The sequence below is a fragment of the Salmo trutta genome, chromosome 32 (assembly GCF_901001165.1).
Source record: "Salmo trutta chromosome 32, fSalTru1.1, whole genome shotgun sequence".
Taxonomy (NCBI): Eukaryota; Metazoa; Chordata; class Actinopteri; order Salmoniformes; family Salmonidae; genus Salmo; species Salmo trutta.
The window spans coordinates 30,657,980-30,729,765 of record NC_042988.1 but is presented as its reverse complement, the minus strand read 5'-3'; the positions used below and the strand labels follow the sequence as shown (position 1 = coordinate 30,729,765).

At 45.6% G+C, this 71,786-nt stretch overlaps 3 protein-coding genes and 1 long non-coding RNA gene across 5 annotated transcripts; all 4 read left to right on the top strand.

The window, feature by feature from the left end:
- The first annotated feature begins 18,567 nt into the window (after positions 1-18,567).
- On the top strand, positions 18,568-22,858 carry LOC115171689 (aminoacyl tRNA synthase complex-interacting multifunctional protein 2). Of its 2 annotated transcripts, none has more exons than XM_029728729.1 (4): positions 18,568-18,835; positions 19,643-19,861; positions 20,277-20,511; positions 21,761-22,858. In XM_029728729.1, exons 1-4 carry the CDS (start codon positions 18,707-18,709, stop codon positions 22,147-22,149), a joined length of 972 nt encoding a protein of 323 aa, XP_029584589.1. In that variant the 5' UTR covers positions 18,568-18,706; the 3' UTR covers positions 22,150-22,858. The 2 variants fall into 2 exon arrangements, with proteins under 2 accessions (XP_029584589.1, XP_029584590.1); XM_029728730.1 differs by having other exon boundaries at positions 18,582-18,721.
- A 5,676-nt stretch (positions 22,859-28,534) lies between these two features.
- On the top strand, positions 28,535-34,917 carry LOC115170499 (uncharacterized). The gene is made up of 2 exons (XM_029726715.1): positions 28,535-28,791; positions 29,743-34,917. The coding sequence occupies exon 2, from the start codon at positions 30,151-30,153 to the stop codon at positions 34,915-34,917; it is 4,767 nt and encodes a 1,588-aa protein (XP_029582575.1). The 5' UTR covers positions 28,535-28,791; positions 29,743-30,150.
- Positions 34,918-36,981: 2,064 nt separating this feature from the next.
- On the top strand, positions 36,982-37,552 carry LOC115170630 (uncharacterized). The gene is made up of 2 exons (XR_003871079.1): positions 36,982-37,196; positions 37,302-37,552. It is a non-coding gene; the product is annotated as an uncharacterized LOC115170630 (long non-coding RNA).
- Positions 37,553-43,962: 6,410 nt separating this feature from the next.
- Positions 43,963-64,980, top strand: LOC115171688 (voltage-dependent calcium channel gamma-4 subunit-like). The gene is made up of 4 exons (XM_029728728.1): positions 43,963-44,345; positions 62,077-62,160; positions 62,969-63,109; positions 63,569-64,980. The coding sequence occupies exons 1-4, from the start codon at positions 44,123-44,125 to the stop codon at positions 64,102-64,104; spliced, it is 984 nt and encodes a 327-aa protein (XP_029584588.1). The 5' UTR covers positions 43,963-44,122; the 3' UTR covers positions 64,105-64,980.
- The last annotated feature ends 6,806 nt before the right edge of the window (positions 64,981-71,786 follow it).

The following is a 71,786-nucleotide window of genomic DNA, read 5'->3' as shown; positions in this document are numbered from 1 at the left end:
ATGAGATAAGTGGGTCTACTGGGAGGACACATATAGTCCCGGGGACTTGACACCATGCATTAGGCCTGGACCTAGGACTGAAGAGGCCTGGTCCGTCTCCAACTCAGCCTATACAGTCCTTGCTTGCCTCACAGGCAACAGTTCAATAATTGATGCCTTCGCTTCATTGTCACCAAAATTTCATACCAAGAAAAGAGTGTCAGGCTCACCTTACTGATTAAGTCTGTTTGAAACTTTAATGTGCACCCCATCCTCTGCCGATTATCATGGCTCAAGGGCAGCGGGAGGGAGAGAGAGGCAACTGTGATGGTGAGATAATGCCCAGTAGACACAGACAGTGCAAATGTGGAGAAAATGTCAGTCAGCAAACAAGATCCTTTGCTGATACAAAGGTGGATGGATGTGGCTCACTGAACGATGTTTGTTTGACTTTAGATTAAATAGCATGACATGAAATGTTATTTGGACTTTAGTGTATTCAGTTTACGCTGGGCTTTTCCTACAATATTTTGCGGAGACAAATTAAAGAAAAGGGTAATCTACACATATCCTACATGTGTTCAGTTGTACAGTATTAAAACAGCAACTAGATTATTGTTTGTTTCTTAGATAACGTAATTTTGGCTAAATCTAGGCCAGGGATGGGCAACTGGCGGCAGCCCCGCTTTTGAAGGCCCTTGGATCACATAGCAGCAATGAGGGGATTTCTGTGAAGATCCAAGAAATATGGTTTATAAAGGGGAATGAAGTCTTGAGTTGTATGTGTATTTATAGGCTGAAAGATGCTTTCAATTCCCCCATAAAAACACAGACTGAAACTTTTGAAAACAGCCAAGTTTGAATTGTGTCTGCTGCACATGCAGCTTTTACAGCTGAAATGTTTAATTGGTTCAAGTTACTGATTTGAAGTTACACATTTCTATGTGCTTCAAGTTAAAGGGGAACTTTAAAGAAAATTGATCATTTGATATTGTGATGCGATCTATATTATTGTAGGGTTATGAGGCACAATATCAAATTATATAATTTCTACCTGAAAGTTCTGAATCTGAAAACCCAACACAACCAAACAGCATTTTATCGGTCCTGACCCCTATGATCCATGTGCCTGATTCCCTGTCTAGGGTTAGTAGGTTGAAACTCAAGCCTGCCCTTCAGGGAGATTTGACTGGCTTCTCCAATGATGCTTGTAAGTGTAGGCTAATGTTGACCAAAATACATTTACGAGATGGGATAAGTTGGTCTACCGAGCACACACAGGCCCTGGACTTGACACAATGCATTAGGCCTGGACGTAGGTCTGAAGAGACTTGGTCCGACTCTGACACAACCTATACAGTCCTTGCTTGTCTCACAGGCAATGGTTCAATAATTTATGCCTTCGCCTCATTGTCACCAAAAAAGGTCATACCTCACCTTACTGATTAAGTCTATCTGAAACTTTAATGCGCACCCCATCCTCCACCGCTGATAACAAATTCATGCGGTGGCTGGTGGGAATGAAACAAGCAATACTCACGGATACCCATGGAGGTGGACGTTCAAGTCCCCCTGCAATGTGCAAGTTCCCTAGTCACTGTTTACTCAGTCAGTGCTGCGCAACATTTAGAAAAACATAGATTTTATTTGTTCTCTCTTGTCTCATGCTATTCCTCTTTGTCTCTATTGGGAACCAATCTAGTTTGTCGAAGTCACCTGATACTTGTCTATACAGGGATGAACGCCATAAAAGTTTCAGCCAGCGTGTTAGAATGACTCAATGGGCTCAGTGAGCTCCGTGTAGGATCCCATGTATAACGCAACGGACGACAGCACTGCCTCTTTTTTTATCACAATGCTTTAGTCCTGCTTTGTTAACCTGTCTGGGCTAGGGGGCAGTATTTTCATGGCCGGATAAAAATGTATCCGATTTAAACTGGTTACTACTCTTTCCCAGAAATGAGAATATGCATATTATTAGTAGATTTGGATAGAAAACACTCTGACGTTTCTAAAACTGTTTGAATGGTGTCTGTGAGTATAACAGAACTCATATGGCAGGCAAAAACCCGAGAAAAATCCAAGCAGGAAGTGGCCTGTCTGAGAAATTGTAGTTCTTCTTTCTAGTCCATTTACATTTACATTTAAGTCATTTAGCAGACGCTCTTATCCAGAGTGACTTACAAATTGGTACATTCACCTTATGATATCCAGTGGAACAACCACTTTACAATAGTGCATCTAAATCCTTTAGGGGGGGGTTAGGAGGATTACTTTATGCTATCCTAGGTATTCCTTGAAGAGGTGGGGTTTCAGGTGTCTCCGGAAGGTGGTGATTGACTCCGCCGTCCTGGCGTCGTGAGGGAGCTTGTTCCACCATTGGGGTGCCGGAGCAGCGAACAGTTTTGACTGGGCTGAGCGGGAACTGTGCTTCCTCAGAGGTAGGGAGGCGAGCAGGCCAGAGGTGGATGAACGCAGTGCCCTTGTTTGGGTGTAGGGCCTGATCAGAGCCTGAAGGTACGGAGGTGCCGTTCCCCTCACAGCTCTGTAGGCAAGCCCCATGGTCTTGTAGCGGATGCGAGCTTCAACTGGAAGCCAGTGGAGAGAGCGGAGGAGCGGGGTGACGTGAGAGAACTTGGGAAGGTTGAACACCAGACGGGCTGCGGCGTTCTGGATGAGTTGTAGGGGTTTAATGGCACAGGCAGTGAGCCCAGCCAACAGCGAGTTGCAGTAATCCAGATGGGAGATGACAAGTGCCTGGATTAGGACCTGCGCCGCTTCCTGTGTGAGGCAGGGTCGTACTCTGCGAATGTTGTAGAGCATGAACCTTCAGGATCGGGTCACCGCCTTGATGTTAGTGGAGAACGACAGGGTGTTGTCCAGGGTCACGCCAAGGTTCTTAGCACTCTGGGAGGAGGACACAATGGAGTTGTCAACCGTGATGGCGAGATCATGGAACGGGCAGTCCTTCCCCGGGAGGAAGAGCAGCTCCGTCTTGCTGATGTTCAGCTTGAGGTGGTGATCCGTCATCCACACTGATATGTCTGCCAGACATGCAGAGATGCGATTCGCCACCTGGTTATCAGAAGGGGGAAAGGAGAAGATTAATTGTGTGTCGTCTGCATAGCAATGATAGGAGAGACCATGTGAGGATATGACAGAGCCAAGTGACTTGGTGTATAGCGAGAATAGGAGAGGGCCTAGAACAGAGCCCTGGGGGACACCAGTGGTGAGAGCACGTGGTGCGGAGACAGATTCTCGCCACGCCACCTGGTAGGAGCGACCTGTCAGGTAGGACGCAATCCAAGCGTGGGCCGCGCCGGAGATGCCCAACTCGGAGAGGGTGGAGAGGAGGATCTGATGGTTCACAGTATTAAAGGCAGCAGATAGGTCTAGAAGGATGAGAGCAGAGGAGAGAGAGTTAGCTATAGCAGTGCGGAGAGCCTCCGTGACACAGAGAAGAGCAGTCTCAGTTGAATGACCAGTCTTGAAGCCTGACTGATTTGGATCAAGAAGGTCATTCTGAGAGAGATAGCAGGAGAGCTGGCCAAGGACGGCACGTTCAAGAGTTTTGGAGAGAAAAGAAAGAAGGGATACTGGTCTGTAGTTGTTGACATCGGAGGGATCGAGTGTAGGTTTTTTCAGAAGGGGTGCAACTCTCGCTCTCTTGAAGACGGAAGGGACGTAGCCAGCGGTCAAGGATGAGTTGATGAGCGAGGTGAGGTAAGGGAGAAGGTCTCCGGAAATGGTCTGGAGAAGAGAGGAGGGGATAGTCAAGCGGGCAGGTTGTTGGGCGGCCGGCCGGCCGTCACAAGACGCAAGATTTCATCTGGAGAGAGAGGGGAGAAAGAGATCAAAGCACAGGGCAGGGCAGTGTGAGCAGGACCAGCGGTGTCGTTTGACTTAGCAAACGAGGATCGGATGTCGTCGACCTTCTTTTCAAAATGGTTGACAAAGTCATCCGCAGAGAAGGAGGAGGGGGGGACGGGGATGGAGGATTCAGGAGGGAGGAGAAGGTTGCAAAGAGCTTCCTAGGGTTAGAGGCAGATGCTTGGAATTTAGAGTGGTAGAAAGTGGCTTTAGCAGCAGAGACAGAAGAGGAAAATGTAGAGAGGAGGGAGTGAAAGGATGCCAGGTCCGCAGGGAGGAGTAGCATAGGCTGACGCTGGGACCACCAGGTTAGAGGGGCAGCGGCCACGCGGTGTGAAGCGTTTGTATGGCCTGTGCAGAGCGGAGAGAACAGGGATAGACAGACACATAGTTGACAGGCTACAGAAGAGGCTACGCTAATGCAAAGGAGATTGGAATGACAAGTGGACTACACGTCTCGAATGTTCAGAAAGTTAGCTTACGTTGCAAAAATCTTTTGACTAAAATGATTAAAATGATACAGTACTGCTGGCTGGTGAAGTAGGCTAGCTAGCAGTGGCTGCGTTGTTGACTTTGTTTGAAAGTGTAGCTGGCTAGGTAACCTTGATAGTTTCAGTGCTACACCTTATCATGATACAAAGGCAGCTATGTAGCTAGCTAACATAACACTAATCAAGACGTTCCTTTGTAATGTATTTAGTTTCTACAATGCTGCTCGTCGGTAATAGTTGGCTAGATTTGGAAATGGCGTCGCGGGGGATGAAAATAGCTGGCCAGCTAACCTCGATAATTACTCTAAACTACACAATTATCAAACTATGACAAACTATGACAAAGACAACTTATTGACTAAAATGACTAAAGTGATACAGTACTGCTGGCTGGTAAGGTAGGCTAGCTAGCAGTGGCCGCGTTGTTGACTTTGTTTGAAAGTGTAGCTGGCCAGGCAACCTCGATAGCTTCAGTGCTACACCTTACAAGGCAACTATGTAGCTAGCTAAGACAAGCTAACCTGGCTAGCTAACCTCGATAATTACTCTAAACTACACAATTATCTTAGATACAAAGACAGCAAAGACAACTATGTAGCTAGCTAACACTACACTAATCAGATCGTTCCGTTATAATGTATTAGTTTCTACAGTGCTGCTAGTCGGTAGAAGTTGGCTAGCTCGCTAGCAGTTGTTGACTAAGTAGGAGAACGGTGGCGCGGCGGATGAAGATAGCTGGCTAGCTAACCTCGATAATTACTCTAAACTACACAATTATCAAACTATGACAAACTATGACAAAGACAACTTATTGACTAAAATGACTAAAATGATACAGTACTGCTGGCTGGTAAAGTAGGCTAGCTAGCAGTGGCCGCGTTGTTGACTTTGTAGTCCCTTTCGAAACTACAGTATCCGTGGGGTTACGTTGCACTTTCTAAGGCTTCCATTGGCTCTCTAAAGCCTTCAGAAAGCGGATTGAGGCGTCTCCTGTTTCTGAGCAGAGTATACTAGCACAGTTTGTCAGTGGTCTGCCTAGTGACAAAGAGATTGGAATTGCGCAGTCCCGCGACCATGCTGTTTTTTCTTTTTCTCTTTGAATGAATACATTATTGTCCGGTTGGAATATTATTGCTATTTTACGAGAAAAATACCATGAAAATTGATTTTAAACAGCGTTTGACATGCTTCTAAGTACGGTAAAGGAACATTTAGAATTTTTTTGTCTTGAAATGCGCTCGCGCGTTACCCTTTGGATAGTGACCTGAACGCACGAACAAAACGGAGGTATTTGGACATAACTATGGATTATTTGGAACGAAAACAACATTTATTGTGGAAGTAGCAGTCCTGGAAGTGCATTCTGACGAAGATCAGCAAAGGTAATACAATTTTTCTAATAGTAATTCTGAGTTTAGTGAGCCCGAAGTTGGTGGGTGTCAAAATAGCTAGCCGTGATGGCTGAGCTATGTACTCAGAATATTGCAAAATGTGCTTTTGCCGAAAAGCTATTTTAAAATCTGACATAGTGATTGCATAAAGGAGGTCTGTATCTATAATTCTTAAAATAATTGTTATGTATTTTGTCAACGTTTATGGTGAGTAATTTAGTAAATTCACTGGAAGTTTTGGGTGTTCTGAACATCACATGCTAATGTAAAAAGCTGTTTTTTGATATAAATATGAACTTGATTGAACAAAACATGCATGTATTGTATAACATAATGTCCTAGGAGTGTCATCTGATGAAGATCATCAAAGGTTAGTGCTTCATTTAGCTGTGGTTTTGGGTTTATGTGACATATATGCTTGCTTTGAAAATGGCTGTGTGATTATTTGGGGCTATGTACTCTCCTAACATAATCTAATGTTTTGCTTTCGCTGTAAAGCCGTTTTGAAATCGGACAATGTGGATAGATTAACGAGAGTCTTGTCTTTAAAATGGTGTAAAATAGTCGTATGTTTGAAAAATTTAAATGATTGAATTTTTGAGGTTTTGTATTTCGCGCCACGCTCTTCCACTGGCTGTTGAATGGAGTGGGACGGTGACGTGCCACCGAGCCCATAGAGGTTAAGATGTTCGACAGACAGTGAGAAATAGCACCCTCGTCATGGATCATCCATTGAGCTATCCATTTTGGCCAGGTCTCACTTGTGACCTCAATGGTCAAATAGGGTAATGCTTATATTTGTCCTGCTTCACTGCATGTACTAGCAGGTAACCTGTACGAGTGTGAGACGTGACATAAAAAGTGTTTTTTTGCATATCCAACTCTCCCTGAGTGGATTCACGGCCAGGGATCAGCGATCCTGGAGCATTTAGGATTAAGTGCTTTCCTCAAGGGCAGATCAACAGATTTTTCACCTTGTCAGCTCGGGGATTCGAATTAGCAACCTTTCGATTACTGGCCCAACGCTATAACAGCTAGGCTACCTGCTGCCCTCTGACCTCAATGGGTCTTCTTGGTTAAATAAAAGTTTAAAGCTGCAATATGTAACTTTTTGGGCGATCTCACCACTCCCGTTGAAAGCAAGTCTAAGAAGCGGTAGATCTGTTCTATCTGCGCTATTTCTATGCTTTCAGTTCTGATGTTTCATGTTTCATCTTTTACTTTCGGTTTTGTACACCAGCTTCAAACAGCTCAAAATACAATATTTTTGCTTATGGAAAATATATTTCACAGCGGTATAGATGGTACAATGATTCTCTACACAATGACTGCTTGTTTTGTCACATAAAATGAAATTATGCAAACTATTAGAATATTAGCAACCAGGAAATGGCGGAGCGATTTCTGCATGTTGCACCTTTAATAAATACAATTCAAAAGTGTTGTATCATTCCTACTCCAGTGGAGGCTGGGGGAGGGGAAAATTAGGGAGCACATCCTCCCAATTTCTCCCTCCACCAGCCTCCACTGGCCAGTGCAAGAAAACTTGACCAGTCATCAAGAATAGTGAGAACAGGTGATTGGTTATAATAGGAGGCTAGACTACAGTAAGTAGACTAAAGCCAAATTGCATTAGTGATAATGCATGGTTGTACTGTAGACGAGACTACGCCTCAATCTGAAAGATGCTGTAAAGGTCCACCCTGACAATGAGTTAATGGTATTGCTGTGCAGAGGAAGACAGGCACTTTGTGGACTTTTCCAAATGAGGGAGCAGCATCAGATACTGAGAGACAGTCCACTATTGGACTGGTTAGTCGTTAGTTAATGTAGGCCATTTTAGGAGGCCCGTGCTGTCTGGGTTTAACTACAAGAGGTGTTGGCAGACGTGTCCTAACATGCACCTAATCATTATGTGTGTATAGGTAACAATTTGAGTGTAACAGTTAAGTTTTAGGGTCCGATTACAGGTGGCAGGATGACTCTTTGTAAAGTGTCCACATGCAGGGACACGTAGAATCGTCAATGAATGAACAGAAAATGATGGCCGATGTTCTGGTCAGAGGCAATAGGACGAACACCCACAGCATTTAATTGTTTGTTGGCACAGTGTGTTTCGTCATTTAGTCCCCTTGACTTCAAGGACATCATAGACTTGCTCACTTGTATGTGTCATATGTGGACTAAATATATCCCTTTAAGAGGTTGCAGAAGGTAAAATTGTAGCAGTTGTCCAACATTGATGATCAACAACCGTATATGTCTGATTAAACCATTTCCTTTTACTATATGTTTGATGAAGGACTGGGACTTAAGTGCTCTATTACAATTAAGGGATTACATTGATTACAAGTGTTGCAAATTCCCTCAAAATGTAGCTCTAGACTATTACGGTGTCCATAGTAGGACAACCTGCTGAGACTGAGGCTGCCCTAATATGGGTACCATACTCTACAAGATGAGTTTTGAATGAGAGTTCCGTGACTAAACCTCTATCTCCCTATGAGACAGTGAGAGTACATTTCTAACTCCTTTTTACCCAATTCAACCCCTGGTCCCTCTGACAGCGCAACTAGCTCTAGCCTAGCCTAGAAAATCTCAAGCAAAGATGTATCTGTTGTCCACTCTATTTGTTCTAGTTTTTTCTCTAGTTTTTCAAGTAATTTCTTCAAGTCTGTGTGACCCAGTAAGAGAATGATACAGTAATGTTAGTACCTGCTGTGCTGGCTAGGCAGTGAAGGAGACAGTGCCGGTAAGTGTGGGTAGCAGATAGCTAACTGACACATCAGCCTCTAGTTCTACTGGCCTTCTAGTAGATAACTAATTGACACATTAGCCTCTAGTTCTACTGGCCTTTTAGTAGATAGCTAACTGACACATTAGCCTCTAGTTCTACTGGCCTTCTAGAAGATAGCTAACTGACACGCTAGCCTCTAGTTCTACTGGCCGCCTCCTGGGCTCTGTTTCCCTCTCCGCCCTTGTTCCTACATGATTTACAGCGCCCTGTCAGGTTTCAAGCTGCTAGTCTCAGGTTCTAGCCCCAGTATAACTAGATCCCACCATTACCTAAGCACATGGGCTCCCTGGTCTCAGTCTCTCTCTCTCCATTTCTCTCTCTCTCTCCTCCAGGAACTCAGCAGCCATGTCAATTATTCAAGCCTAACAAGCTGTGGGAACACCAAACTCAATTGTTCATTTTAATTAAATCTCTCTCTTGTTCTTTGCTTTGAGGAAGAAGTGTTAATGCCAACACTCAATAAAAATGAATAAAAATGTTCAACAATGGCTGCACTTCCTGCACAGACTGAGACAAGTGAATGTCAACACCCAGATACTCTCCAACTACTACAGCTGTCATATAGAGAGTGTGCTGGCTGTCTGTTTCCTGGGCTGGTACACTGGGCTGTCAGCAGCCAACAAGGGCATCCTCAGGAGGACTGTAAACCTGGGGTCCAAGCTCTGTGGGCTGCAGTGCAGGGGGCTTCAGGGCCTCTATAATAGATGGGTAAGGCCTTTTGGGGGGGTATTTTATTAGAATCCCCATTAGCTGTTGAAAAAGTAGCAGCTACTCTTCCTGGGGTCCACAAGGGACATGGCCAAACACATCGTAGAGGATCCTACACACAATCTTGCCCAATGTTTTGAGATTTTGCCCTGTCACTGTTCAGCAAGAATAGGAGCAAGGCAAGTTTCATTCCGATGGCCATCAGGCTGTTGAACAGTGGGACATAGGGCAGATGTAGGATGCTGAACAGTGGGACATAGGACAGATGTAGGATGCTGAACAGTGGGACATAGGACAGATGTAGAATGCTGAACAGTGGGACATAGAACAGATGTAGAATGCTGAACAGTGGGACATAGGATAGATGTAGGATGCTGAACAGTGGGACATAGGACAGATGTAGGATGCTGAACAGTGGGACATAGGACAGATGTATAATGCTGAACAGTGGGACATAGGACAGATGTAGGATGCTGAACAGTGGGACATAGGTGTCAGATGCGTCGATGAACGGTGACCAAAATGCAGCGGGTATAGTGCTCATCTTTCTTCTTTATTTGAAAGAACACTCAAACAAAATAAACAGACGACAAAACAGTTCCATAAGGCACACAGGCTATACAGAAAACAACCACCCACAAAAACACAGGAAAAACAGGCTGCCTAAGTATGGCTTCCAATCAGAAACAACGAAAGACACCTGCCTCTGATTGGAAGCCATACCTGGCCACACGTAGAAAAAGAAACATAGAAATAGAAAACTAGAACCAAAATCCCCTAGAACCAAAAAACACAAAAACAAACACCCCCTGCCACGCCTTGACTATACTACAATTACAAATGACCCCTTTACTGGTCAGGACGTGACAATAGAACAGATGTAGGATGCTGAACAGTGGGACATAGGACAGATGTAGGATGCTGAACAGTGGGACAGATGACAGATGTAGGCACAATACATGGTCGGACAGTAGACTGCAGAGATGGAATAATTATGTTGTACATTAATTATTATCTTTCCAGTGTTTTCCAGTTTGAATGTATTATAGTGTATTGTATCGTTTTGTGTATTTGTATGCTGGCTTCACAAAATGAATTTCCATGCATATCGTATGGTATGGTATGTGGGTTGATGATGTCTTGGGTTGATGATGTATGGTGTAACAGGACTCAGTCCACTAAGACAGAGAGGTCCCTTGACAGGTGAGTGAGGGGAGGAAGGTGGAAGGTGAACCAAACAGGTGTAACATGTTAGAGGAGATGCTGTTGGGTCTAATGCTGTGCCAGCTCTCTTGTCTCTGCTGCTTGCTTTCAGGTCATTCCTGGACTGGGGGAACGATTGGGTTTCCAAATGATTTAATCATGTTATCTCCTGTTATTGAAATATTTTATTTAAGCAACTTACAGTACATACAGTTAATTCATTAAATAATCGGGACAGTACCTTGTTTTTGTTAATGTCTTTTTAAGTACTTTATTTGTTCAAAGGACAGAGACAGTAGAAAGGGAGATAGATTTTTATTTAACCTTCATTTATCCAGGTTAGTCTCATTGAGATAAAAATCTATTTTTCAAGAGAGACCTGGTCCAACCAAGACAGCAGCAGGGGGGAACAATGTTTTAGACAAATATGTAACAACTGACAGACACACCATCATTTTGTTTTCAATTACAGAATCATGCAAGCGTCATAGATTAAAAAAATCTATCATATGTTTCACCGCATCAAGTCCGAATGACAATCACATTCCTCAGTAACGTGAGTCAAACAAACTTTTAAACTCCTCCAAGGAAACAAGCTCCTGGGATTTCAAGCTGGTCTGGAGAGGATTCCAAGACCACGGAGCTGAGTAGCTAAAACACTTTTTGCAATGAGCCATTCTGGTTTTAGAAACTGTTAAAATTAACTAGGAGTGAGACCATAATTGGTATTTATTTTCTGACCTTATCAAAGAAGAACAGAGAGAGAGAGGCAGTTTTCCCAAAATGGCCTTATAGATCATAGTATACCAATGTTTGAGCCTACATAGAGTCAACGAAGACCAGCCAACAGCACTATAGAGATCACAGTGGCGTGCCAGACGCTTTTGGTTGGTAATTAACCTAAGAGCTGCATGATACACGGAATCAAGTGCCTTCAGGGTAGTGTTTGAGGTCTGCATATAAATGACATCACTGTAGTCCAAGACAGACAGGAATGTACACCATACCAGCTCTTTTCTGGCCTCCAAAGAAAAACAAGCCTAATGCCGGTAATAAAAACCTATTCTCAACTTGATCTTCTTTACCAGGTTCTCAACATGATTAGTGAAGCTCAGCTTCTCACCCACCCAAAACTCCCAGATATTTGTACGTCTGATAAGAGAATTATCTAATAAATGTAAATGAATCAATAAACCATGATGAATTATTAGTCATACAGCAGGTTTAATGAATAATCAATGTAATGATCAATGTAGGGATCGATTAGTCTGATTAGTTCCGGAAAGTCCAGGAACCACTGGAGAGGGAAAGAAATGTGTGTATGCAATTAGTATAGAGAGCTAGAGAAGCAGATGGTCAAGGGAGTAAAACCTCAGAGAGTTCCTAACCTTGAAGGAAAGGAACAGGCTGAGCCAGAAGGTGATAAACTGTGTGAGAAGTTTATGGGGGTTGCAGGTCACCAACGGATTGTGTGTAAATGCATGTGCGTAAGTTAGCAAGAACTATATAATGACTGTTTTGTTATCCTGACACCAGAACGTTCTCTGAATAAAGCTACAGAAACCTTTTGCAGAAAGCTGAGTCCTTGCCTAATTATTATAACCCATTGTCTTACAAACCTTGGGCATTAGTCAAGGCGAATTGATTATTGATTATTATCATCAAGATATAAAATTCCTATAACAACGTCTTGAATTGCTCTATTGAATTTCCTTCCAAGGTAGTAATGGCATGGTTTTCAGAGTGTTTAGTATTGGAAAATACCATGTATTTTGTTTTAGAGGAATTCAGAACAAGCTTCAAATCCTACAGATTCTGTTGAATGATGTTAAAAGCTGTTTGAGCTTTTTCAAAAGCCAAAGTCAAACTGCTGCCACTTGAATAGAGAACACTGTCATCCGCACTACAATTTTACATCAACTGTCTCAATATGTCTCCCAATGTTGTTGATCTAGATAATGAACAGGGGACATACAATTGATCCTTGAAGAACACCTGAGTGCAGTTCTATGATGCTAGACTTACAACCATCTGCCTTATTAAACTGGGTTCTATTTGACGTGTAATTCACAAACCACTGTAGAGCATGACCGGTAATCCCAATACACTTCAGTATCTGCACCAATACGGTAGGGTCCACAGTGTCAAATGCCTTTGACAAATCTATTAACATGGCACAATGCAACTTCTTATTCAGAGCACAGTGAATATCATCCAAAACCATACATGTTGCTGTAACAGTGCTGTGGCTTGATCTGAAACCTGATTGCAAACCACTCAAAATATTGTTTTCCTGGAGGTAGTCTTTAAGCTGCTTATTGACTAGGAACTCTGTTACTTTTGCCATAACAGAAAATTTAGATATGGGCCAATAGTTATTCTATAGAATGGGATCACCTCCATTCAAAACAGGTAGGACAAAAGCCATCCAATCATCAGTCGAATCAGACCTTGCTTTAGCCCACACAGCATTCCGTTTCCTTATGATTTCAGCTAGTTCACCTGAGAACCAAGGGTTGTCTCTGCCCTTAACTATGCATTGTTTGAAAGGGGCATGCTTGTTGCATACATCCTGGAATGCTTTGTGGGAGTAAGAGAAAGCTAATTCAACGGAGGGAGACAGAGGTAGGATTCGTAACCCCGTTGCCAGCGGGTATGTGTGGTCCGGCAGCAGCACTACCACAAGACCAGACTCTGGTACATTGACATTTGCATAGCTATTCAAATATAACCACTCTGTTTTTTTTTCTATTGGGTTCTGCCATTAGAAACCATCCCATAGCCCTAAACATGTAGTTCCAATGGCTCAGTGGGTAGTGTATGGGGCTGGCAAAACCAGGGTTTGAGTCCCGTATGGGCCACATGTACTGAATAAATGTGACATACTGTATACACATACACACAGACTAGAAACAGTGAAAGAGACAGTCGCACATTCAACCTTTACTGTGAACGTGCACATACACATAAACTCATACAAGTCCCTGTGTGTGTGTGTGTGTGTGTGTGTGTGTGTGTGTGTGTGTGTGTGTGTGTCCGTGTGATCCTTCTAACCCCCCCCCCCCAAAAAAAAAGATATAGATGTACTATTGTAAAGTGGTTGTTCCACTGGATATCATAAGGTGAATGCACCAATTTGTACGTCGCTCTGGATAAGAGTGTCTGCTAAATGACGTAAATGTAAATGTAATGCTGTATGACTCTGTGAATGTCAACAGTTCTGTAAGTCACATTGGATAAAACAACTGCTAAATGCCTATCTTATTATTACTATGGCAGACAGCTGGACTGAGCAAATACAGTATACAGGAAGACTAACTGGAAAAGGAAGAAAGACAGACACACATTCATCCTTTTGTGTGTACACACCACATACACATGCTTAGAAACTCACACTGTACACCTGTCCTGTCTGCACCTATAAGGTTAACGTTAATGCAACATAGGGTTTGGCCCTGTGGTCTCAGCAATAATAAACGCAGACTACCTTGTGTTTGAAGACAGGTGATACTGTCCTTTGGTCTCAAATACACACACATGCACACGCACGCACGCACACACACACTCACACACACACACACCTCTTATTTTTCTACCTCTGTGTTTAGCCTACTGCGAGATACAAATTATGCCAAATGAAATAACCAATGGGATGGATGATTCCAGGCTCTGCTGAACTCCACATGTCCAGAAATATATATTCAGCTGGGGCCTAGAGTGTTTCCTGGTCCGGTCACATAGTCAGGGGGACTAGGCTAGTGGGCTCTAATGATGAGAGGTCTAGGAGTCTATCAGAGATGTGCTGCTGTGTCATAGAGATTGAGGACTCATCATGGATTTAAACCGTTTTAGCATGGACATTGCCATTGAGTGCTTCCACCATGCTTCTGCCATTTTAAAGTAGTCAAAGTAGTCAACTGGGTGGGGCTTCCTATGGGTTGTAGCCTCAATCAAACTGCCCATGCTGTCACAGACGCTATAATAGCACAGATATAAAGATGAGTCCTCTATCTATCTCTATGTGGTATGCTGACGCCTTTCCCTTTCCCTCTTCTCCAAATGTCTTCCTGGTGGTAGGAGGCCCTCTAGTGGAGGCATGATGGAGTGCAGTAGAACAGTATTTCAGAATTCCTCCTGAGGATCAGTGGTGATTTTAGCATGTAAATCTTGCTGGGCCCAACTAAAAAAAAATGTATGCATGCCAGTAAAGACACAACACTAAACAATACATTCATTGCACTATAACGGTGACAAACGGTGCACACAAACTGTTAGGTCCTACATAAAGCTGTTCCAACAGCAGAGCTTTGTTTTCAGCACCATGGAGTGAATCCTTACCACCACAACATCAGCGGAGCCTTGTCTGGCAGTGAAACAGTTCATTCAGCCTCATTTACTGCCTTTTAAAAAAACATGCAATGCAAATAGTCCGGATAGCCATTTGACTAGATGTTCAGGAGTCTTATGGCTTGGGGGTAGAAGCTGCTATGAAGCCTTTTGGACCTAGACTTGGCGATCCGGAACAGCTTGCCGTGCGGTAGAAGAAAGAACGTTCTATGACTAGGGTGGCTGGAGTTAGGGCCTTCCTCTGACACCGCCTGGTGTAGAGGCCCTGGATGTCAGGAAGCTTGGCCCCAGTGATGTACCGTATGGGCCGTATGCACTACCCTCTGTAGTGCCTTGCGGTCAGAGGCCGAGCAGTTGCCATACCAGGCGGTGATGCAACCAGTCAGGATGCTCTCGATGGTGCAGCTGTAGAACTTTTTGAGGATCTGAGGACCACATTTTTTCAAACTCCTGAGGGGGAATAGGCGTTATCGTGCCCTCTTCACGACTGTCTTGGTGTGTTTGGTCCATGATAGTTTGTTGGTTATGTGGACACCAAAGAACTTGAAGCTCTCAACCTGCTCCACTACATCCCGTCGATGAGAATGGGGGCGTGCTCGGTCCTCCTTTTCCTGTAGTCCACAATCATCTCCTTTGTCTTGATCACATTGAGTGAGAGGTTGTTTACCTGGCACCACAATGCCAGGTCTCTGACCTCCTCCCTATTGGCTGTCTCATCGTTGTCTGTGATCAGGCCTACCACTGTTGTGTTGTCGGCAAACTTAATGATGATGTAGGAGTCATGCTTTGCCATGCAGTCATGGGTGAACAGGGAGTACAGGAGGAGACATAGCACGCATCCCTGAGGGGCTCCCGTGTTGAGGATCAGGATCAGGTGGGAAAGGGCAGTGCGGAGTGCAATAGAGATTACATCATCTGTGGATCTGTTGGCGCGGTATGAAAATAGGAGTGGGTTTCTGGGATAATGGTGTTGATGTGAGCCATGACCAGTCTTTCAAAGTACTTCATGGCTACAGATGTGATTGCTACAGGTCGATAGTCATTTAGGCAGGTTACCCTGGTGTTCTTGGGCACAGGGACTATGGTGGTTTGCTTGAAACATGTTGATACTACAGACTCGGTCTTAGGGACAGGTTGAAAATGTCAGTGAAGACACTTGCCAGTTGGTCAGCGCATGCTCAGGGTACACATCCTGGTAATCACACAGTCGTCCGGAACAGCTGATGCTCTCATGCATGCTTCAGTGTTGCTTGCCTTGAAGCGAGCATAGAAGTAATTTAGCTTGTCTGGTAGGCTCGTGTCACTGGGCAGCTCGCGGCTGTGCTTCCCTTTGTAGTCCATAATAGTTTGCAAGCCCTGCCACATCCGACGAGCATCGGAGTCAGTGTAGTACGACCCAATCTTAATCCTGTATTGACGCTTGCCTGTTTGATGGTTCATCTGAGGTCATAGTGGGATTTCTTATAAGCGTCCGGGTTAGAGTCCTGCCCCTTGAAAGCAGCAGCTCTACCCTTTAGCTCAGTGCGGATGTTGCCTGTAATCCATGGCTTCTGTTTGGGGTATGTATGTGCGATCACTGTGGGGACGATGTCATCGATGCACTTATTGATGGGGCAGCAGGGGGCGGCAGGTAGCCTAGTGGTTAGAGCGTTGGGCCAGTACCCAAGCTGATTGAATCCCCGAGCTGACAAGGTAAAAATCTGTAGTTCTGCCCCTGAACAAGGCAGTCAACCCACTGTTCCTCGGTAGGCCGTCATTGTAAATAAGAATTTGTTCTTAACTGACTTGCCTAGTTAAATAAAGGTTGAATAAAAAAATACAAAATAAATTGATGAAGCCAGTGACTGATGTGGTGTACTCCTCAATGCCATCGGAAGAATCCCGGAACATATTCCAGTCTGTGCTAGCAAAACAGTTCGGTAGCTTAGCACATGCGTCATCTGAAAATTTCCGATTGAGCGAGTCACTGGTACTACCTGCTTTAGTTTTTGCTTGTGAGCAGGAATCAGGTGGATAGAGTTATGGTCAGATTTGCCAAATGGAGGACGAAAAAGAGCTTTGCACACGTCTCTGTATGTAGAGTAAAGGTGGTCTAGAGTTTTTTTCCTCTGGTTGCACATGTAACATGCTGGTAGAAATGAGGTAAAACGGATTTAAGTGTCCCAGCATTAAAGTCCCTGAGCCACTAGGAGCACCACCTCTGGATGAGCTTTTTCTTATTTGCTTATGGCCTTATACAGCTCATTGAGTGTGGTCTTAACGCCAGCATCGGTTTGTGCTGGTAAATAGACAGCTACGAAAAATACAGATGAAAACTCTTAGTAAATAGTGTGGTCTACTGCTTATCATGAGATACTCTACCTCAGACGAGCAAAACCTTGAGACTTCCTTAATATTAGATTTCGTACACCAGTTGTTATTTACAAATAGACACAGACCGTCACCCCTTGTCTTACCGGAGGCAGCTGTTCTATCTTGCTAATGCACCGAAAACCCAGCCAGCTGTATGTTATCCATGTAGTTGTTCAGCTATGACATGGTGAAACATAAGATATTACAGTTTTTAATGTCCCGGAGGTAAGATAGTCTTGATCGGATATCATCCATTTTATTATGAAATGATTGCACGTTGGCTAAAAGGACTGATGGTAGAGGCGGATCCTTACAAGGCACCCCGACCTACGTCCCCGATATCTCTGTCTCTTCTTCATGAGAATGACGGGGATTTGGTCCTTGTCGGGAGTCTGAAGTAAATCCTTTACGTCCGACTCGTTAAAGAAAAAATCTTTGTCCAGTACGAGGTGAGTAATCACTGTCCTGATATCCAGAAGCTCTTCTCGGTCATAATAGACAGTGGCAGAAACATTATGTACAAAATAAGTTACAAATAACATGAAAAAACACACACAAAAGCACAATTTGTTAGGAGCCCGTAAAACGGCAGCCATCTCCTCCGGTGCCATTGATCCGGGGCTGCAGTGGCTCCTTAGCATTCATTGTTGAATTTGCGATTTCCAACTTGTTGTGTAATGTTTGTGTCGAATGGCCAATGAGCACCAATACGTTTTATCTATAATTTCTCTTCATATGAAAAGGATTTGCCAGTAGATTGCCAATTTGATGCATGATGATGACTGCTTGTCTGGCTTGCTAGCTAAGATTTTGGGCACTTCTAATGTAAGTCTATGGCAGCACCCAAGGTGCTTGAATTTTCGAGCTCTACCCGTAGACTTTGCGGTGACGTAGTGTCCCCATGAGTGATAGAACACTGAGCCAATCACGGCGCAACTAGAGAACATTACCAACCCCTACGCTCAGTATTTTCCGCTGACTGCCCCACCACAACAGAAAGTGCTGAGCTAGGCTGAAACACCTGCATTTTGGAGCTACTTTACACAAGGAAACAAAAAAGAGACCATGTTTGTATGCGGATTTATTAACTCAATTATCTATATATTTTTTACTGATATGTGACATATCAGTAAAAAATATATAGATAATTGAGTTAATAAATCCGTTTAATGAATATATATATATATTCATTAAACATATTTTTTTTTTTGCTAAACTGGTTGTCTTCCCACCTGCCCTGAATGACGCGTCGCCACTGCTGCTGATATTAAGCAATAACTGCAGAAGCTACAGTATATTAGACCAGGACTAGTCTTAGCTGCATGGAGAGAAATGTTCTTTATACACACAAAATCGTACCTGGTCAAATCAAAGATGTCGGTAGCAGCTAACGTAACTCTTCCATGAGCAAATCACTTTCACCGGATGTGACGTAAGACACCGAGTCGGGCATCCTTCCTTTCGGTCGCAGGCTGTACGTAGCTGCAGCGGTCTGACAAGTAAGGTCCCCAGAAGTCAGCTATTGCTGGAATATTGGTTCTTTTGGAGGGCACTAACCACCCAACAATATGGCCATGTACCAGGTAAAGCCCGTCTTTGGGGATGACATAAAGATTGATTTGCCAACCTGCATGTACAAGTTGCCGAATATCCACGCGCAGAGAAGTGCAAGTGGCTGCTCCGAACATGCGCTTCAGGTAACTAACGTTATTTGAATTCCGACCATAAATGGACTAGCTAATTACTAATGTCATGAATTAACTAGCCAGCTAATAAATGTGACATTTTGTCGTCAAAAATGAGCTAACGTTACGTTACATAGCCCCACAACAACAACAGTTAGATAATTTGCCAGATAATTAGCTAACGTTAGCCTAGCTTCAACCCTACCGATCTCCTATTCGGCTGATGCAATGATGTGTGGCTGACTAACGTTAGTTGAGTTAACTCCTGTAGCTAGATGTTTTGGTTGTGCCCCCCAGAATTTGTGACAGGACGTTACCAGTACACTACTCCGAAATGATATTTTCCTCTACAGAGTTAAATAGATTTTAGCAGCCAGCATATGATTGGCCCAGGTCAGACATTTTGTGTCCTAGACTGAGTCTGGATTATATGGGTGGGTGTAACTGATGGCCAGTAATTTACTACTGTAGCTAGCTAGCTAACGTTCGCGAGACAGCAGCAAAAGAAGATCAATCTAGCGTCAGTCCCGGGGGAGCTGCGTGCCTGCCTGCAGCTTGGAGGGAACATTGGGCCTAACATGAATGATCATGTAATGTGTGTGTATTGCGTTAACACATTTCTTTCACAGGGCCCTGAGGGCAGCATGGGTGTGTTTGTGGCAGGGTGTGTTTAAGTTCTCTTTTTGTCTTGAATAACAGACAGGTGGACCCTGCAGTACAGGCTTTGGAGCTGCGTCAGCATAAAATCAAGTGTGACCGCTGATGTGTGCGTTTGTCGTAATATACTATATATGTGTTAACTATAGCTCTCCCCTGTAGAATGGAGGGACAGAGGTGGACCCTGCATTCAGAGACCTGGAGGTACGTCAGGATAAGATCATGGGCAGGCTCTATGAGCTGAAGGCAGCCGTGGATGGCCTGGCCAAGACTGTGACCACACCCGACGCTGATCTGGACCAGACTGTGACCTCTCTCTCCCAGAGCCCCACAGCCACAGCCTTTAGAGGCACTGCGGACCTGGACTCCCTACTGGGCAAGGTGAGGAATAGAGCTCTTGTCAATTAGAGCTCTGATAGGAATAGAGCTCTTGTCTGTTAGAGATCTTATAGGAATAGAGCTCGTGCCTGTTAGAGATCTTATAGGGATCCCGTGTGGCTCAGTTGGTAGATCATGGTGTTTGCAACGCCAGGGTTGTGGGTTCGATTCCCACGGGGGACCGGTACAGAAAAAAAATTATGCATTCACTACTGTAAGTCGCTCTGGATAAGAGCGTCTGATAAATGACTAAAATGTAAATGTATAGGAGTAGAGCTCTTGTCTGTTAGAGATCTTATAGGAATAGCAATTCATTAAGTTGAGTTTCGTCAATACTCCGCTTAATTTGTCTATTTCGGCTGTGCCACCACTCAAGTTTGGTGGAAATTATCATCATAATTTGTTCTGTACCCATTAGGACCTGGGTGCCCTCCGGGACATTGTGATCAACGCCAATCCGGCACGACCGCCCCTTACCCTGCTGGTGCTCCACGCAATGCTGTGCCAGCGCTACCGGGTCCTCTCCAGCGTGCATGTCCACTCGTCAGTGTCCGGTGTGCCCGCGCAGCTCCTCTCCTGCCTGGGGCCGCGCCACGCAGACAGCTACGTCCGCCAGCGTTTCCAGCTAGGCTTCACCCTTATATGGAAAGATGGTGAGGATGGGGGTAGTAAAAGAGTAGAAGGTTTAGAGTGGGGACGGTAGGTGAAGAAATATGGGGTGGGCAGATTGGGTTAAATGAAGGGGGTGGAGAGACTGGGTAGAAAAACAGGGGAATGTTAGGAGAGGGGGTAGAAAGAGTAGTGGAGTGAGAGACAGGGTATGGCTAGGAATGTCACCTAGCTTTGAACTGACGTGACTGAGCTAGGTTAGGGGGATGTGATGTCAGACGTACTATTATCGCTCACCATTTACTATTCATATGTATAGACAATGTGTCCTTTCATTGTTAGCGGCTTTCAACATTTTTAACACCTATTTAGATTATCTCTGGAGTAAATGTACCTTTCTCCTCTCATCCCTTGCCCTCTCTCTTCCATCTCCCCTCTCGCTCTCTCTCTCTCTGTCTCCCCTCTCGCTCTCTGTCTCCCCTCTCGCTCTCTGTCTCCCCTCTCGCTCTCTGTCTCCCCTCTCGCTCTCTGTCTCCCCTCTCGCTCTCTGTCTCCCCTCTCGCTCTCTGTCTCCCCTCTCGCTCTCTGTCTCCCCTCGCGCTCTCTGTCTCCCCTCGCGCTCTCTGTCTCCCCTCGCGCTCTCTGTCTCCCCTCGCGCTCTCTGTCTCCCCTCGCGCTCTCTGTCTCCCCTCGCGCTCTCTGTCTCCCCTCGCGCTCTCTGTCTCCCCTCGCGCTCTCTGTCTCCCCTCGCGCTCTCTGTCTCCCCTCGCGCTCTCTGTCTCCCCTCGCGCTCTCTGTCTCCCCTCGCGCTCTCTGTCTCCCCTCGCGCTCTCTGTCTCCCCTCTCGCTCTCTCTGTCTCCCCTCTCGCTCTCTCTGTCTCCCCTCTCGCTCTCTCTGTCTCCCCTCTCGCTCTCTCTGTCTCCCCTCTCGCGCTCTCTGTCTCCCCTCTCGCGCTCTCTGTCTCCCCTCTCGCTCTCTCTGTCTCCCCTCTCGCTCTCTCTGTCTCCCCTCTCGCTCTCTCTGTCTCCCCTCTCGCTCTCTCTGTCTCCCCTCTCGCTCTCTCTGTCTCCCCTCTCGCTCTCTCTGTCTCCCCTCTCGCTCTCTCTGTCTCCCCTCTCGCTCTCTCTGTCTCCCCTCTCGCTCTCTCTGTCTCCCCTCTCGCTCTCTCTGTCTCCCCTCTCGCTCTCTCTGTCTCCCCTCTCGCTCTCTCTGTCTCCCCTCTCGCTCTCTCTGTCTCCCCTCTCGCTCTCTCTGTCTCCCCTCTCGCTCTCTCTGTCTCTCTGTATCTCTAGTCTCCAAACTGCAGATGAAGTTCAGCATTCAGAACATGTGCCCCATCGAGGGCGAGGCCAACGTGGCGCGCTTCTTGTTCCGCCTCGTTGCCCCTTACCCCAGCGACCCCGCCCTGGCTACACTGGTGGATAGTTGGGTGGACACAGCCTTCTTCCAGCTGGCCGAGGGCAGCACTAAGGAGCGGTCGGCAGTCCTCCGCTCCCTCAACGGCGCTTTGGGTCGCGACCCCTGGCTGGCCGGTCCCGAGCTCTCGCTGGCTGACATCGCCTGTTACTGCTGCATCCTCCAGACAGGCCCCGCCGCCTCCTCTCCGGCCAACGTCCAGCGCTGGCTTAAAGCGTGTGAGAACCTGGGCCACTTTGGCCCCGCCCACCCTCTACTGCAGTGACCACAGCTGCCTAGCAGATCTCAGGGTGCTTCCAGGGAGTAGGTAGAAGATACCCACTAGCCATTGATCCAGAGTCAGATATTGCCCCAGTCCCCTTGTTGGCAATAGAGGTTTGGGGTGAAGTAGTAGTCTGACCCTAGATCTGTGTACGGGTCACTTCTACCTGCAGCGCCACCAGGGCCCAGCCTATGGGATTTAACTGTATCTCTGCACTGTGCTCAGAACGAAAAGGGAATAATTGAATGTCACATCCCAATACTCTAGAAATTCTCCCTTACTCACTTGTGTATCTAAGCTTTGCAATGACTGAACAGATATAGAGAGTGAAGGCGGTATGGTGGTGCCGGAAATAGCATTGTTTCTGACACATTTCTTTCACCTGTTTTTAGTCATTGTGGATTGTTGATTTCTTGAAGGGAGCATTTTAAGATGATTTGGACGCTGCCATGGGCATGAATTGAATTCTAAAAGGGCTGTAAACACAGTTCTCCCTCCCTCGTGCCTAACAAGATGATCTAACCAGATGGGGGGGGGGGGGGGTGTGTGTATGTGTGGTAATGGGGTGTGACTTGCTGTTCAACTAAAGAAGCGGTTGAAAAATGTGACGCAACAGGACCTACTGGTGTGATATCTACAGTATGAAAAGTAAAACTTTGTAGCGTTTTTGTTCTTAAATCACTAAAATGTCCACTTTGGATCAAACTTTGAACTGTGGTTTCCTTCGTTTCTTTTGTCAGTATGTATGGTTAGTTTCAGCTTTCGTTCATCGCTTGAACCTTCACTTATATAACCTGAGAAAGAATGAGACTGTTACTTTGTGACATCAATGAGTGTACCTGTACAAAACATTAGAAACACTTGCTCTTTCCATGACAGACTGACCAGGTGAATCCAGGGGAAATGTCACCTGTTAAATCCACTTCAATCAGTGTAGATGAAGGGGAGAAGACAGGTCAAAGAAGGATTTTTAAGCCTTGAGACAGTTGAGACATGGATTGTGTATGTGTGTCATTCAGAGGGTGAATGGACAAGACAAAATATTTAAGTGCCTTTGAGCAGGATATGGTAGTAGTGCCAGGCGCACCGGTTTGTGTCAAGAACTGCAACGCTGCTGAGTTTTTGCTCAACAGTTTCCCGTGTGTATCAAGAATGGTCCACCACCCGAAGGACATCCAGCCAACTGGGTTCAGCATCCCTGTGGAATGCTTTTGACACCTTGTGGAGTCCATGCCCTGATGAAATGAGGCTGTTCTGAGAGCAGAAGAGGGGTTAAGTCAATATTAGGAAGGTGTTCCTAATGTTTTGTACACTCAGTGTATGTGTTAGGTGTTACACACAGAATGACCTTGAAGGGATAGTTCACCCACATTACAAAATGACCTCTTGGTTTCCTCCAGGCCTTGTTTTGTATCACTTTCCAATTATAAAACTGGGGGGGGCAAAAATGCAATTTCAGAATGTGTGGGGGGGGCATGTCCCCCCCGTCTCCAGTAAAAGTTGTGCCCCTGGTTTCCTTACCATACCAGCAGTCTATGGACAAGGTCAGACATCTATCTATGCTGTGGTTTACCTGGTCACTGTCTCCAAATGACAACTTTTTAGCATATGTGGCACAAATCCAATGCAAGTCAATATCCCTTATATTAGTTTTTTTTTGTGCTTCATGTCTGCATCATCTTAAAGTAACTTAATTGAGCTACACAATCTATTTTAGACTTAGATGAATATGAACTTAATGCCACATCTGATCTATTGTAAGTTAGGTTGGTAAAGCAAGCACCAACTACTGCAGTAGGTTGTCTGGGGTTTCACAGCTGGTGACAAACGCTAAGAAGAGGAACAGAATGTACTGTCTGGCTGAAACACTTTTGTTATTATGTCATCACATAATGGTATTTCTATATTCTTCCTAGACTCTTAATGTTGTTTTCTATATTACGGTGTTCTATATTAAACCCAGTGGTGGAAAAAGTACCCAATTGTCATATTTGAGTAAAAGTAAAGATACCTTAATAGAAAATGACTCAAGTTAAAGTGAGTCACCCAGAAAAATATTACTTAAGTAAAAGGTTTAAAATGGTTTTTGAATATTTAGTTTTGAATATACTTAAGTATCAAATGTAAATGTAATTGGTTAAATGTACTTAATTATCAAAAGTAAAGTTATAACTCATTTCAAATTCCTTATTAAGCAAATACTTTTGTATCAGTACTTTTGATACTTAAGTATATTTTTGCAATTACATTTACTTTTGATACTGAACTATATTTAAAACCAAATACTTTAACTTTTACTCAAGTAGTATTTTACTGGGTAACTTTTTTACTTGAGTCATTTTCTATTAAGGTATCTTTACTTTTACTTGAGTATGACAATTGGGAACTTTTTCCACCACTGACTAGTACTTTTGCGTGTCAAGGAAAATGTATGTAAAGTACATTATTTTCATTAGGAATGAAGTGAAGTAAAAGTGGTCAGATACCCCAACAAACGATTTAAGTACTTATGTGCACCACTGATTAAACCAAATTAATCTGGATTGCCAAGAAAGTGTAAATTATTCAGTAGTACCCCATCTGTCCAATAGGTGGCAGGTGAGTCATTTACTATGGCTTGACAAACTAATCTTTTTGCCCTTCCAGGCTTTTCACAGGTCAGTTCATATAACGCAGTATGCCAAGAGGTGGGAACAGAATAATCCAGAAGGTAAAAAGTTAATTGTTTCTACTATAGACACTTTTCCAAAAGACATTCAGTAAACATTAATGTAAACTCAGCAAAAAAAGAAACGTCCTCACCGTCAACTGCGTTTATTTTCAGCAAACTTAACATGTGTACATGTTTGTATGAACATAACAAGATTCAACAACTGAGACATAAACTGAACAAGTTCCACAGTCATGTGACTAACAGAAATGGAATAATGTGTCCCTGAACAAAGTCTGGGTCAAAATCAAAAGTAACAGTCAGTATCTGGTGTGGACACCAGCCGCATTAAGTACTGCAGTGCATCTCATGGACTGCACCAGATTTGCCAGTTCTTGCTGTGAGATGTTACCCCACTCTTCCACCAAGGCACCTGCAAGTTCCTGGACATTTCTGGGGGGAATGGCCCTAGGCCTCACCCTCCGATCCAACAGGTCCCAGACGTCCTCAATGGGATTGAGATCCGGGCTCTTCGCTGGCCATGCAGAACACTGACATTACTGTCTTGCAGGAAATTATGCACAGAACGAGCAGTATGGCTGGTGGCATTGTCATGCTGGAAGGTCATGTCAGGATGAGCCTGCAGGAAGGGTACCACATGAGGGAGGAGGCTGTCTTCCCTGTAATGCACAGCGTTGAGATTGCCTGCAATGACAACAAGCTCAGTCCGATGATGCTGTGACACACCACCCCAGACCATGACGGAACCTCCAAATCCATCCTGCTCCAGAGCACAGGCCTCGGTATAACGCTCCTTCCTTCGACGATAAACGCGAATCCGACCATCACCCCTGGTGAGACACAACCTTGACTCGTCAGTGAAGAGCACTTTTTGCCAGTCCTGTCTGGTCCAGCAACGGTGGATTTGTGCCCATAGGCGACGTCGTTGCCGGTGATGTCTGGTGAGGACATGTCTTACAACAGGCCTACAAGCCCTCAGTCCAGCCTCTTTCAGCCTATTGCGGACAGTCTGAGCACTGATGGAGGGATTGTGCGTTCCTGGTGTAACTCGGGCAGTTGTTGCCATCCTGTACCTGTCCCGCAGGTGTGATGTTTGGATGTACCGATCCTGTGCAGGTGTTGTTACATGTGGTCTGCCACTGCGAGGACAATCAGCTGTCCGTCCTGTCTCCCTGTAGTGCTGTCTTAGGCGTCTCACAGTACGGACATTGCAATCTATTGCCCTGGCCACATCTGCAGTCCTCATGCCTCCTTGCAGCATGCCTAAGCCAGGTTCACGCAGATGAGCAGGGACCCTGGGCATCTTTCTTTTGGTGTTTTTCAGAGTCAGTAGAAAGGCCTCTTTAGTGTCCTAAGTTATCATAACTGTGACCTTAATTGCCTACCGTCTGTAAGCTGTTAGTGTCTTAACGACCGTTCCACAGGTGCATGTTCATTCATTGTTTATGGTTCATTGAAAAAGCATGGGAAACAGTGTTTTAAACCCTTTACAATGAAGATCTGTGAAGTTATTTGGATTTTACGAATAATCTTTGAAAGACAGGGGCCTTTCGTTTTTTTGCTGAGTTTTCATACAGTACCAGTCAAAAGTTTAGACACACCTACTCATTCAAGGGTTTTTCTTTATTTTATACATTGTAGAATAATAGTGAAGAAATCAAAACTATGAAATGCCACATATGGAATCGTGTAGCAACCAAAAAATGTTAAACAAATCAAAATATTCTTCAAAGTAGCCACCCTTTGCCTTGATAAGTTTCGCACACTCTTGGCATTCTCTCAGCCAGCTTCACCTGGAATGCTTTTCCAACAGTCTTGAAGGAGTTCCCACATATGCTGAGCACTTGTTGGCTGTTTTTCCTTCACTCTGCGGTCCAACTCAACCCAAACCATCTCAATTGGGTTGAGGTCGGGTGATTGTGGAGGCCAGGTCATCTGATGCAGCACTCCATCACTCTCCTTCTTGGTAAAATAGCCCTTACACAGCCTGGAGGTGTGTTGGGTCTTTGTCCTGTTGAAAAACAAATTATAGTCCCACTAAGCGCAAACCAGATGGGATGGCGTATCGCTCCAGAATGCTGTGGTATCCATGCTGGTTAAGCGTGCCTTGAATTCTAAATAAATCACTGACAGTGTCACCAGCAAAGCACCATCACACCACTTCCGTTCTTCACGATGTGAACAACACATGCAGAGATCATCCATTCACCAACTCTTCATCTCACAAAGACACTGCGGTTGGAACCAAAAATCTCAAATTTGGACTCATCAGTCCAAAGGACAGATTTCATGTTTCTTAGCCCAAGCAAGTCTCTTTTTCTTATTGGTGTCCTTGGCCTGATTCACGCAGTCTCTGAACAGTTGATGTTGAGATGTGTCTGTTACTTGAACTCTGAAGCATTTATTTGGGCTGCAATCTGAGTCTGGTTGCTAATGAACTTATCCTCTGCAGCAGAGATAACTCTGGATCTTCCTTTCCTGTGGCGGTCCTCATGAGAGCCAGTTTCATCATAGCGCTTGATGGTTTTTGCGACGGCACTTGTAGAAACTTTCAAAGTTCTTGAAATCTTCCGGATTGACTGACATTTATGTCTTAAAGTAATGTTGGACTGTCGTTTCTCTTTGCTTATTTGAGCTGTTCTTGAAATAATATGGACTTGGTCTTTTACCAAATAGGGCTATCTTCTGTATACCACCCCTACCTTGTCACAACACAACTGATTGGCTCAAACGTGTAGTAGAGTTAAAATGGTTATTCCAGCAAACTTCAAATTATTAGAATAGTACACAACGCAGAACAGAACAATCAGGTTGAGGGTCAGTGGCCAAAGCCCGCGAACAGGAATATTCCAAGTTCAGACAGAAGGGGGTCAGATCGCCAGGAACTTTACTTTTGGTTTCTAATTTTAATTGTTGCGCTACTGGTGATGCCTGTTGATGTTAGGTAGGCAGCTACAGTAGCTGAATGATGTTAACATCTTCAGGTTTTGTTTCATTAAATGTATTTTATTTTATCTGGGTGCTTACGTCACCTACTAACACCCTGGTACTACCCTTAGCTCCCGCTCTCCTCAGTCTGAGAAAACACTGAGAGAGAAAGGTACGGGTTGCAGATTACTCCTTTGTAGAAGTCCGTAACGTGAAATAAATAAAACGTCCCAAGGTTAATGCTGTAGATATTGTTATAAGGGGATGTGAGACTATCGAAACACGTAACTTTCAGAGTTTTATTGTTGTTATTAATATAGTTACAGAGTGCTAAAAGTGTTGCTAGCTAGCATGACTTTCTGTGATGCAGAAGGCTAGTTGAGCTGCCGACTAGTGATGGTGGTGCATTATGGGGGATGTAGTTTTTGCCCTCTAAGGCAATTTTACGTTGTAACTTGTTTGTGTTGCAGTGGTTTTGTACATGAGTTGTTGTATTTTGCTACTATCAACACTGAAAGTATCTAGCAATGTATTGGGGATGTGAGACAGGATATGTGTTTTACCTTTCTTCATGCTCCTGTGTAGAACAACTTGTCAGGCGTTGCATTGGAGACTGATGTGTTCCTGTCCTGTCTTTTCATAATACTATTGCAGGTATGGTTCTATTGTCTAAGAATTAAGATTATACATTCTTTGTATTAAGGACTGGTTATTATTTTATACTATACATTATGGCTTTATGTATGAGTGTGATTGTGAGAGTCTGAGAAAACACTGAGAGAGAAAGAACAACTTGTCAGGCGTTGCATTGGAGACTGATGTGTTCCTGTCCTGTCTTTTCATAATACTATTGCAGCAGATCAACATAAAAGCCTTAAAGACAGCCGTGGTGTCGCTCTTCAATTCTGGGTTCTCCTGTGGTGCAAAAGAGACCCGCTACAGATTGGTGCCGTGACCCGGATCAACAGATCAGCTGCAGCAGATCGCCGGGGGACCCCTACACAGAACTGGATCGACATCACACGTTTAAAACATTTGAGGGCAAGGTGAACTTTGGACAATATGTTGCATATGCCTCAGTTGTGTGAGACTACAGAACAGGAGAGAGAAGACATATCAGGTGTTGGTGATAACAATGTACATGTTACTGTGAGAGGTTCACAAGGTATGGCCACTGGGGTGGGGCGGGGGGCTCAGTTGGCCAGTATGGGGGAACATAGTGCTAGAGCCAGTCCTCTTAGATACCCAGCAGTCGACACTAGAGTGCCAAGTGTCAGTAGTAGCCAACCAGAGCATGTTAGCAGTAGCCAACCAGGCAACGATGACAGTGAAGAGTCCCAGAAGGCCATAGGGGGTGAAAATGAAAACCGAACCCAATTGCAAGCCCTAGCAGAGTTAGTCAAACAACTGGGCAGTGAAATAGGTAATCAAGTTGCCGCTAGTCTAGCAGGGGCTGGTCCAAGCACTTCCCCTCCCCAACCAATAGTGGAAATACCTGATTGGTCAAAGGTCAACCTAATTTTGAAGTCAGACGTCAGAGAACCACCCCACTTCCGGGGTGATAGCACAGACCGGTGCACAGTGACTGAATGGCAAGAACTTATGCAAGCTTACTTGAAAAAGAAGGGATGCAGTATATCAGAACAGGGGCAAGAAATACAGGACAGACTAATGGGGCGGGCTAAAGACATAGTCAGAATTGGGCTCCGTGGAAACCCTCTTGTTAACATAAGCAGAGATCCTGAAGCCATATACAATATCTTGAGGCAGCACTTTGGAGAGGCAATCTCATCAACAATCCCATTAGGATACTTCTATGAAACCTTACCAAGACAGTCAGAGAGCTGCTTGGATTATTGGGTTAGACTGAACAAAGCAATTGACCTTGCCAATGAGTGCTTGCAAAGACAGGGAAAAAGAGTGGATGATCCAGGTCACGAGGTGACCATGATGTTTGTTAAGCACTGCCCTGATCCGGCACTATATGCCGCTCTTAGGTGCAGGCCTATTGAAAATTGGACCGTTGGAGATTTGCAGGCAATGATTGACAGCCATCACCGAGACAAACAATCAGCCAGACACAGGGCGCAAAGTACTGCCAAGGTAGAAGTTGTGATGACCCCCGACGCTTGGTGTATGACTCAACAACAAGCAGTCGGTCAAAATAATTCAGCCACACCCACTAACAGTGATCAGGCTCCATTGAACAAAGTGATTTCTCTCCTGGAAAAGCTCCTGTCAACCCAGGAACAAAATCAAAGGAGAACTTCAGCCAGAACCCCACAAACTAATACTGCTGCTGGTCCCTGTAGAATTTGTAAGGCCTCAGACCATTCAACTCAGTCGCACTGCTTTAAGGAGGGGTTATGTTTCAAGTGTCACAGGACAGGCCGCAGAGGCTTTGAATGTCCAGCAAGAAAACAAGTTGGAGAGGCAACTGCCGAGGCTCCCCCTGGCCCCGCTTTAAACTAACATGCTCACGCCAAGAGGGGGCCGGTGTGGGCGAACATGTTACACCTCCACAGAACACTACAGATATAAGGACTGGAAACACAATGAAAACTGAGGTGATTTATCCAAAAATAGAGAGTAATGACAGTCTTTTCTATGTTCCAGTAATGGTGCAAGAAATTGTAGAACTTCAAGCTCTGATAGATAGTGGGTCTATGACCTGCACGTTAAGTGAGTCAGCTGAAGACACACTTCTGAGATGTAATGTGATAAAACCAGAGTCTAGAAAGCCAACTCAAGTAGTTCTTGTAGGCTGTGGGGGCAACCAGGCACAGCCTAAGTGTGAATATGACTTGAACATTGATCTTTTAGATTGCAAGATGGCAGTGTCTGTTTTAGTTGTACCTGGACAGACAGATGACATGATAGTTGGATCGAACACCATAAAACACATAATGCAACAGGTTAAGAAAACAAAGTGGTATTGGGACAGCCTCTCCAAACCTGCCAAAGGAGATTCACATGGACTTTTACTCAGCATGCTAGCCAACGTGAACCGTTGGCACGGTGACAAAATACCAGACAAAGTGGGAACTGTAATGCTCAAGCAGAGTGTGACTCTCATGCCTCAACATGAACATTTGGTCTGGGGAAAACTGAAAGAAAAGGTGCCGCTATCAGTCGGTAGTACTGTAGTCATAGAGGCCACTACAGCACGATCTGCACCAAGAAATGTCCTAGTAGGACGCACTGTATGTCCTTTGAGGGGTGACAAGTGGGTCCCCATGAAAGTGATCAACATGTTGGACCGCCCTATTATTCTCCGCCGTAACACCAAGTTGGCCGATGTGCACCCATGCCTAGCCCTAGAAGACCTAGAGCTCTATGCCAGCCATGCTGAGAACCCCAGTAAGGTCCAGTCTGCCCTTCAGAATGTCACCCAAGCTGGGGAAGAATGTTCAGTTAGTGGGAAAAGGGCAAAGAAGGAGTATCTACAAAAGTTGGAAGAGTTGGGCTTAAAAGAAGTTGACATAGAGTCCTGTGAAGTGTCTGACATGTGGAAAGGAAAACTAGTGGACCTTATTGCTCAGTATGAAGGCATCTTCTCCAGGGACCGACTTGACTGTGGAGAAGCGAAGAACGTCATCCACCGTATCCGACTCAAAGATGAAAAGCCTTTCCGGCTGCCGTACAGGAGGGTCTCTCCATCCGACTACCAGAAACTGAGACAGACGCTGGAGGAAATGGAGGAGCGGGGCATCATCCGAAAGTCCAGTAGTGAGTGGGCCTCCCCCCTTGTCCTGGTTTGGAAGCCGTCAGGAGAGTTGAGAATTTGCACTGATTTCAGATGGTTGAACCAGAGGACAGAGAAAGATGCATACCCATTGCCCCATCAAGCCGATGCTCTCGCTGCTTTGGGGGGGAACTGCTTCTTCAGTACTATGGATTTGACTTCGGGATTCTACAACATCCCCATACATGAAGATGACCGCAAGTACACAGCGTGCACAACACCCACGGGTTTATTTGAGTACAACAGAATGGCTCAGGGGTTATGTAACAGCCCAGCAACATTCGCCAGAATGATGACCTCGATCTTCGGCGACCAGAACTACTTGTCCCTCCTGTGCTACTTGGATGATCTCCTGGTTTTCGGGAAGACTGAGCAGGAAGCCCTGGACCGTCTCAAAATGGTATTCTCCCGCCTTAAGGAACACAACCTGAAGCTAGCGCAAAAAAAATGTTACCTCCTCAGAAAATCTGTCAAGTTTTTAGGCCATATCGTCACGGCAGAGGGCATTGCAACCGACCCAGGAAAAGTGTCTGCAATCAACGACATCACAGCAGCTGACCTGATGGAAAATGATGGGAAAACACCTTCACCCACCAAGGTCAGATCATTTCTTGGTATGGCAAACTATTATTCCCACTTCATTGCGAGTTTCTCAGGTTTAGCCAAACCACTGTTTCGTCTGATTGCAGGACAGAAAAGTAAGCGGAAAGGAGAAAAAGGAAAACCTCATGGCACGGCCCATAAACGTCTGAAACCTGAAGACTGGACTTCTGAATGTGGGGAGGCGCTGGAGAAGCTAAAAGCTGCTGTCTCCCAAAAAGCCGTGCTGGCTCACCCAGACTTTAACAGACCATTTCTCCTATCAACAGATGCATCAATGGATGGCTTAGGTGCAGTACTTAGCCAGACATTTGAGGGTGAGAGTAGACCCAGACCAGTAGCTTTTGCAAGCAAGACTCTGTCGAGGTCCCAGTCCCGTTACCCAGCACACAGATTAGAGTTCTTCGCTCTTAAGTGGGCTGTGTGTGATAAGTTCACCCATTGGCTGAAGGGGAATAGATTCACAGTCCTAACAGATAACAACCCCCTGACATATATAATGACGAAACCAAAGCTAGATGCCTGTGAGCAGCGGTGGGTCTCTAAACTGGCCCCCTTCGACTTTGACTTGAAGTACATCCCCGGGCCCCAGAATGTCCCAGCAGACCTGCTTAGTCGACAGCCGTTCGTTGGAGCTTGGAAGGCAAGTGAGTTCCCAGAGTATGTGACTTCAGAGTCCATCCAGGACGCATTCAAACTGTCAGTCAATATCCAAGGTGGTGAGATCCTGGCTCAAGTCTCTTCTGAAGGAGTGAAAGCAGTTTTGGAATCCTGTCTGGAGTGGGATGCGAGTGTGCCAGTGCACAAATTCCAATTAGCCCAGTATTCTGCCAGCATCCTTCAGCATGAAGGGGGAGTGGCTACTCTTCCAGTCCTTTCTCCTGGTGTGATACGGAGAAAACAGAAGGCGGATCAGGTGCTGGCCCGAGTGGCGTACTTTGTTGAGAGGAGGAGGAGACCTTCGCGGAGAGAGAGGGCTCATGAGACTGCCCAAGTGTTGAGAATGCTGAAGCATTGGGATAAACTCGAAATCAAGGATGAGATCCTCTACCGAAGATCTAAGGACAGAGTTGTCAAGAAGAGGTACCAGCTGGTGGTGCCAGACTCCCTTAAAGCCATCGTTCTGAGGGGAACCCATGATGAAGCCGGCCACCAAGGCCAGACTAGAACACTCCATTTGGTACGTCAAAGGTTCTTCTGGACTGGAATGGAAGGGGAAGTGAAGAAGTATGTCTCCTACTGTAAGCGCTGTGTGGTTGGCAAGACAATGGAGCCAGAGGCTAGGGCACCGTTGGAATCTATTCAGACCAGCACAGCGTTGGAACTGGTGTGCATAGACTTCTGGTCAGCAGAAGGAAGGGATGGAGAGAGCGTTGATGTACTCATCACAGATCATTTTACGAAGCTGGCACATGCGTTTCCTTGCCCGAACCAGACAGCAAAGGTGGTTGCCCAGAAGTTATGGAACCAGTTCTTCTGTGTCTTTGGGTTTCCCCAGCGGATACACTCTGACAAAGGAGCAAACTTTGAGAGTCACTTAATCGCAGAATTGCTACAAGTCTCAGGAGTCAAAAAGTCCCATACCACTCCATATCATCCTATGGGCAACGGTCAGACGGAAAGATTCAACCGCACGCTCGGAAACATGGTCCGATCATTGCCAGCGAGAGCAAAAGAAAGATGGCCCCAGATGATACAGACGCTCACCTTCTCGTACAACTGTACCACACACGAAACGACAGGATTCGCACCGTTCTTCCTGATGTTCGGCCGAATTCCACGGCTGCCAGTGGACATCATGTTTGGAAGTACCCTGAAAAACGAAGACGTGTTGACTCATGACGAGTATGTTGACTCGTTCCAAAAGGACCTGCGAGAGGCTGTCAGGATCGCTCAGGCCAACACCACTGAAGCTCAGAAAAAGCAAGCAAGGCAGTATAACAAGAGAGTGAAGGGTACTGCCCTGGAGATTGGGGACCGAGTTCTCTTGGCAAACCGAAAGGAAAGAGGAAAAGGTAAACTTGCCGACTTGTGGGATTCAACAGTCTATGTGATCACATGGAAAGACCCGTCTGTGCACATCTACAGAGTCGAAGATCCTACTACCAAGAAGAGTAAAGTAGTTCATCGAAACTTCATACTGCCAGTGAACTTCCTGCCGGTGGGACAGACAGACGAGATGTCCACAGTAGCCTCTACTGCTTCAGAGGAGGACATAAACGCAGACAGCGGTGACGAAAGACCGGTATTCGATATGGATGAGGATTCAGAGGATCGAAGGACTGCTGTCTGGATTCTCGAGGGCCAGAACCCTGAGGGGCCCACGGAAGCTGAAGGTCAAAAATCTTCGGGACCGGAAGATGGCGTGAACATGAGAGAAGCTGTTCCTCAAAGCCCAGCGAAGGACATGATCTCAGGACAAGCAGCTAAATCAAGCACAGGAAGCTCCTCAATGATGCCTGGTGATGATTCAAGTGATCCTTCTGAAGATGACACAAGTAGAGAAGCAACGTCAGTGAGCAGTCTAGATGGCATCAGCAGTAGAAGTGCATCAGTCAGCGGCTCTGTATGCATAAGATCTACTAAGAAGAGAATGAGTAACCAGAGAGAGGTAGAGCGCAGAAACAGCCAGACATCTGAGCTCACTGATACAGTCCTGAGACCAAGTGAAGGTACTTTGAGAACTCGAACTGGAAGAGTTGTGAAGCCTGTCAGAAGACTTTTAGAGTCAATGAGTCAAGTGATTGCTGAGCCGGACAAAAGAGAGCATCTAGCCGCCCTGATCCAAGCCTTATCAACTTTTGTTGAAGTGACAGTACCCCAGTGACACAGAAGCCAGAGGATAGATTAAGGAAATGAGAAATACTTTATTAGGGGGTCATAGGTTGTATGTATATGGGCATATTTCTACCTGGCAAAGTCTCTTTGCTGTCCTTCTGGACGACTCTTGGTCAAGGTTACCCCTGTGGAGGAAGAAGTCTTACCTTATGTCTTAAAGTTTGCTGAAATCAAGAAGGGGTGAGTGTAGTAGAGTTAAAATGGTTATTCCAGCAAACTTCAATTTATTAGAATAGTACACAACGCAGAACAGAACAATCAGGTTGAGGGTCAGTGGCCAAAGCCCGCGAACAGGAATATTCCAAGTTCAGAAAGAAGGGGGGAGTCAGATCGCCAGGAACTTTACTTTTGGTTTCTAATTTTAATTGTTGCGCTACTGGTGATGCCTGTTGATGTTAGGTAGGCAGCTACAGTAGCTGAATGATGTTAACATCTTCAGGTTTTGTTTCATTAAATGTATTTTATTTTATCTGGGTGCTTACGTCACCTACTAACACCCTGGTACTACCCTCAGCTCCCGCTCTCCTCAGTCTGAGAAAACACTGAGAGAGAAAGGTACGGGTTGCAGATTACTCCTTTGTAGAAGTCCGTAACGTGAAATAAATAAAACGTCCCAAGGTTAATGCTGTAGATATTGTTATAAGGGGATGTGAGACTATCGAAACACGTAACTTTCAGAGTTTTATTGTTGTTATTAATATAGTTACAGAGTGCTAAAAGTGTTGCTAGCTAGCATGACTTTCTGTGATGCAGAAGGCTAGTTGAGCTGCCGACTAGTGATGGTGGTGCATTATGGGGGATGTAGTTTTTGCCCTCTAAGGCGATTTTACGTTGTAACTTGTTTGTGTTGCAGTGGTTTTGTACATGAGTTGTTGTATTTTGCTACTATCAACACTGAAAGTATCTAGCAATGTATTGGGGATGTGAGACAGGATATGTGTTTTACCTTTCTTCATGCTCCTGTGTAGAACAACTTGTCAGGCGTTGCATTGGAGACTGATGTGTTCCTGTCCTGTCTTTTCATAATACTATTGCAGGTATGGTTCTATTGTCTAAGAATTAAGATTATACATTCTTTGTATTAAGGACTGGTTATTATTTTATACTATACATTATGGCTTTATGTATGAGTGTGATTGTGAGAGTCTGAGAAAACACTGAGAGAGAAAGAACAACTTGTCAGGCGTTGCATTGGAGACTGATGTGTTCCTGTCCTGTCTTTTCATAATACTATTGCAGCAGATCAACATAAAAGCCTTAAAGACAGCCGTGGTGTCGCTCTTCAATTCTGGGTTCTCCTGTGGTGCAAAAGAGACCCGCTACAAACGCATGAAGGAAATAAATTCCACAAATTAAACTTTTAACAACACACCTGTTAATTTAAATGCATTCCAGGTGACTACCTCATGAAGCTGGTTGAGAGAATGGCAAGAGTGTGCAAAGCTGTCATCAAGGCAAAGGGTGGCTACTTTGAAGAATTTGTTTAACGCTTTTTTTGTTACATGATTCCATATGTGTTACTTCATAGTTTTGATGTCTTCACTATTATTCTACAATGTAAAAAATAGTCAAAATAAAGAAAAATTCTTGAATGAGTAGGTGTGTCCAAACTTTTTAATTGTGCTGTAGGTTGTCTGTATATCCTGTTTGTTTATTGTGGCAGCACCATTTCACCGAGTCATATTCCTGTACATGCAAATATTTTTATTTTATTTTATTTAACCAACCTTTATTTAACTAGGCAGGTCAGTTAAGAACAAATTCTTGTTTACAATGACTGCTTACCAAAAGGCAAAAGGCCTCCTGTGGGGACGGGGGCCTGGGATTAAAAAAATAAATACAATATAAATATAGGACAAAACACACATCACAACAAGAGAGACACAACCCTACATAGAGACCTTAGACAACATAGCAAGGCAGCAACACATGACAACACAGCATGGTAGCAACACAACATGACAACATGGTAGCAACACAAAATGGTAGCAGCCCAAAAACACGGTACAAACATTATTGGGCAAAGTCAACAGTACAAAGGTCTACAAGGTAGAGACAACAATACATCACACAAAGCAGCCACAACTGTCAGTAAGAGTGTCTATGACTGAGTCTGAATGAAGAGATTAAGATAAAAATGTCCAGTTTGAGTGCTTGTTGCAGCTCGTTCCAGTCCGCTAGCTGCAGTGAACTGAAAAGAGGAGCGACCCAGGGATGTGTGCGCTTTGGGGACCTTTAACAGAATGTGAATATATTTGCAGAACAAAGGTGATTTGTTCGTCTGTACATCTGTCCGTCTGCCCACCCGTCTGTCTGTGTCTGCCTGCCTTCTGTCTATCTGCCTCTGTCTGACTGGGCATTCGTATTGAACAGGAGTCAGGAAAGTGCAGGGAGTCGCTGTCTTGTCTCCTGGCGACCGCCTGATGAGACCAAACCTCCTGTCTGTCATTTGGCTGTGAGGCTCAGAATACACTGAGGAGACACGGAAGGCAGTCACACACACACAATGGCACGATCGGCACTCAGAGGACAGACTCCCTGCTGCTGAGGTTCTTCTGTACACGCTACTGTGGGTTTTAGATCTTGAATGAAATCACTCTGTATAGTCTGTCTTGGGGGGGATATGAGAAGAAAATAAAAACTTGATTTACTGCCTGTCATATAAAGGTATGATTCCATTCATATTTCCATCTTTATGTTCCTCAGTCTTGAAACCTGAATTTCACAGCGTTTACGCAGCCATGGATATTGCTGTTCCATGTTTACTAAAGCTATTTGTCAGCTGTATGATCACACTCACTGTGGAGCATGGGGGATGGGCTTTGGGGAATCAGTCTGTATAGGAGAGGGGGAGGGTGGCTGGTGGAAGATGGCAGTGGGGGTGTATAGATGGAGGGAGAACACCAGGAATTGGGTGAGTGTCTATAAGGAGTGAAAAGATGTATGGTTGAGAGAGGAAGGTGATGTGGAATGGGCGTATGAAGCAACATCAGGGAGTATGGTTGTGGGAGGGAGGTGACGTGGTATGAAGCAACATCAGAGAGTATGGTTGTGGGAGGGAGGTGACGTGGTATGAAGCAACATCAGGGAGTATGGTTGTGGGAGGGAGGTGACGTGGTATGAAGCAACATCAGAGAGTATGGTTGTGGGAGGGAGGTGACGTGGTATGAAGCAACATCAGAGAGTATGGTTGTGGGAGGGAGGTGACGTGGTATGAAGCAACATCAGGGAGTATGGTTGTGGGAGGGAGGTGACGTGGTATGAAGCAACATCAGGGAGTATGGTTGTGGGAGGGAGGGGATGTGGTATGAAGCAACATCAGAGAGTATGGTTGTGGGAGGGAGGGGATGTGGTATGAAGCAACATCAGGGAGTATGGTTGTGGGAGGGAGGGGATGTGGTATGAAGCAACATCAGGGAGTATGGTTGTGGGAGGGAGGTGACGTGGTATGAAGCAACATCAGGGAGTATGGTTGTGGGAGGGAGGTGACGTGGTATGAAGCAACATCAGGGAGTATGGTTGTGGGAGGGAGGTGACGTGGTATGAAGCAACATCAGAGAGTATGGTTGTGGGAGGGAGGTGACGTGGTATGAAGCAACATCAGGGAGTATGGTTGTGGGAGGGAGGGGATGTGGTATGAAGCAACATCAGGGAGTATGGTTGTGGGAGGGAGGGGATGTGGTATGAAGCAACATCAGAGAGTATGGTTGTGGGAGGGAGGGGATGTGGTATGAAGCAACATCAGGGAGTATGGTTGTGGGAGGGAGGTGACGTGGTATGAAGCAAAATCAGGGAGTATGGTTGTGGGAGGGAGGTGACGTGGTATGAAGCAACATCAGAGAGTATGGTTGTGGGAGGGAGGTGACGTGGTATGAAGCAACATCAGGGAGTATGGTTGTGGGAGGGAGGGGATGTGGTATGAAGCAACATCAGGGAGTATGGTTGTGGGAGGGAGGGGATGTGGTATGAAGCAACATCAGAGAGTATGGTTGTGGGAGGGAGGGGATGTGGTATGAAGCAACATCAGAGAGTATGGTTGTGGGAGGGAGGGGATGTGGTATGAAGCAACATCAGAGAGTATGGTTGTGGGAGGGAGGGGATGTGGTATGAAGCAACATCAGAGAGTATGGTTGTGGGAGGGAGGGGATGTGGTATGAAGCAACATCAGAGAGTATGGTTGTGGGAGGGAGGGGATGTGGTATGAAGCAACATCAGGGAGTATGGTTGTGGGAGGGAGGGGATGTGGTATGAAGCAACATCAGAGAGTATGGTTGTGGGAGGGAGGGGATGTGGTATGAAGCAACATCAGGGAGTATGGTTGTGGGAGGGAGGGGATGTGGTATGAAGCAACATCAGAGAGTATGGTTGTGGGAGGGAGGTGACGTGGTATGAAGCAACATCAGGGAGTATGGTTGTGGGAGGGAGGGGATGTGGTATGAAGCAACATCAGAGAGTATGGTTGTGGGAGGGAGGGGATGTGGTATGAAGCAACATCAGAGAGTATGGTTGTGGGAGGGAGGGGATGTGGTATGAAGCAACATCAGAGAGTATGGTTGTGGGAGGGAGGGGATGTGGTATGAAGCAACATCAGAGAGTATGGTTGTGGGAGGGAGGGGATGTGGTATGAAGCAACATCAGAGAGTATGGTTGTGGGAGGGAGGGGATGTGGTATGAAGCAACATCAGAGAGTATGGTTGTGGGAGGGAGGGGATGTGGTATGAAGCAACATCAGAGAGTATGGTTGTGGGAGGGAGGGGATGTGGTATGAAGCAACATCAGGGAGTATGGTTGTGGGAGGGAGGGGATGTGGTATGAAGCAACATCAGGGAGTATGGTTGTGGGAGGGAGGGGATGTGGTATGAAGCAACATCAGAGAGTATGGTTGTGGGAGGGAGGGGATGTGGTATGAAGCAACATCAGAGAGTATGGTTGTGGGAGGGAGGGGATGTGGTATGAAGCAACATCAGAGAGTATGGTTGTGGGAGGGAGGGGATGTGGTATGAAGCAACATCAGAGAGTATGGTTGTGGGAGGGAGGGGATGTGGTATGAAGCAACATCAGAGAGTATGGTTGTGGGAGGGAGGGGATGTGGTATGAAGCAACATCAGGGAGTATGGTTGTGGGAGGGAGGGGATGTGGTATGAAGCAACATCAGGGAGTATGGTTGTGGGAGGGAGGGGATGTGGTATGAAGCAACATCAGGGAGTATGGTTGTGGGAGGGAGGGGATGTGGTATGAAGCAACATCAGAGAGTATGGTTGTGGGAGGGAGGTGATGTGGTATGAAGCAACATCAGGGAGTATGGTTGTGGGAGGGAGGTGATGTGGTATGAAGCAACATCAGGGAGTATGGTTGTGGGAGGGGGGGGTGACGTGGTATGAAGCAACATCAGGGAGTATGGTTGTGGGAGGGAGGGGATGTGGTATGAAGCAACATCAGGGAGTATGGTTGTGGGAGGGAGGTGATGTGGTATGAAGCAACATCAGGGAGTATGGTTGTGGGAGGGAGGTGACGTGGTATGAAGCAACATCAGGGAGTATGGTTGTGGGAGGGAGGTGACGTGGTATGAAGCAACATCAGGGAGTATGGTTGTGGGAGGGAGGGGATGTGGTATGAAGCAACATCAGAGAGTATGGTTGTGGGAGGGAGGGGATGTGGTATGAAGCAACATCAGAGAGTATGGTTGTGGGAGGGAGGGGATGTGGTATGAAGCAACATCAGAGAGTATGGTTGTGGGAGGGAGGGGATGTGGTATGAAGCAACATCAGAGAGTGGTTGTGGGAGGGAGGGGATGTGGTATGAAGCAACATCAGGGAGTATGGTTGTGGGAGGGAGGGGATGTGGTATGAAGCAACATCAGAGAGTATGGTTGTGGGAGGGAGGGGATGTGGTATGAAGCAACATCAGAGAGTATGGTTGTGGGAGGGAGGGGATGTGGTATGAAGCAACATCAGGGAGTATGGTTGTGGGAGGGAGGGGATGTGGTATGAAGCAACATCAGAGAGTATGGTTGTGGGAGGGAGGTGACGTGGTATGAAGCAACATCAGGGAGTATGGTTGTGGGAGGGAGGTGACGTGGTATGAAGCAACATCAGGGAGTATGGTTGTGGGAGGGAGGGGATGTGGTATGAAGCAACATCAGAGAGTATGGTTGTGGGAGGGAGGTGACGTGGTATGAAGCAACATCAGGGAGTATGGTTGTGGGAGGGAGGGGATGTGGTATGAAGCAACAGCAGGGAGTATGGTTGTGGGGGGGGGGTGACGTGGTATGAAGCAACATCAGGGAGTATGGTTGTGGGAGGGAGGGGATGTGGTATGAAGCAACAGCAGGGAGTATGGTTGTGGGAGGGGGGGGGTGACGTGGTATGAAGCAACATCAGAGAGTATGGTTGTGGGAGGGAGGTGACGTGGTATGAAGCAACATCAGGGAGTATGGTTGTGGGAGGGAGGTGATGTGGTATGAAGCAACATCAGAGAGTATGGTTGTGGGAGGGAGGTGACGTGGTATGAAGCAACATCAGGGAGTATGGTTGTGGGAGGGAGGTGATGTGGTATGAAGCAACATCAGAGAGTATGGTTGTGGGAGGGAGGTGACGTGGTATGAAGCAACCTCAGGGAGTATGGTTGTGGGAGGGAGGTGATGTGGTATGAAGCAACATCAGGGAGTATGGTTGTGGGAGGGAGGGGATGTGGTATGAAGCAACATCAGAGAGTGGTTGTGGGAGGGGGGGATGTGGTATGAAGCAACATCAGGCAGTATGGTTGTGGGAGGGAGGTGACGTGGTATGAAGCAACATCAGAGAGTATGGTTGTGGGAGGGAGGTGACGTGGTATGAAGCAACATCAGAGAGTATGGTTGTGGGAGGGAGGTGACGTGGTATGAAGCAACATCAGAGAGTATGGTTGTGGGAGGGAGGGGATGTGGTATGAAGCAACATCAGAGAGTATGGTTGAATTAGGGAGGGGTCGACTGAAGAACAGAACAACATCAGAGAGTATGGTTGAATTAGGGAGGGGTCGACTGAAGAACAGAACAACATCAGAGAGTATGGTTGAATTAGGGAGGGGTCGACTGAAGAACAGAACAACATCAGAGAGTATGGTTGAATTAGGGAGGGGTCGACTGAAGAACAGAACAACATCAGAGAGTATGGTTGAATTAGGGAGGTGTCGACTGAAGAACAGAACAACATCAGAGAGTATGGTTGAATTAGGGAGGGGTCGACTGAAGAACAGAACAACATCAGAGAGTATGGTTGAATTAGGGAGGGGTCGACTGAAGAACAGAACAACAGCAGAGAGAAGTGGAGGGAGGAGGATAGAACAGTAGATGTTAGGGAGTGGGGTGGACAGAACTACACGGGAAAGAATGAAGGAAAGAGTGGAGGATAAGGGGATAGTAGTGCACTATTAAGGGAAAAGGGTGCCGTTTGGGACACTACCCTAGAGTGAACATGCTTGTGAGTGTGACAACAGTGACATAAAGACACAAAACCATCTACTGATCACAGACAGGGGAACTGTTTCTAGATCAGCACTCCTACTCTGAGACACTTTTTGAATAAGAACCCAGGAGTTTTTCTTGATCAGATCACATGGTCATAAAAGACTCCTGGCCCTAATAATTTGCTGTAAAGCTTACAGCCAGCCACACAATTAACTGACTCTCTGTTGCCACAGGGTTTGCTTCCATATTGACTATAGTAAACGCTCATCAGCTGCAATGGGTAGTTGTTCTCGGCTCTCTTCAGACTCCAGTAAGTGATCGACCATCGTGTCAGGCACACACACACACACACACACACACACACACACACACACACACACACACACACACACACACACACACACACACACACACACACACACACACACACACACACACACACACACACACACACACACACACACACACAAACTATTGACCCCCAGACTACATCTACTGGGCCTGGTGGAAGCCAACCAATCAGAAGCCCAGCATGACATCAGGGGTGGATGGTGCTTCCTGTTGCTCCTTCACAGAGGGACAATAGCCTGTAAATTCTGGCCACTGTGACTTTTACTGCCTCTTGTTCCATGTAGTGCCTACATACAGTATCAGTCATTGTCACAGGCGCAGCCAGGTAGCTCTTTGTGCATCTCAAATGGCACCATATTCCCTATATAGTGCACTACTTTTGACCAGAGCCCTATGGGTCCTGGTCAAAAGTAGTGCAATAAAAAGGGAATAGTGTGCCATTTGAGATGCAGGCTGTCTTATTGGCTGTCTCTAGTCTTCTCCAAAGGTTAATGTGGCATGAGGTTGTAATATTGTTTCATCAATACCTATAATAGCATATAGGCCTCAGGCTACATGTGAAGAACAGTGGTGTCCTACTGTCTGCTGTGATTTATAGTGTGCTTGATAGTAACATGTACTCAGTAAACATCTAAGTGCATTTTTTACAGCCTGTACAGAGGGCTTGGGCTATCCTGATTGCCAGTCTGTTTAGCTTCAATTATAATCAAGAATAAAACGAGTGACTGTCGCCATTTTCGTTTTCAGAGGCTTAAGTTACAGTGGCATTGAGGGCAGCGGTAAGTAGTGAAAGTAGGTCTAAGGCAATACTGGTAAGCACCACGTATCTGGGTGATATCTTGGGCAAGATATCTGGGATTTAGGAGGGTAATTCAAGTCTCCATGTCTTTGGCACATGAACCAGGCTTGAGGGGTAGACCACAGAGAGCGATGTCAATACCGGACTGTCATTATTCCCTGCAGCCCCTCCCTTCCTAGTGACATCTCTCCATAGATCAGAGATATTGACAGGTTATGATTGCAATAAAAGTTGGTATATAGGGCAGGAGCAAACCAGGAACATAAAATCAACCTGGGGTTAAATATCAGGCGATTCAGAAACTATGAATGGCCAAACATGTGGGCTGTCTGCGCGCGTCAGATCAGTGTGGACACCGATTTTTCTCCTGTTCGGATCACTCAAGCTGGCTGTCACACGGAGTGAGCGCTACAGCTCCAAGTGAACATTTTGATCCGGTGTCACCCATAGTCAACACGTAGCCTACGTCTCAGATCCTTGGAGAGGAGAGAGGAGCGAGCAAAGCGCGTGGACATGCGGTATGACCAGTTGACCCGCCGCGCCGTGACGCTCTCCAGGTGTGTGTAGACGGGGCTCTGTTGAATAATATGAAGCGCCATGGCGTGGTGTGACCGTGGGGTTCAGACATTGCTGGCTACCGTGGGGGCTTTCGCCGCTTTCAGCCTCATGACCATAGCCGTCGGGACGGACTACTGGCTGTACTCACGGGCATACATATGCAACGCAACCAATGCCAGTACGGATGACACCCAGTCACAACCCAAGAAGGCAAGGGGAGATCTTACGCACTCCGGGCTGTGGAGAATCTGTTGTATTGAAGGTAAGGCAAGCTGAAATAGGTTACTCTTTCTATTATACTTTGGTAATGTGAAGTCATGTTGAGTTCATGTGGAGAAAGGGTGCTTATGGGTAGCCTAATATATTAAAAGCAGAAAAGGGAAAAGTATTTGGCTTCATGTTACGTATTTGGAGGAAGAATGATCAAGGTAATTGTCTGTCTCATAGAGGGGCTGTTTTGTTTCTACTATCAACTGTATTGGCTTCTCTTCACTAAGAGAGACGAAGAGACTTAATAACGCCGTCAAAGGGTGCGTTTTTACGCGCGCCAAACAAGGTGAGAGTAAGTAGGGTAGTCTTTAATAAGGACTGTTTGGCAGTGATATGTGCATGACAAATACATTAAACGCAGCAGGTGTTGGCCGTAACAATGATCTAGTTTAAATACAGGGAATATGTTTCTATCAGAAACGGCGCTATAATTCTATGAGTGGATTGTGGGAGATAATGGAGAAAACAAGTTTATCAACAAACTTGTTTAAAAAGTTTATAAATCACTGACAGAGTGAAGTTGGTTTATATTTTCACTACACTGTTGCTGTTTCCTAAACTTAGAGACGCTCTGAGGACCTTATGAGTCCTGCCTTCAGGACGAGCTCTGCCTTCATTCACGTCTTTATTGTATTTGAGGGTGTTGCTTGGCAACGTCTCTCTAATTGCTATGGAAACATGAGAGACTAGGTTTTAAAAATAAAGACGAATCTGTACAGAGATCTCATTGTCCAAGCAAAGTAAAATATGATGTTCTTATGCCATTAAAGATGTACAAATGCATATATTTTTTTATAGGTATAGCTAGACATGCTTGCTTAATGTAGTTGTATGTGAAGTATTTTGATAATACGTCGTGTATAGGCCAGAGCCAATAGGCCTACATGGCTCGTAGTCTAATTGGTCAGAGGCGGAGGCAAGGGCAACAATATATTACCATTCAGCCTTTTAGAACCATTGGAATTAAGACGTTTTCAAGGTTTAGGTTCTTGTATCAAACTCTACTTGAATAACAATGTTCCATGACAGTTTGAGGTGCTTTAGCTTAAGTGGGTGAAACAAAGCTGCTGGAATTGCTGTCCAACAAATCACTGACTTTAACCTGTACTTGTTTTGTTTTTTCCAAGGCTTTGGGATTTATCCTAGCCTATATGACAAGGTAGTCTTATCTTCATGGGACCTTAGAGCTTACCACCCCAATTTGCAAGCAGGTGTCCCTTCAGTCAACCCACAGTCACTCCTGACCTCAATGCTGTTAGTAATGGTTTGAGAATACGCGCGGGAAGTCAGTATTCTAGAAGCACTTTGTTGTGTTCCAGTCGCAGACAGAGCAGAGCGCTCGATGCTGACGGTGGTGCTGAACTGCGCGGCCAGAATGTTTGACGTTGACTAAAGCCAGAACTCGTCATCATACAAGATGTTGGCCTCCTGATAGTGAATGTATTTGCTAATAAGCAACACTGTTGAAATTATAAATATGGACAACATTTTAACACACTATCAATTTGAAAAAGCTAGAAAAGTTTACAAGATTAGCCAGGTTATTTTACACGAGGCTTCGGCGGCATAATCAATTTATGTCATCCAAAAGGTAGGCCTATGTCTGTTTCTGTGTGTTCAGCTCCTATTCAACACAAATGATTAATCTTTCCTGATCTATCCATGTCCGCTCCACACCACAGACATCCACGAGCGCATGGACGCGCCTGATGCAGGTCATTTTTTGAAAGTCGTGGCTCGGGCCCATCAGAGATTACAAATGGCTTGGCAGCCGGATTGCAGTATCTCTGATGTGGTTATCACACAGTGCTGTCACTGCATGAATGGTTTATTGCACCTACTGGCTGCTTTCTACAGGAAAAGAACAGCTGGAAAAGGAAAGGCTGAGCAAGTTTGATGAGCATGGATGATGGCAGACCTATGATTGGTATAGCTCTTCAACACATCCGTGGTTTTGTAGGCTATCAAATATATTACAGGCCATGATAGTCTAATTAGGACAACCTAGTTGATTTTTCAATATATCCCCGCCGTTTTTCAACATCCTATTTATTCCCTGTCGTTTCTTTCAGCCCTGCAAATAGCCTATATATTCCGTGTAAACATACAGCACGGTAGTAAACATAACGGGAACAAAAAAATCTATGACACCAAATAAGATAACAGTGTTTGATGTGTATGAATGATGTAAACGTGTGACGAAATGTTCTCATCCATTATTACGCCACGCACCAAAACCTATAAAAGCGCTGCATCGTCCATCAACCATCATAAATCCATCAGACATGGACACCCACACCGACTTAGTTGACACCTTGACCCTGTCAATCAAGATTGCAATTGAAATGGACAAGAGAGTGAAGTCTCGAGAATTAACTGAGCTTTTGAAACGAGTCGTGGCGACCGCCCAAGGACTGAGCCTTCCACCTGAGGCCGGGGATTGGAGCCCCATTCCCAATACTAGCCCCGCGGAGAAACTCGCTCCAAAAGCCCTCCAGAACCTTGAGACCCCGCTGGGCTCAGGTGATTTCCGCGTGACTACTGCTTCGGCCATCAACTGTGACCTCGCCGCTGCTGCCATTGGTACAATCATTGCTAATGGACTCGCCGCAGCCATCGCCTCGTCTTCTGGTAACCGTGGCACCGCCGCAGCGGCTACCAAGACCTCAGAGACCCTCGAGATCATTGAGACCCCTGGAGCGCGTGCAACCGACTCCGGGTCGGTGCAGACATCGGGTTATGATTTCAGCGAGCAGATGCAGATGACATACACATGGGCGACTGTCCAGCCCATGGCCTATTGCTGCGGCTGTTATGCGCCACCTCAGGTGTACTATAACACATACAGCTGGGAGATGTACAGCCAGTACACCTCTGTCACCTAAAGACAAGCAAGACAGACACTTTTTTTCCTTACAAGATTTAGTTGTAACCTTTATTTTTACACATGTAGCAAAATAAAAGTCTGAAAAGAGAATCCAGTCTCTGTCTTTTTATTTAGGATAGTTTAGTTAAGCCATGTTTCATTTTTATTATGTAACTGAAAGCTGAATGGAGCAGTATGCAGTTCTATAAGTAGCCTAAAGAAACCAGAAGTCATCAAGGAAAGGGAAACAAGCATTTCTATATTTTTGACTGCTATGTTTGTTTGCTACAGTTCTTGCATATACAGAGGTTCCACAGTTATTGTATATATCTGGATAGACTATAAATAGACCTATCTACAGTACTGTATATCTGGACAGACTATAAATAGACCTATCTACAGTACTGTATATCTGGATAGACTATAAATAGACCTATCTACAGTACTGTATATCTGGACAGACTATAAATAGACCTATCTACAGTACTGTATATCTGGATAGACTATAAATAGACCTATCTACAGTACTGTATATCTGGACAGACTATAAATAGACCTATCTACAGTACTGTATATCTGGATAGACTATAAATAGGCCTATCTACAGTACTGTATATCTGGATAGACTATACATAGACCTATCTACAGTACTGTATATCTGGATACATAGGCTATCTACAGTACTGTACATTATGGCTAGAAATGCTATTTATTCAGACAATCTTTTTGACATTTAGATCAAAATGTATTACAAGGCTAACAGATCAATGTACCACTATCAACACACCAGACTTCATTTGAGTGGACAAGTGTCCCTCGGTTGTCATGGGGACAATCAACAGTAGATAAGAACACAAGAGGAAGAGACTGTGCCCAGGCATTGTTGACGCATGCCAGATCTTAGAGCAAGCAAGAAAGGCCAATTCACTGTACTAGTGCACATGACAATAAATACGTAACTTAAAATAGCCATCATATACTCTGCTGCTACTCTGTTTATCATATATCCTGATGCCTAGTCACCTTACCCCTATACATATCTACCCCTACCACTTCAGTATCCCTGCACATTGTAAATATGGTATTGGAACTGACCCTGGAACTGACTCTGTACAGTATATAGCTTACTCACGTTCTCGTGTTCTTCTTATTTCTATTTCTCATGTGTTTTGGTTCTACTTGACTTTTGTATTTATTTTTTTACACTACTTCTTGATTACTGCATTGTTGGGAAAGAGAAAGCAAGAAAAGTATTTCATCATAGGCCTACTTGTGACCATAAAAACTAAGAGTTTTAATTACTAACCCAAGATAGACCAAAGTCTGTTGTTTTCATCGGAGCAAATTAATCATAGTGGGCAGAACAAGCAAGACGGTGGGCAGAGCCAAGGACGAGCTAGTGAGATCCTATTGGCGCTTTCCAATATTTATTTGCATATTTCTGCTAGGGAATGCCTACTCTGTGAAGTTCGTGTGTGCAATTCGCCCTTGCACTCCTTCTAAATCTAAGCAATGGAATATTTTGAAACTTTGGCAATGGGTAAAGTCTACAAAACGCAGTCCACTCTGTTTGGAAAAAGAAAACTGTATGAAGAACAAATGTTTCATCGATGAGAAAATTAGCAGAATGTGGGCCACTGTGCTTCCTCTCATCGCCATATTTGGTAGTGAGTGGAAACGCCAACCGGATGCTTCACATTTATACATCTGGTGAAATATCTGGCTCTTAGTTCTATCTGTGATGAAAACTGGAAACTTGAAAAAGCATTCTGGGTAATGCAATTGATAGTGTAGTCAGTGCGAAAAGGTATTTGTCACCTGACCTCACAATCCAATTTCCAGGTCCATGCATTAAGTGTGAGATATGCAGCCTCCCTAGGAGTCAGCGGTTGTGACACCAGACAGTAGAAACACATTGTAACGCATCTAAAACACGGGGACAGTAAGCATTTGTTGAGCAGAGAGCATCTAGAGCTGTCCAGTGTTGAAATTAAAGCAGCACATAAGCAAGAGCTATTGGCATGAACACAGCCCACTAATGTGTTCATATTAGCCTCTGTGCAGGTTTCATTTCAGCACTGGACAGCTCATTTCTCCCTGTTCTGCTCAGCAAGTGTTCATTCTTTCAACATGTAGATGCATGGGATAAAAATGTAAAAGCAGCATGTAGCCTAGTGGCTTGTTTCACAAATTCTAACTTCAGATTGGTCAATGGCCATCTTTAATTCTATTCCCTTGTGATTGTAATTTCAGAAATTCATAATTTAGTGCTCTGGAAATCACTATTCCACAAGCACTTTGTGTTCCAATCACTGGTTCCAGTCACTGGTTCCATTCGCAGACAGAGCAGAGAGCTTGAGCTCTGTCCACAGAGTGTGGTGCCGTAAATCTTTGAATACATTTGTCAGCAGAAGTCCAGCATCCCCACCCATCAGCATCCCTGCCATATATGCTATTAGCTGTAGCGGAGAGTAAGGAGCTGTCCGGTGCTGAAATCAAACCCTTGTCTTTTGTTAGTTTAATTTCAGCACTGGACAGCTCCTTTCTCACTATAGCGCTCGTAATTAGCTTATTTTGAATCTCGCTTGGCATTCTCAGCATGCTCCACAGGTCTGTAATTAAAATGTGTCAGCCGAAAGGCCACAAGGGGGCTAATTAGCCACCGGGCTCTCACCAGCACTGCCACTTTTCTACTCTCCTCTGTTTTCCTCTCATCTCTACCTTTTCCTTCCTTCTCCATCTTCCATCTTCCATCTCCTCTCCTCTCCTCTCCTCTCCTCTCCTCTCCTCTCCTCTCCTCTCCTCTCCTCTCCTCTCCTCTCCTCTCCTCTCCTCTCCTCTCCTCTCCTCTCCTCTCCTCTCCTCTCCTCTCCTCTCCTCTCCTCTTGCATGCTGCCCTCAGCTCTGCCCCTCTCCACCCTTCTCCTCCTATTCTCTTCTCTTTGCTTCACTCACTCATACTCTTCTCTCTTCTACACCTCTCTTCTCTTCTTCTGGCCTTCTAAAAACGTCCTCTCACTGTCAACTGCGTTTATTTTCAGAAAACTTAACATGTGTAAATATTTGTATGACCATAACAAGATTCAACAACTGAGACAGAAACTGAACAAGTTCCACAGACATGTGACTAACAGACATTTAATAATGTGTCCCTGAACAAAGGGGGGGTCAAAATCAAAGGTAGCAGTCAGTATCTGGTGTGGCCACCAGCTGCATTAAATACTGCAATGCATCTCCTCCTCATGGACTGCACCAGATTTACCAGTTCTTGCTGTGAGATGTTACCACACTCTTTCACCAAGGCACCTGCAAGTTCCCGGACATTTCTGGGGGGAATGGCCCTAGTCCTCACCCTCCGATCCAACAGGTCCCAGACGTCCTCAATGGGATTAAGATCCGGGCTCTTCGCTGGCCATGGCAGAACACTGACATTCCTGTCAGGCAGGAAATCACGCACAGAACAAGCAGTATGGCTGGTGGCATTGTCATGCTGGACGTCATGTCAGGATGAGCCTGCAGGAAGGGTACCATATGAGGGAGGATGATGTCTTCCCTGTATTGCACAGCGTTGAGATTGCCTGCAATGACAACAAGCTCAGTCTGATGATGCTGTGACACACCGCCCCAGACCATGACGGACTCTCCACCTCCAAATCGATCCCGCTCCAGAGTACAGGCCTCGGTGTAACACTCATTCCTTCGACGATAAACGCAAATCCGACCATCACCCCTGGTGAGACAAAACCGCCACTCGTCAGTGAAGAGCACTTTTTCCGGTCCTGTCCGGTCCAGTGACGGTGGGTTTGTGCCCATAGGCGATGTTGTTGCCGGTGATGTCTGGTGAGGACCTGTCTTACAACAGGCCTACAAGCCCCCAGTCCAGCCTCTCTCAGCCTATTGCGGACAGTCTGAGTACTGATGGAGGGATTGTGCATTCCAGGTGTAACTCGGGTAGTTGTTGTTGCCATTCTGTACCTGTCCCGCAGGTGTGATGTTCGGATGTACCGATCCTGTGCAGGTGTTGTTACACATGGTCTGCCACTGCGAGGACGATCAGCTGTCCGTCCTGTCTCCCTGTAGCGCTGTCTTAGGCGTCTCACAGTATGGACATTGCAATTTATTGCCCTGGCCACATCTGCATTCCTCATGCCTCCTTGCAGCATGCCTAAGGCACGTTCACGCAGATGAGCAGGGACCCTGGGAATTTTTCTTTTGGTGTTTTTCAGAGTCAGTAGAAAGGCCTCTTTAGTGTCCTAAGTTTTTACAACTGTGACCTTAATTGCCTACCGTCTGTAAGCTGTTAGTGTCTTAACGACCGTTCCACATGTGCATGGTCATTAATTGTTTATGGTTCATTGAACAAGCATGGGAAACAGTGTTTAAACCCTTTACAATGAAGATCTGTGAAGTTATTAGGATTTTTACAAATAATCTTTGAAAGACAGGGTCCTGAAAAACGGACATTTTTTTTGTTGTTGCTGAGATTATATGGGGGTCTATTGAGCCAATAAGGGGACAACACCATAACATTTGAACCCTGATGACTAACTATAGGCCAAGGGAGTACAAAATCAGGTGGAGCTCTGCTTGGTTCCATGTGTTACAAATTACACACAGGTGACATTTCAATCAGTGAACCGCCACTCAAACTCTATCATTACTGAATGATTCATTTATTCCTATGTTTAGTTTTGAAGCTCAAACCTAAGAGCCAGCTTATTATGTGGGTGGGCTGGTTTCATGGAGATGCTGGGTGCATTTCAATAGTCTAAAGTGGCTTCCTCACCTCATCCTCACCTCCTCTCATTCAGTTGTACTGATCTGAAAACACAGGTTTGAATGCGAAATGGAGGATCCTTACCGGTGACTTGAATTTAACCTATCCAGTTTTATCACATTGTAGCAGACTGCAGATGCAGGAAAAGAGACAAGGAGAGAAAGCCCCTTTAGTCTATTGAGATGCACCCCGGTATTCACATTGGTGAAGATGAAGGAAAGGAGACAAGGAGAGGAAGCCACGCTGCACTATTAAGTCACACCCCTAGCGATCCCAGCCTTCAGCACTCCCAGCTGGCTATACCACCATAGAAACAGATTAATATGGCCGCTGGGAACTGGACCACCCATCACAGAATAATTGTCCCTTCTAGTAATTACATTTCTATGCTACCACCTGAGAGGACCAGGGAACAGTGGCTGGTTGTTTTATAGGCTGGGGAACAGTGTCCTATCTGTTTACAGCTCTATAAAACCAGATTACTCCCCCTGATAGACTCCAACCCACAGCCTCACTGGCCCCTTTTCATGATGTAATGGTATACTATGCGGCTGTATAGTACAGTCAGTAAATGTAAGGCTGAGTCACAAATTGCACCCTATTCCCTATATAGTGCATTACTTTTGACCAGAGCCATATGGTCCCTGGTTGAAAGTAGCGTAGTAGTGTACTATAAAGGAAATAAGGTGACATTTGGGACTCTGCCTTACATTCACTGCCTGTACTATACAGCCACCTCATGTACCATTACATTATAGCCCCCAGGCTGTATTAATGATGTGTCTATACTATATATTATAGATATATGTATTGATGTTCATTTGGAGAGTTTCCTTAATTAATCTGCCCATTAAAATATTCAACTGGAGAGATGATATGTCTTGAGGAAAAAGGCAGGTAGACACCAGGGAGAGCTGAGAGAGTGTAGGATATGATGCTGTGATACTGTAATGCGATTGGTCTATTCCACTGAGGCTCTCGCATTATTGACTGAGCTAATTCACAATAATGGCAAAGTACATCACCCTGTCACCCACAGCAATGATGTGCTGTGATAGCTGTTTCACTCACAGGGCATGTGTGTGTGTGTGTGTGGGAGTACATTATGTAATATCTGTGTTTTCTGTTTCAAATTAAAATGTATTTGACACATGCTTCGTAAACAACAGGTGTGTGTGTGTGTTGGGGGTTAGGGGGCTGTTGACAGGGAGTCATGTGACAGGCTGTCAGTGGTTGCCAGCTGTACTAAAGCAAAATGAAGATGTCAAAGGCATCCTTAGAGACATTATGGAAATCAGGCTGTTGGAACAGAACTGGTGTTGCCATGGAGAGGATGTGCCCAGCGGTGACCTCCCAGGAAGGCCTCAGGGACTGGTCTCTCTCTCACACTGTCTGTCTGTCTGTCTGTCTGTCTGTCTGTCTGTCTGTCTGTCTGTCTGTCTGTCTGTCTGTCTGTCTGTCTGTCTGTCTGTCTGTCTGTCTGTCTGTCTCTTTCTTGCTCTCTCTTACACACACACACACACACACACACACACACACACACACACACACACACACACACACACACACACACACACACACACACACACACACTCACTCACACATTCCTTAGACATTAGACTGATAACCACCGCTCGTAAATCACAAGCCCAGGAGCCTCTGTCTCTAATCGGATTACAAATCAGATGCAATATCCTCTTTACCTCTTCCCCTAGACAGACACTCACACACACACACACACAAACACACACACACACACACACACACACACACACACACACACACACACACACACACACACACACACACAGACAGACAGGTGGAAGGGGCCATGGCGACAGACAGACTGGGGAGGTTGGAGTTGGGGTCTGAGTGAGATGCTCTGGGGGAGGGAGGAGGGGGAGGGGATGAGATGAGATGGGTGAGGAGGGAAGAGGCAAGAGAGGGGAAATGCTGGACATAAATAAATGACTGCTCACCCATTATGTCCATTCTAGCAATGTCATTGTCATGTCCAAACATCTCTTCTGTTAGGAAGAACAAAATTCAGATGAGAATAACAGTCTTGGTAATGACAGTGGTGTGTATTCATGGATGCCAAGAGAAGCCAGGCTTCCCCCAAAATTAAGAAAACATTAAATTATTTATCTTTCGTCTCTCTGTGTTTTCGTAATTTCCCTTCAATTCGCAAGAGGCTGAATGTATCTCACCATAGAAAGCATTCGAGCGAGTGAAACAGCACCTCTCTGTTTCTCTATGTGCAGGCCATCTAGCTGATGCGGTCTGGTCATAAAGAGGATGACATTGTTGCCGCCCGTAGCATTGAAGACAAGGGAAGCCAGCGAGCATCTGGTCTCCCTTGACAAAAAAAGTAGAAAATAGTCAATCAGCGTTGAGCTAAACTGAGTGTCAAAAGAAGCCAGTTTGGATTTGGCTCCACTCCTATCAAATCGCATTGAGAGCATACGTAATTGACAGAAACAGCTTTAATTGTTGCATCTCATTGTGTTGTTGTCCTTCAGTGGCTAGCTAGCTAAAATTGGCCCTTTCCTAAATTAGCCATGGACGGAGATAGGGATTTGGACTTGAGGTTTTACTTAATTCTCCTTTCTGGCCAATGATTATAAAGGCGATTCTGATCCTACCATTAATTCATACATTGTGCCCTTGGACTGAGAAGATGGAAGTTGATTATGTAGCTAGATGTAGAAGGCTAATGTTAACTAGCTAACGTTGTCCATTAATGGACGTTAGTCTAGAGAGCAAGCATTTTAGCCAGGTTGCCTAGGACAACAAAAACTAAGTGTGTACTGTATGACAGAGTCATAGACTGTTTTGTCAACATGAAAGAGAGGAGGATGGCATTGGCATTTCTCTACAAGTAGGGTGAGTCAACATGTTTTTTCCACTTAAATAAGTAACGGTTGTCGTCGGATAAAGTGGACCAAAACGCAGCAGGAATATGTGCACTCTTCTTTTATTTGGTGAAGAAGGAGAACCAAAATAAACACGTACACAAAGAAACCACAACGACTATTCACATGCTGGTAAGGCACAAGGCTATACACAGAACAATTTCCCACAAAGTACTCAACAAACACATACCTATATATGGGACTCTCAATCAGAGACAACTAGAAAACACCTGCCTCCAATTGAGAGTCCAACCCCAATTAACAAAACATAGAAATACTAAAGACTAGACAGAACATAGAAATACACTAACATATAACATTGCCCAGAAACCCCCGGAATACATAAATCAAATACCCTACTAAACAAACTACCACCCCGAACCACATAAAACAAATACCCTCTGCCACGTCCTGACCAAACTACAATAACAAATAACCCCTATTACTGGTTAGGACATGACACACACACACACAGCGAGAAATCAGAACCATGGGCTGCGACATCTTATTTAGCTTACGTTGATTGTACTAAATTGTTTTGCTATCTTTTAGTTGTCACTGTATTAGACTAAGCAGAGGGGATTTGATGATGTTGAAATGTTGAAGTTGAAATGGTGCTGGAATACTGGAGGCAGCTTCTGTTTTCTTTGTGACTTGCGGTAACTCTCCGTGGTTCTAAATCAATAGTTATTTAAAAGTCTGAAAATGTGGGAAACATTAACTTTCTTGACTATGCTGTAGGTCATGTAACTGTTTGTTACATGCCGTATGCTTTGTGGACTTCACTGGACAGAGGTCGCTCTCCGGTTTTGTGATGAAACGAAGGTGTGGTTGAATTTATTCTGCTACTCTGTCTTCTTATTGTCTCTGCCTTTAAACCTATATGACCAAAAGTATATGGACACCTGCTCGTCGAACATCTCATTTCAAAATCATGGGTATTAATATGGAGTTGGTCCCCCTTTTGCTGCTATAACAGCCTCCACTCTTCTGGGAAGGTTTTCCACTAGATGTTGGAACATTGCTGCAGGGACTTGCTTCCATTCAGCCACAAGAGCATTAGTGAGGTTGGGCACTGATGTTGGGCGATTAGGCCTGGCTCGCAGTCAGCGTTTCAATTCTTCCCAAAGGTGAGGGCTCTGTGCAGGCCAGGGCTCTGTGCAGGCCAGTCAAGTTCTTCCACACCGATCTCGACAAACTATTTCTGTATGGACCTTGCTTTGTACACAGGGGCATTATCATAATGAACAGGAAAGGGCCTTCCCCAAACTGTTGCCACAAAGTCGGAGTTGTCTAAAATGTGATTGTATGCTGTAGAGTTAAGATTTCCCCTCACTGGAACTAAGGGGCCTGAACCATGAATAACAGCCCCAGACCATTATTCCTCCTCCACCAAACTTTACAGTTGGCACTATGCAGTCAGGCAGGTAGCTCCCGACTAACAGTTCATGTGCTGCCGTTGCTTCCAGAGGCAGTTTGGAACTCGATAGTGAGTGTTGCAACCGATGATAGATGATTTTTACACACTACATGCTTCAGCACTCCGCAGTTCCGTTCTGTGATTTTGTGTGGCCTACCACTTCGCGGCTGAGCCATTGTTGTTCCTTGACATTTCCACTTTACCATAACAGCACTTACAGTTGACCGCGGCAGTTCTAGCAGGGCAGAAATTTGACAAACTGACTTGTCAGCAACGGTTGTGGCTGAAATAGCCGAATCCAGTCATTTGAAGGGGTGTCCACATACTTTTGTATATACAGTATAGTGTATCATGGTCACAAGGCACATTAACTAACAGGTTATAGAGCAAACAATGCAATTATCACAACATATATGTGGTAATTTGGCATTTTTGGGGGGGGGCCTTCCCCAGGGATTTTACCCACGCACCGCTACTGGGTAACGATGCTCTTCTTCGGGACAATTATCAGTTACATGAGGTGTTTATTTGGCAAATAAAACACTTTACATACAGACTGACTATGATTTTACGGTCCTTATTAAACAGCAGACCCAGTTAATGGCTATGTGTGTGTCTCAAGGCCCCTGCTCTGTGAGTCACCCTGGGTGTACAGAGAGGGTCTCCTGGGCCTCTGACTAGCTGTTAGGTTCCTCCTTGGTGGTTACTCACCTAATAAGGCTTTTATACAGTCGGGAGGAAACTGTCACTGGTGTTCAGCCATTAGGGATCTGAGGGAGGAAATAAGGAAATAAATAATAACAACACTATAGTTAAAGGGTTTGTACATGGAATCTTACAACATTCGTTCAAGACACGAGTGCACACATGCAGCAAGCACACAAGCACAAACACACAAACACACACACCACAGTAACTGTTGACAGTGACACTGCTGAGTGCTGGCTGTGCTCACCACTGCAAATACACTCAGGTACAGTCCAGTCCAGCCCAGCCCAAGGCAGAGATGGTAAGTAGCCTATTTATGATTGAATTGGAGGCTGAACAGCAATACCACAACAACACTATGTATCCATTAACCTTCTCCTCCCTCCTCTTCCCTCCCTTCCTCTTCCCTCCTTCTCCTCCTCCTCCTCCCTCCCTCCCTCCCTCCCTCCCTCCCTCCCCTGAGTGTGTACAGACCCAGACAATATTACAGCAATAGGTCTCTCCCCTACCCAACACACACACACACACACACACACACACACACACACACACACACACACACACACACACACACACACACACACACACACACACACACACACACACACACACACACACACACACACACACACACACCCTCAGACAGGTACTTAAAGCCATCAGAGAGCCCACTCCTTTGTTGTTCCAATAAGGTGTTTGTTTTCCCTGAGCTCAACCAATCAGGGATTCACCTCAGATGAATTTGGACATGCACTGAAATGCACGAAGTACCTCTGGGTAATGCATTCTTAATCACACTGTGGTGTAATATCAGTGTGTGTATGTGCATGTGTGTTGTTCCTCCAGCATCTAACTCAAATTGGGTTTGTGGTGGCCCACAATTTACGTGATGTGCAATGAGCTGGAATCTTAATTTGCAAGCCCCAGAGAGATGCAGGGCATTGACTGCACCTTTTTGAAAGCCAGAACCAATAACCATTGCCTCACCTCACCTTAGATGAGGTTCTCATCGGCTGCTTGCTGCTTTATCCAAAGCCAATATAGGGAGAAGGTAATGGGTTGAGGTGAGACAAACATCACCTTGTCGCTTTGAACACACACATGGGTCCATCTAGGTCTGAGGACAAACCATTCCTCACATTCTTTTCCATTTCCTCCCAATCCCACTTCTGACACCAGTGTAACGAACCAAGAGGGGGAGTAATGGAATAATGTATTCTGCCGCCAAGGAGGAGATGAAGTTCAGTTGAACAAGCTCTCCATGAGCTTCATATCTCAGTGTTAACCAGCTTGTTATAGTGGATGAATATCTCAGTGTTAAACAGCTTGTTGTAGTGGATGAATATCTCAGTGTTAAACAGTTTGTTATAGTGGATGAATATCTCAGTGTTAAACAGCTTGTTATAGTGGATGAATATCTCAGTGTTAACCAGCTTGTTATAGTTGATGAATATCTCAGTGTTAAACAGTTTGTTATAGTGGATGAATATCTCAGTGTTAAACAGCTTGTTATAGTGGATGAATATCTCAGTGTTAAACAGGTTGTTATAGTGGATGAATATCTCAGTGTTAAACAGCTTGTTATAGTGGATGAATATCTCAGTGTTAAACAGCTTGTTATAGTGGATGAATATCTCAGTGTTAAACAGCTTGTTATAGTGGATTAATATCTCAGTGTTAAACAGCTTGTTATAGTGGATGAATAAAAGATGGAGTGCTATTCATCACTAAGTTATGAGAGTCTAGAGCTTTTCAATAGAAGGAAGGCAATACATTTTTTAAATGAGATGCCAGTTTCTATTCTTTTAAATTGTCCCTCTGGTGCCCTTATCTTCAAGTACTGTATTAGTCTAATGTGTAAGAAATGAACCGGGGTCAGTTCCTCAGCTTTTTCACACACTGTGTGTAAATTTAGACAGTACCGTGCAATACTGAAGAGCCCTCACTGCTGCTCAATCAGCCTACTTTTCCAACCTGATTGAGGAGAATAAAAACCATCCAACATGGATTTTGATATTGTTGCAAAGCTAACTAAATAGCAGCATTCCCCAAGAGAGGGTGGCCTTCACTTCAGCAGTGAGGAATTCATTAACTTCTTAGATGAAAAGATCATGATCATTAGAATGCATATTACGGACTCCTCTTTGAATCTGCCTATTTCTCCAAAACTCACTTGTCCTGAGTCTGCACTGAACTGCCAGGACCTAGGATCAATGGAGACACTCAAGTTTCTTTATCCTGTATCTCTCGACACATTCACGAAAATAGTCATGGCCTCTTAACCTTCCAGCTGCCGACTGGACCAGAAGCAGCGCGTGGGTAAAATCACTGAGGAAGCAACCTCTGTCCAGTGAAGTCCACAAAGCATATTTCATGTACAGGAACATAACCTACAGCATAGTCAAGAAAGTTAATGTTTCCGACATTTTCAGACTTCTAAATAACTATTGATTTAGAACCACAGAGAGTTACCGCAAGTCACAAAGAAAACAGAAGCTGCCTCCAGTATTCCAGCACCATTTCAACTTCAATATTTCAACATCATCAAATCACCTCTGCTTAGTCTAATACACTGACAACTAAAAGATAGCAAAACAATTTAGTACAATCAACGTAATCTAATATGATATGGCTGTCCATGGTTCTGATTTCTGTGTGAGCGTTCGTGCAAGTAGGAAAACATGTTGACTCACCCTACTTGTAGAGAAACTCCAATGCCATCCTCCTCTCTTTCATGTTCACGAAACGGCTTAGCGCTCTGTCATACAGTACACGCTATTTTTTGTTGTCCTAGGCTACCTGGCTAAAATGCTTGCTCTCTAGACTAACCTCCATTTATGGGCAACATTAGCCTTCTACATCTAGCTACATATTGAACTTCCATCCTTTTAATCATTAGCAACGGAGAATTAAGTAAAACCAAACTCCAAATCCCTATCTCCATCCATGGCTAATTTAAGAAAGGGCCAATTTTAACTAGCTGGCTAGCTAGCTACCGGAGGAAAACAACACAAGAAGATGCAACAATTAAAGTTTTTCTGTCAATTACGTATGCTCTCAATGGGATTTGATAGGAGTTAACACTTTTTTTTAATGCACCTGGACCATGCACAGCTGAGGTCGCTCAGTTTAGCTCAACAATTTTCCTAGTTTTGTATACTTTTTTTTTGTCAGTGGAGGCCAGATGCTTGCTGGCTTCCCTTGGATTCAATGCTACGGGTGGCAACAATGTCATATTGGTTTGGACCAGACAGCATCAGATAGACGACCTACACGTAGAGAAGCAGAGAGACTCTGTTTTGCTCGGATGCTTTCTCTTGTGAAATACATTCAGCCTGTTGCGATTTGAAAAAAAAAATGGCAGCCATGAATACACGTCACTGTACTGGACCCTATTCCAACTAAACTACTGAAAGAGCTACTTCCTGTGCTTGGCCCTCCTATGTTGAACATAATGCATATCAAACTCACTAAAAGTGGCAGTAATGAAGCCTCTCCTGAAAATGCCAAAGCCTGGTTTAGATCTTATCTGTCAAAAAGATATCAGTTAGTCTCTGTGGATGGTTTGTCCTCTGACAAATCAATTGTAGGTTTCAGTATTCGTCAAGGTTCCATTGTAGGACCACTATTGTTTTCACGATATATATTCTAGATTAGACTACTGCAATGCTGTACTCTCCGGCTACCCGGATAAAGCACTAAATAAACTTCAGTTAGTGCTAAACACGGCTGCTACAATCTTGACTAGATCCCCAAATTTGATCATATTCACGGACCCCCCTGTCTCAGCCTCCTGTGTATATTCTGCTATAGTCTATGTGCTGGGGGGCTAGGGTCAGTCTGTCCTATCTGGTGAAATTCTCCTGTCTTATTTGGTTTCCTGTGTCAACTTAAGTATGCTCCTTCTAATTCTTACATCTCTCTCTCTCTCTCTCTCTCTCTCTCTCTCTCTCTCTCTCCCTCTCTCTGTCTGTCTCTGTGTCTGTCTGTCTGTCTGTCTGTCTGTCTGTCTGTCTGTCTGTCTGTCTGTCTGTCTGTCTGTCTGTCTGTCTGTCTGTCTGTCTGTCTGTCTGTCTGTCTGTCTGTCTGTCTGTCTGTCTGTCTGTCTCTCTCTCTCTCTGTCTCTCTCTGTCTCTCTCTGTCTCTGTCTGTCTGTCTGTCTGTCTGTCTGTCTGTCTGTCTGTCTGTCTGTCTGTCTCTCTCTCTCTCTCTCTGTCTCTCTCTGTCTCTCTCTGTCTCTGTCTCTCTGTCTCTCTGTCTGTCTGTCTCTCTGTCTCTCTGTCTCTCAATCTGCCTCTCCCTCTCACTCTACCTCTCTCTGAGGACCTGAGCCCTAGAACCATGCCCCAGGCCTACCTGGCCTGATGACTCCTGGCTGTCCCCAGTTAACCTAGTCGTGCTGCTGCTCCAGTTTCTGCCTTTTTGCCTGTGGCTATGAAACCCTGACCTGTTCACCAGCCGTGCTACCTTGTCCCGGACCTACTGTTTTCGACCACCTCTCTCTCGCCCTCCCTCCCTCCCTCCCTCCCTCCCTCCCTCCCTCCCTCCCTCCCTCCCTCCCTCCCTCCCTCCCTCTCTACTGCACCTACTGTCTTGACCTCGGAATGCTCGGCTAGGGAAATCCAACTAACATTTACTGAAGATGTGCTGACCTGTTGCACCCTCTACAACCATTGTGACTGAAGAACGATCTAGCCTTAATTGCCATTTGCTCTTATAATCTCCACCTGGCACAGCCAGAAGAGGACTGTTTACCCCTCAGAGCCTGGTTCCTCTTTAGGTTTCTTACTAGGTTCCTGCCTTTCTAGGGCGTTTTTCCTAACCACCATGCTTCTACATCTACTTTGCTTGCTGTTTGGGGTTTTAAGCTGGGTTTCTGTATGAGCTTTTTGTGACATCTGCTGATGTAAAAAGGGCTTTATAAATACATTTGATTAGATTTGATTGACGGTGTAAGAAAATAACTGAGGTCTGTTCCTCAGCTGTTTCAGTCACTGTGTGTAAATTCAATGCAATGTTTCTTTCAATGTCCTGCAGGGATTAACGTAGGGAGCTGTTACCGTATCAACCATTTCCCAGATGATAACGACTATGACACAGACAGCTCAGAATACCTCCTGCGTGAGTGGTCATTGTCTCTTCTCTTCTTGACTTCTCTCCTCTCCTCTTCACTTCTTTTCTCTTCTCCTCTCTTCTCCTCTCTTCTCCTCTCTTCTCCTCTCCCCTCTCCTCTTCACTTCACTTCTCCTCTCTTCTCTTCTCCTCTCTTCTCCTCTCTTCTCCTCTCCCCTCTCCTTTTCTCTTCACTTCTCCTCTCTTCTCCTCTCTTCTCCTCTCTTCTCCTCTCTTCTCCTCTCCCCTCTCCTTTTCTCTTCACTTCTCCTCTCTTCTCCTCTCTTCTCCTCTCCTCTTCTCCTGTCTTCTCCTCTCTTCTCCTCTCCTCTTCTCTTCACTTCTCCTCTCTTCTCCTCTCTTCTCCTCTCCTCTCTTCTCCTCACCTCTTCTCTTCACTTCTCCTCTCTTCTCCTGTCTTCTCCTCTTCTCTTCACTTCTCCTCTCTTCTCCTCTCTTCTCTTCTCTCCTCTCCTCTTCTTTTCTCTTCTGCTCTCTTCTCCTCTCCTCTCTTCTCTTCTCTCCAGTCCTTCTCTTCTCCACTTCTCTTCTAATAAATGTTCAGACCTTGTGACTGTGTGTGTAGTAATCCTAACTGTTGTTACTGCTCGTCATATAAAGTTATGGGTATTTTTTCTTATATTCCCCCAAGACATTAGACTTTAAAGAGTGATTTTATTCAATATCTAAAACCCACAGTAGCACTCAGTGTGTACAGAAAAAAGCTGCAGAGAGTTTTTCCTCTGACTATTAATCGTGCCGGAGTGTGTGTGTGTGTGTGTGTGTGTGTGACTAACCATACCTCTCTCTACTCCAGGTATTGTGAGGGCGTCCAGTGTGTTTCCTATCCTCAGCACCTGTCTGTTGATGCTGGGGGGGCTGTGTTTGGCCGTGGGACGTATCTATAGCAACAGGAACAGCATCCTGCTTAGCGCCGGCATCCTGTTCGTAGCCGCAGGCAAGCCACGCCCCCTTTATGCCTGACACACACACGCCCTTCAGGGCCTGACACACACGCATGCACACACACACACACGCTCATCAGTTACCTGTGCTCGGTCTGAATTGTGAAGTCCATTCACAGCGCAGGCTGAGAAGGCCATGAGCTGTCCTCTACATACATTAGAGCAGTGTGTTAGGGCTGGGGAGGTAAGTCATGTAGAGAAGCACCGATCATTAAGACTGTTCATTACTTATCAGACCAGAGAGAAGATGTGTCCTGGGATCTCTGACTGATGACTAGTATTATCCAGAGGTCTGATTACACGTTCCTCAAGTCAGCGCTGAAGCCTGAGAGGAAAACCAATGGGCTGAGAGATTGTCTGATGTTCTGTCTCTCTCTGTCTCTGTTTCGGTGTCTCCCTCATATACACTCTCTCTCTGTGTTTCTGTCTTTCTATAACTCTTTCTCTCTCAGGCCTGAGTAACATCATTGGCATCATTGTCTACATCTCCAGCAACGCCGGCGACCCCAGTGACAAGCGCGATGAGGACAAGAAGAACACCTACAGCTACGGCTGGTCCTTCTACTTCGGAGCTCTGTCCTTCATCGTGGCTGAGATGGTGGCCGTCCTGACTGTCAACATCTACATCGAGAAGAACAAGGAGGTCCGCTTCCACGCTCGCCGCGACTACATCCGCTCCATGTCCTCCTCCTCACCCTACTCACGCATACCCAGTTACCGCTTCCGCCGGCGGATGTCCCACTCCAGCTCGCGCTCCTCTGACGCTTCGCAGGAGAACTCGCCGGCGAGGCTGAAGGGTGGGACCTCGGCAACGGGGCCGTTGGGAGAATTGACCATGTACACGTTGACCCGTGAGGGGGGTCTGAAAGGGGGCGTGACGGAGAACGCATACAGCCCCGAGCACGGCTCAGGCGATTTCCTGCAGTTGCACAACTGCTTCCCCAATGACCTGAAGGACGGGGTCAACCGGCGGACCACGCCCGTGTGAGAAGAGCTTTAGACGGGCCGGTGGAGTGAGGAGGCCCCCCTGATGTGGATGGAGGATGGAGGTGGGCCTTTGGGGATGGAGGACCCCATGGTAGCCCGTCACACTGGAGAATCAGAGTCAGAGTCTGTGGTTCTAGGGAAAGACGGAGCCAGTGAAAAGACAAAGCCCCTCCTTAGTGAAAAACAACATGAGGACGAGGATTGAGGACATGGACAGAGATATAAGGTTAGAAAATGTTGCCCGTGACATGGTTTCTAAGGGTCACTGGACATAAAGAGTGCTTGCTTCTTTCATGGTGTTCCTTTGTGCTTTTTGACTGCAACAGACTAGTCACCATCATTGTTTGTGTCGTACACTACATACAAGAAAACCATTCCCTTTAAAATGTGTCCTTGAACCGCGTAAAAGAGAAGAGAGAGGAATGTCCTCTTGTTAATGGATTTTGATTGCCAGTGTGTGTTGGGAAACTGTTGAGTGAATTGTTCAATGTACAACATTTTACACTATTTTACCTGCTTTAAGTATCGAACGTAGTTCAACTAAATGTATTGTCCAACGTGAAGCCCTCTGTCACCTGTGCATGCTACTGTAAAGCCTACTGGAGTAGAGCTCTGTGTCTCTGTTTCATCTGTTAGTAGCTACTGTTGTCCAGCCTTACTATGTGTCACTGTCAGTTTCATAGAGAAATAAAATCCAAGGATGAGTTCTCAACAAAGCCATTCATTTGTATCTGGGAAAAACTAAAGGGACATGACTGACCAGCGAACCCATGTTAAACTTAATTGGTTGTAGTTAGGTTAAGGTTTGGTTAAGGTTAGGGTTAGAGTTATGTTATATCATGCCCCTTTTTTTCCCCTGCAACCATAGTCATTTAATTCTAGACACTTCTATGATTAAATGACCATCTGTTATAAACAAAAAAACACATCCAAACGACTGCTAATTTCCGGATTAAGAATGTGTTGTTGTACATTTTCAAGTTTAAAAGAGAAATAGCACCATTGAATGTTCATACACTGAATGTACACAACATTAAGAACACCTGCTCTTTCCATGACATACACTGACCAGATGAATCCAGGTGAAAGCTATGATCCCTTATTGATGTTGCTTGTTAAATCCACTTCAAATAGTGTAGATGAAAAGGAAGAGAGGTTAAAGAAGGATTTATGCCTTGAGACAATTGAGACATGGATTGTGTATGTGTGCCACTCAGAGGGTGAATGGGCAATACAAAAGTGTCTTTGAACAGGGTATGGTAGTAGGTGCCAGGTGAACCGGTTTGTGTCAAGAACTGCAATGCTGCTGGGTTTTTCATGCTCAACCGTTTCCAGTGTGTATCAAGAATGGTCCATCACCCAAAGGACATCCAGCCAACTTGACAACTGTGGGAAGCATTGGAGTCAACATGAGCCAGCATCCCTGTGGAACACTTTCGACACCAGTTACAGTCCATGCCCTGACGAATTGAGGCTGTTCAAAAGGGCGAAAGGGGGTGGAACTTGCTATTAGGAAGGTGTTACTAATATTTGGTACACTCAGTGTGTTTTTAAATTGATACTGGATTGATGACATTTCATCCATAACTGCGAAGTCTAACCAGCTGTCTTAAAACTTATCTCTGATACCCTTCATCCTATAGCAATCTCAATTCATCCCCATCTTATCTCATGTCATCTCAGTGTCAAAGATCATTCCTACTGCTCAGTCCCCGTAGAGTCCAGTCCAATATGGCCGACCTGATGATGTCAGTGGAACACCTATGGACATTCTGCAATCTTTATTTATTTCTATGTCAGTCCCCTTCCTTCAGTGTTCTAATCTAAGACCCTACTGAGATTTGACATTGTGGGGGCACTGGTCACAGGAAAAGAGCAGCTAACAAAAGCCGACTCGCCCAGGAATTGAGAGAGCACAGGACTTCTTTCAGCTTTTCAACAGCCAGGCCGGTGGTTGGATAAGGATCGAAGACCGACAGAGAATGAACTGTCTGTCTGTCTGTCTGTCTGTCTGTCTGTCTGTCTGTCTGTCTGTCTGTCTGTCTGTCTGTCTGTCTGTCTGTCTGTCTGTCTGTCTGTCTGTCTGTCTGTCTGTCTGTCTGTCTGTGTCACGATCGTCGTCGAAAGGAGAGGGCACACGGGGAGTTTGGCAGAGTCAGGTTGGAGACCTGAGCCAACTCCCCGTGCTTACCATGGGGAGCGAGTGAAGAAGCAAGCACCGTGTTATGCGGTGATGCACACTGTGTCGCCAGTGCGCATTCACAGCCCGGTGCGATCTGTGCCTGCGCCCCACATTCGCTGTGCTAGGTTGAACATTCAGCCAGGAAGGGTGGTGCCAGCTCAGCGCTCCTGGTCTCCAGTTCACCTTCTCGGTCCAGGATATCCAGCGGCGGCCTACAGCCCAGAACCTCCAGCGGCGGCCTGCAGCCCAGAACCTCCAGCGGCGGCCTGCAGCCCAGAACCTCCAGCGGCGGCCTGCAGCCCAGAACCTCCAGCGGTGGCCTGCAGCCCAGAACCTCCGGCGATGATCTACAGTCCGGTGGCACAGAAGCAGAGGGATCAGTGGGCGGAGCGGGGGTTACGCCCCGAACCTGAGCCACCTCCTCTACTGGAGGATGCGCTGGATGATAAGGTTCTGGGTACTGCACCAGAGCCGCCATAGACACATAGAATAAACCCCCCTGTCACGCCCTGACCTACTCTACCATCGAAAATAACAGCTTACCATGGTCAGGACGTGACAGTCTGCCTGAAATCGATCTGAAGGTTGGGAGAAAAAAAAGTGAGCCATCTCTCGAGAGGCCTTGCGACAATCCACATCTGTAACCTGGAGCTCCAGTCATCCATGGCATCCTTGTCCTCCAAACTTCTCTTTCATTTTGTTTTTTTAGGAAATATTCCATTATAGCTTCTACAGTTCAACCCCTTGAGGTCTGGAGATTCAAGGATTCACTGCTTTATTGCCATTGTTGTGAGGAAGAGAACTGGACTATGGGCGGCTGATTTCAAAGTGGATGTTTGTCCCTGAGGGGCCACCGTAAACAGGAAATGCTGATATCATTGTGGGACCATTGAGAGTAGTTCTAACTCTGTTCTTACTCATCTGTCACAATTGGAAACAAATGTGTGGTGGTTTGAAATGTGAAAATGTGTATACAAAAGTCAAGCTAACACAAACCATGTATAGAGTATTGCTGAATTCACATCACATCTTTTAATAGAATAATATATCAAGATGTGATGACGGAAAAATACTTTGACAGTTTGTTGCATCGGTCATGCTTTTTACTCATGGAGGTGGATACCATTGTTCCTGTCTGGGATACCATTTAATACACTGAACACATTCCTGTTCCCTTCTGTAGAGTGATGAACGTAGAGGGAGAGGAACACATCTTTTCTATGACTCTGTGTTCAACAGCTTTAATGTGCTTTCAATGTTCTAAACAGGACTACTATTACACCTTGCTGTTATAACAATAAAACACACGCACGGAACGAACACACACACACACACTCAGTATGCCTGTACTCTTCTCCTCTCCTAACTCTGAGGAACTACCTGCTTATTCCCATCACATCTCTGTTTGCTGATATTGCTGTTCTCTATATTTCTTTCAGTCCCATCCAACAGTCAACATAAAGTTGTTAATATGAATGAGAATAAATAAAATCGGGGTGCAACCTCTTGTTCTTTGCCTTGTGTATGTTTTGTCTGTCATTCTATTGTGTGTGTCATGAACGTTGTTGTAATGATCGGACCAAGGTGCAGCGTGGAATGGTTTCATCATCTTTATTCGAGTGAAACGCACAGAAAACAATAAAGAGCAAATGAAACGTGAAGCCAATGTAGTGCTCGCAGGCAACTATACATAGACAAGATCCCACAACAAACAGGTGGGAAAAGGCTGCCTAAATATGATCCCCAATCAGAGACAACAATAGACAGCTGTCTCTGATTGGGAACCATACCAGGCCAACATAGAAATACAAAACTAGAGTATCCACCCTAGTCACACCCTGACCTAACCAAAATAGAGAATAAAAAGGCTCTCTAAGGTCAGGGCGTGACAGTACCCCCCCCCCCCCCAAGGTGCGGACTCCGGCCGCAAAACCTGACTCTATGGGGGAGGGTCTGGGTGGGCATCTAGCCTCGGTGGCGGCTCCGGTTCGGGACGTAGACCCCGCTCCGCTCGCAGATCCCTCCGCTTCCGTGGAACCGGACCGTGGATCGTCGCCGGAGGAACCGGACCGTGGATCGTTGCCGGGGACTCCGGACCGTAGATCGTCGCCGGGGGCTCCGGACCGTGGATCGTCGCAGACGGCTCCGGACCGGGAACCGCCGCTGGCGGCTCCGGACTGGGAACCGTCGCCGGAGGCTCCGGACTGCGGACCGTCGCCGGAGGTTCCGGACTGTGACACTGTCGCCGGAAGCACTGGACTGGGAACTGTCGCCGGAAGCTCTGGACTGGGAACTGTCGCCGGAAGCTCTGGACCGGGAACTGTCACCGGAAGCTCTGGACCGGGAACCGTCGCCGGAGGCTCCGGACCGCCAACCACCGCTGGCGGCTCCGGACCGGGAACTGTCGCTGGCGGCTCCGGACCGGGAACTGTCGCTGGCGGCTCCGGACCAGGAACCGTTGCTGGCGGCTCCGGACCACTGATCGTCGCAGAAGGCTCCGGACCAGGAACCGCCGCTGGCGGCTCCGAACCGGGAACCGTCGCTGGCGGCTCCGGACCGCTGACCGTCGCTGGAGGCTCCGGACCGCCGACCGCCGCTGGCGGCTCTGGACCGGGAATCGTCGCTGGAGGCTCCGGACCGTGGACCGTCGTTGGAGAATCCGGACTGTGAAACTGTCACCGGAAGCACTGGACTGGGAACTGTCGCCGGAAGCTCTGTACTGGGAACTGTCGCCGGAAGCTCTGGACTGGGGACTGTCGCTGGAGGCCTGGTGTGTGGAGCTGGCACAGGGCGTACCGGGCTGTCCTTTGGGCTTACTTTGTGGCCGCGAACCCTGGCGTCATTGCTGTCCTTCCCTCATTGCTTCCGTCTGCTCCCATGGAAGACGATCCTTTCCGACTAGGATTTTGTCCCACGTCCAGGATCCCCTCCCGTCCAATATATCCTCCCACGTCCAGGATGTCTGCTCCTCCTGGGCACGCTGCTTGGTCCTGGGGTGGTGGGATCTTCTGTCACGAACGTTGTTGTAATGATCGGACCAAGGTGCAGCGTGGAATGGTTTCATCATCTTTATTCGAGTGAAATGCACAGAAAACAATAAAGAGTAAAACGAAACGTGAAGCCAATGTAGTGCTCGCAGGCAACTATACATAGACAAGATCCCACAACAAACAGGTTGGAAAAGGCTGCCTAAATATGATCCCCAATCAGAGACAACAATAGACAGCTGTCTGTGATTGAGAATCATACCAGGCCAACATAGAAATAGAAAAACTAGAGTACCCACCCTAGTCACACCCTGACCTAACCAAAATAGAGAATAAAAAGGCTCTCTAAGGTCAGGGCCTGACAGTGTGTCTGATTCCCTTCAACTTCCCTTTTGTTTATTCTCTTTCAGGCAAGACAAGTGTAAAACGTATCACATCTCAAATCTAATGCATAGGTATAACAGAACATAAACAGTGTCAGTATTCATCTATCAATTCACAGTGTTTTTCTTTATTGGTTTCAATAGAAGCTGCAATTCATGTTAAGCCTCATTCTTTTTTATATGCACAGATTAACTGTACAATGTCAGGAAAACAACACAACAATCTTAACTGAGCCACCAGTGCAGGTTTTCAACAGGGTTTTACTATTAATCTGAGAGCTGAACCTTTGTAAAAGCACAAATCAGATTAAACGTTTTTCTTTGTTTGTTTCAGATGACGTATCATTGTACATTGCTGGGGAATGATCAGTAATATACAGTAAATATGAACATAAAATAAAATGAACATAAAATGATGAAGCCTGTAGGCCAATCTGATATTCTGGGAAAAAAGCTGCCTCTCTGGTTTGATTGCACACCATTTAGCAATCATCAATTCAGGTTGCTCTGAGATCTAGTGCTCTCTACCGTGTAGACAACCTCACACCACTGGTTCTTCTGGACTTCAGTGCCTTGAGTACCTCATAGGGCGGAATTAAAACCTCACTCTCATTTGTGTAGGCAGAGTCATATGTAAGGTTAGCCCCAAAACATGTGTTGATCTCAAAGCAGGAAGCGTTACCGAAAGTAAGGTTTTGAGTTGAGAGCTTGAGGTGAACGAACCAAAACGGATCTCTTTGTCAACAACACTCTGATTAAAAGACGTGCCAGTTCTGCGGTAGGTGGTCCTACATGTTGTTTGACTTAGTTAAAGGATGCAAATGGTATCCGTCAGATATAAGTGCAGAGAATGGTACTGGAATGTTTTTCCATACTGTGATTTGCCATTTCTAACCGCTTTGTTGAAGTCAAAGTAGAAGGATTGTGGTTTAGGTTTGTTATTTGTGTATAAATACATAGTATTGGAATGCTCTCTGTTCAGACCATATCTATATGACTTTGCTTTTTGTTTGGCGATCTTCCAGGCTTCATTGAACTTTCAGTTGGTTTGTTTCTCATCCTGGAGATAGTTGGCTGCCTTTGTGTACATTTTAGGTTGTGCAACTTTCATATTTGTCATCAATAGAATCTGGGTCCATGTCCAGTGGTAACGGCTTGAACTGTAAAAACAACATTTCATAGTGTCAAATAAAAACATGCCAGAGGATATTTTTTAATGAAACAGTCCAGCGCTTGAAATCACATTTGCATACAGCAGTAGTGGTGAGGATGGACTGTATGATGGAGCGATGGCTTGGCTACCCCAGGATGGATTGTATGATGGAGTAATGGCTTGGCTACCCCAGGATGGATTGTATGATGGAGCGATGGCTTGGCTACCACAGGATGGATTGTATGATGGAGCGATGGCTTGGCTACCACAGGATGGATTGTATGATGGAGCGATGGCTTGGCTACCCCAGGATGGATTGTATGATGGAGCGATGGCTTGGCGACCCCAGGATGGATTGTATGATGGAGCGATGGCTTGGCTACCCCAGGATGGATTGTATGATGGACCGATGGCTTGGCGACCCCAGGATGGGTTGTATGATGGAGCGATGGCTTGGCTACCCCAGGATGGATTGTATGATGGAGCGATGGCTTGGCGACCCCAGGATGGATTGTATGATGGAGCGATGGCTTGGCTACCCCAGGATGGATTGTATGATGGAGCGATGGCTTGGCAAACCCAGGATGGATTGTATGATGGAGCGATGGCTTGGCTACCCCAGGATGGATTGTATGATGGAGCGATGGCTTGGCAAACCCAGGATGGATTGTATGATGGAGCGATGGCTTGGCTACCCCAGGATGGATTGTATGATGGAGCGATGGCTTGGCTACCCCAGGATGGATTGTATGATGGAGCGATGGCTTGGCGACCCCAGGATGGATTGTATGATGGAGCGATGGCTTGGCTACCCCAGGATGGATTGTATGATGGAGCGATGGCTTGGCTACCCCAGGATGGATTGTATGATGGAGCGATGGCTTGGCTACCCCAGGATGAAGGTGCTTGTAATATAGTTTGGTAAACACTGATTGAGGGCAATCAATGACGGTTAAATATGTCTAATATAATGAACAG

Coding starts and splice junctions, on each gene's coding strand:
- LOC115171689 (XM_029728729.1), top strand. CDS start 18,707: ATGGCCATGTACCAGGTAAAGCCCGTCTTTGGGGATGACATAAAGATT. Junction 18,836..19,642: donor GCTCCGAACATGCGCTTCAG/GTAACTAACGTT, acceptor TCTCCCCTGTAG/AATGGAGGGACAGAGGTGGA. Junction 20,512..21,760: donor CACCCTTATATGGAAAGATG/GTGAGGATGGGG, acceptor CTGTATCTCTAG/TCTCCAAACTGCAGATGAAG.
- LOC115170499 (XM_029726715.1), top strand. CDS start 30,151: ATGTCCAGCAAGAAAACAAGTTGGAGAGGCAACTGCCGAGGCTCCCCC.
- LOC115171688 (XM_029728728.1), top strand. CDS start 44,123: ATGGCGTGGTGTGACCGTGGGGTTCAGACATTGCTGGCTACCGTGGGG. Junction 44,346..62,076: donor GAGAATCTGTTGTATTGAAG/GTAAGGCAAGCT, acceptor AATGTCCTGCAG/GGATTAACGTAGGGAGCTGT. Junction 63,110..63,568: donor CATCCTGTTCGTAGCCGCAG/GCAAGCCACGCC, acceptor TTTCTCTCTCAG/GCCTGAGTAACATCATTGGC.